We start from the raw sequence: 72,089 nt of genomic DNA on the forward strand, positions 1-72,089 counted from the left end.
CAAGACAGAAACCCGAAGGCTCTTCGGAACCACGAGAAGATATGGTAAGCCGGTCGTAGCATAGTTCCTTTTCTACACAAGCCCGTCGCGCATGCAGAAGTGAGTCGCCGAAGGTCTTGACTTGGTAGGAAGGAGATCCTGTATGGTGCGGTCTCTTTGCTGCTCAATCTTAAAGGCGTTGATATCAGGAAATGGCAGGTCCAATGGCGCGATGTAGGTGCCGAAGTTGCCCACGTCGCAGTCCGTCGATGGAAGTGGTAGTCGCGAAAGACAATCTGCATCAGCGTGACGACGACCGCTTTTATAGGAAACCGTAAAGTCGTATTCCTACAGACGGAGTGCCCAGCGCACTAATCGACCAGATGGGTCACGCAGATTGACCAACCAGCGAGGCGAATGATGATCTGTCATGATGGTAAAGGGGCGTCCATACAGGTGGGACCGGAAGCGCTGCACTGCGAAGACTACTGCGAGGCATTCTTGCTCTGTGACGGTGTAGTTACGCTCGGACTTGCTTAGCGAGCGACTTGCATACGCAACGACATGTTCTTCGGTATCCAAGCGTTGAACCAACATGGTGCCTACACCCGACACCACTAGCGTCTGTGTGAAGTTCTGTGGGAGCCAGATGATTGAAGTGTCGAAGAATCAGATGGGATGTCAAAAGGAACCCAGAAAAAGCGGACGTACATTCCGGAGTCCAGTCAAATGGCGCGCCTTTCTGAAGCAGGCACGTGAGTGGGTGCGCGATATTGGCAAATCCAGGGATGAATCGCCGGAAGTATGAGCAGAGTAAAAAAGCTGCGTAGTTCTTTCGCTGAGTGAGGTTGCTTGAAAGTCTCCACTGCAGCCGTTTTCACGGGATCTGGCGGTATGCCTTCTTTGTTCACCAAGTGTCCAAGGACGACTGGCGCTCACCGAAACGACGTTTCTTTGAGTTGAGCACCAAGCGTGCTTTGCTTAGAGAGTTCAGCACGAGGTCGAGGCGTGGGTTGTGCTCACAAAAAAGCACCCAAAAATCACAACATCGTCCAGATAACACATGCATACTTCCCGATTCAAACCACGCAGAATGTTGTCCATGAAGAGCTCAAAAGTTGCAGGTGCATTGCATAGTCCGAATGGCATCACATTAAATTCAAAAAGTCCATCTCGTGTAACAAATGCCGTTTTCTCTTTATCTTCTCCGTGCATTTGAATCTGCCAATACCTTGACCTCAAATCAACAGACGAAAAGTAGGAGGCTGATGAAAGACAGTCTATAGCATCATCAATACGTGGTAGTGGGTACACGTCCTTCTTTGTGATGGAGTTGAGACGGCGGTATTCAACGCGAAATCGCCATGTTCCATCTTTCTTCTTGACCAACATTACGGTAGCGGCCAATGAACTGCATGATTCCTGAATCACATTCTTCTTTAGCATCTCGCCAACCTGTTCATTTATGACTGCGCGTTCCGAAGGCGATACCTGGTATGGCTTTTGTCGGAAAAATCTATGGTATGCCGTATCTATGCGGTGCTTCACACGAGAAGCAGGGAATGTCAGTGGAGCCTGTAGCTGTGCGAAATCGAAAAGACCAGCATGTTTGCGCAGAATACTCGCCAGGTCATTACGCTCGTTGGTGCTAAGAGACTTGTCAATCATTGGCATTATGGAGGTGTCCCTGGAGTGCAAATGATTGGAATTGGGCTTATCCGGAGAATCACTGCTTTCTCCAAGGATGGCAAGAGAGAACACCTGATGTTGGTGGATCTTAGCAAGTTGTAGATCCTCTGGCAGTACCGAAGGTTCATTGGAGCCGTCGATCACCCCCAAACCAGTATGCGCTTGCATAACCGACAACGTTGCATAACATATGCCATAATATGGTGGTTTTGGGACGTTGAACCTCACATATCAATCAAATCAATGCAGAGTGTTCAACAAGAAGGTGCTGGCGTAACCGACAGTCACAGCGCATTTTTTGAAGAGTTTTCTGTTTATACCTTTGTGTTATTTTCTGAGTGCCCTTCTTTGTGCTTGAGCAGCATGGCGAGTGGGTAAAGCTTTGGCAGTTGACACTTCAGGCTCGCCCTGCGCGTGTTCTTTTTGTGCGTCCTTTGCGAGTGAGCAACGCTCCACAAGTATCCAATGGCTTTTCGTTTATCATGTGACTTTATAATTTGTGGCTATTGCCTTCATCACTTCTCTTTGGTGGCGAAACTGTAACAAATTTTTTTCAACTTCTCGGGAAAGCGGTTATAGACACCAGTGACGGATGTGGCGTATAACTACGGCACCGAAGTCGACTCCTTTTGTGACGTCATAACAGCTTTTGCTGTAATATCTAGGGGCTTCAACACTGTAGCAGCCAGAGCCATGGCCGAAAGATCCGAAAGGCTAATTCAGTGGTGATTGGAAGCAGACAATAACAGCCATGAATAACAGCTACGAATAATGGCTATGGTATTCTTAACCCAGGTTAAGAATACCATGTCTGCTCTTAAACATGATGTATCAGACATGCGCTCTCTGCGCTGCCTGCCTTATCATGATAGCACTGCTATCACACATTTCGCCAATATAAGAGCGTGACAATAAACCCTAGGGGCAGTCTTGTTCCTGCCATCATGTAGTGACCTCGATCCTTACTTGACCAGCATTAAAAATAGTACATGGTGTCAGAAGTGGTCACTTCGGGTCAAAGCTTTGTCTCGGTCTCGGCGGAACACCATCGATGGAAGTACTCAAGGCACTACCATGCCTGCAGCTGACCGGCAACCTCTCCGAGCAAAGGAAACGCTTCAAAGAAAAGTTCGACCTGTTCCGGCGACCACGGCAAAGGACCAAGCCCGAAGTGAAGCAACAAAAACGGCGCTACTTCTTAGTGTCGCTGGTGACGAAGCTTTCGACGTGTTCAACACGTTCAAGTTTGAAACACAGGAAGACCAGGAAGACTACAAGACAGTCGTTTAAAAGTTCGAAGCGTATTGCTCTGAGGTAAGCAACGAAGTGCATGAGCGGTATCTGTTTCGCTCAAGGAAGCAGGCAGAAGGAGAACCGTTCGAAAAATTTGTTCGAGACTTGAAAAAGCAAGCTGTGCAGTGCAGTTTCAGAAAACAGCAGGATCCAATGATCCGCGATCAAATAGCGTTCGGCACGAATAACTCAAAGTTGCGCGAAAAAATGCTTCGCGAAGCAAAGCTGACGTTAGGGAAAGCAGAAGGATTTTGCAAGGTTGCGCAATCTGTGGCGCAACGTAACGAAGTTTGGAGGGCAACGGACAGCCACACTGACGCTATTGCCGGGCGTGCACCACCACCGAGAAGCAGAAGCGCCCAAGACGGCAACAAGCAGTATTACTGCACAAAGTGCGATCGGCGACACAGAAAAAGGCAGTGTCCTGCGTGCGACAAGAACTGAAACATAGGCCACCTGCCCAATAATTTTGCCATGTGTTCTCAACGGATGTCTGAAATTGCTGAGGTCAGAAAAAACGACTGCGATGATGGCTTCGACATCCTGGAAGTGGGCGTTAGCAATAAAAAAGCAGAGACTGGATAGTGGAAGCTGAGGTCGCAGGCAAGAAAGTCTCCTTCAAGGTTGACACAGGGTCACAGGCCAGCCTGTTACCATTTTCGGCGTTTCGGAAAGTACGTGCTGCGGGACCCTGCTGCTACCTCAGTGCTACGGGCCTACAACAGAGGCTTCATAACACACTACGGAGTGACGTAGCAGAAAATAAAAGTAGGAAATGCTTGCAGCACAGTGCAGTTCTTTGTCGTCAAGCATGGCAATCAGGCAATACTTGGACTGGACGCGAGTGAAGCCTTAGGCCTTTTCAACTCACCGTAGCTACCGTAAGCGCCTCAATAGACTATGAAGCCGTGACAAATTTCCAGCACCTCTTCCAGGGACTAGGCTGCTTGAAGCAACCATACAGCATGATCCTGCAACCAACAGCGGTTCCTGTCATTTAACCAGCGCGGCGTATTCCCCTGTCCCTGCACGGCCCTCTTCAAGATGAACTACGAAGGCTGGAGCGCGAGGGAATCAACGTAAAAAAGAACAACCACACGTACTGGGCAAGTCCTTTGGTTACTGTCAAAAAAAAAAAAAAAGGACGGCAGAATGAGAATTTGCATGGATCCTAGAAAAATCAACGAGCACATAAAAAGAGAGCACTTTCAGCTCCCAAGGCGTGAAGATATGGAAGGGGAGCTGGCCGGCGCAACAATGTTTAGCTGCTTGGACGCATATTCCGGCTTTCACCAGGTCCAACTTGACGAACAGACGTCCAAAATCTGCACTTTTTCAACTCCTTTCGGCAGGTACCGCTACCTTCGATTGCCCTTCGGCATTTCTTCAGCGCCTGAAATAAAAAAAACAATGAGTCAAGTATTTGAGGGCCTTACAGTTGTACACCTGTACATAGGTGATATTTTGGTGTGGGGAGCAAACAAACAGGAGCATGATCGCAGACTAATTGCTGTCTTGAAAGCAGCCGAAAAAGCTGGTTTAACGTTCAACGCTAGAAAATGCAGGTTTGGTGTTACGCAAATTCAATCTATATATGACGTCATCGGACGTGAAGGCATTTCGCCAGAAACAAAGCTTGTGAAAAGCTTGCTTGAAATACCAAAGCCAAAGAACAAAAATGTTGTTCAGCGCATGCTCGGTGTGCTCAACTACTTTGCCGGGTATGTGCCGCGCCTTTCTGAGCGAACTGTGCTTCTCCGGGCGCTTATCAAAGCACACTCAGCATTTGAGTGGACTGAAAACCACAGAAGAGAGTAGAAATGTATCATACAGGCTCTAACCACGACAACTCTCCTCGCTATCTTTGTTCCCCAAAGACGGTCCAAAATAACATGCGATTCATCAAAAGATCACATGGGTGCAGCACTCATGCAGTGCTACGATGGTGATGAGTGGCGCCCAGTGGCATATGCTTCCCGTGCTCTAATGCAAGCTGAGAAGCGCTATGCGCAGATTGAGAAGGAGACGCTCAGCATTTCGTTCGGCTGCGACAAGTTTCACCAGTTCGTGTACGGGCACAAAGTTTTTATTGAGACTGACCATAAACCGCTCTTATCTATTGGTGCGTAGGGTATCTGTGACATGCCTCCCCGCCTTCAGAGATTTTTTCTAGGGCTTCTGAAATATGATTTCTGTTTGCAGTTCGTACCAGGCAAACATCTCGTCTTGGCCGACATGCTGTCAAGATCATGCCCGGCTAGTTCCGAGGACAGCGCTGGAGCCGTGGGCGACGTGGAGGTGCACGCAGTGCAAGTTCTGGGCTATTTGGTTACAGATGCGACGCGACGGAAGCTGGAGCAAGAAACTGCGAATGATGGTTACCTGAGCACTGTCATCTCCAGCTTGTCAAACGGTGAGAACTTGCAGGGTGAACTGAAGCCGTTTTTGTCGGGGCTTTCCGTCGTGAAGGGCGTATTGCTAAAAGGAACGAAAGTGGTCATACCAAAAAGCGTGCGACTTGAAATTCTGGGACGTATTCATGCCGGACACCTAGGATTGCAGAAATGCAAAGAAAGAGCAGGACGTCTGGTTTTTTGGCCTGGGCTCAGCAATGACATTACACTGCTGATTCAGAGCTGCCCTACTCGTTGCAAGTTTTCTTACAAACAACTGAAAGAACCATTTCTCATGCGCCCAGTACCAATATGTGCATGGATCCGCGTGGGCGTGGACATTTTTTTGTTTGGAGGAAGTTCGTACGTTGTCGCGTTCGATGTGTTTTCAAACTTCCCGGAAGTCAAGAAGCTCCATGACAGCACTGAAAGAACAATAATTGCAGTACTGAGTGCTATGTTTGCTAGGTACGGCGTGCCTCTGGAGGTATGCACGGACAACGGGCCGCAGTTTGCAAGTTATGAGTTCACAGAATTCGCAAGAAAATGTGACTTCGCTCATGTCACGTCAAGTCCGCACTTCCTACAGTCAAATGGTCTGGCTGAGAAAGAAGTACAGATCGTGAAACGCCTCCTCAAGAAAAGTGAAGATTCGCGCGAAGACTTCTGGTTAGGCTTGTTGGCCTACCGCTCTACACCGCTTGTGGACAGCCGATCACCTGAAGAACTCCTTCAAGGTAGGCGTCTCAAGTCGAACGTACCAGACTTTGGCGGGTACAGTCAACATCAGTCACAAAGCATAATAAGAGCGATGGCGGGAAGCCCTTATCACCCTTGGGTAGAGGGGCGATCGTACGGCTTAGGGACTCAACATGGTCTCCGAAAGGTATTGTGATAGGAAGAACGTCTCCGAGGTCCTACGGTGTAGAAACGGAAGATGGTCGGGTGTTTAGACGTAACAGATGGCATCTCCTTCAGACTCGCGAACCGTGGACAGCGGACGTTAGTGATGATGATTGTGGTCCCTCCGAGACTAGGTCCGCTGAATGTGGGGCACCTGCATCAAGTAGCTCCGTTGATGCTACACCGCGCCAGCCTGCACCGCGCCCTCAGGTGGCGTCCGCCGGTGGTGTTCCAGTACCAGCTTCACCACACCACGGGAAATCTCCCCCCAGGCTGACACTGGTACCAAGAAGATCGGGTCGCACCACTAAGCCACCGCAGCGGCTTCGTTACGATGCGGCCTTTAATAAAACAATCTGAACTCATTCCTTACCCTTCAGAGGATGTATCAGGCATGCGCTCTCTGCGCTGCCTGCCTTATCACGATAGCACTGCTATCACACATTTCGCCAATATAAGAGCGTGACAATAAACCCTAGGGGCAGTCTTGTTCCTGCCATCATGTAGTGGCCTCGATACTTACTTGACCAGCATTGAAAACAGTACACATGGAAAGGTGATGTTGAGGACAGGAAACCTCACTTGCTTTTAGAAGTGCTATGTTCCTGATTAGGTGCGTGAGCGTTATATCACTGAAGCTTTCAACAACATAAATGTTTGTCAGTGGCCCTGATTATTGTTTTCAGTTTGATGCTGGTGGTTTCTGAGTGTTTATTCGTAACAGCAGCAAAAAATTAATATTCGAAAATCAACGCAATTACTACTGTGGGCTCGTTCTTGCTCGCCTTTTCTTCGTGTTGTTTCAGCAATTACACTGAAAGAAGGCGCACTTCACGAAAATGCATGGCTTTCCTTATGCCTTCATTTGCCATTGCAGTTTCTTGTGTTCGTGTATTCGTGATGTTGCTATTTATTTGTATTTATTCTGGCCACGTGATTTTACATACAAAGTGCGGTTCACCTGATTGCTCGCTTGTGGTTAGACTTTGGTAAGGGCGAACGACCCACTTCATGTCTTAAGGTATTGCTCGTAGCCCACTGTTTGATGGTGTAGTACTTCGATCATATCACAGTTTCCCAGTCCACACAATTTTTACATACTTATGCTTGTGATTAAAGTTTGGTGACTGATTATGTATTCATTTGGTTGTAGTAATGTTTTATTTTGTACAGTTATTTTATTAGGAAAATGTAATATGTTTTAATGCTGCCGTAATGCAAAGAGCCTCTGAGATGGCTCATGTTTCTCGCCTCTGGCTAGTTGCTTCTTTTTCAACTGGTGACGAGGTCGAGAAAGGAACAATTAGCAGAAGGCACTATTCTTGTGTATTTATTTCCCATGACTATTAAGTGGCCAGTTGTATTGATTGTACTGGTAATACTACTTCTTACACTGCTTCACTTACAGTAAATTTCATAATTTTAGAGTGAGTCATTCATTCTGCGGTATACCTGCAAATATGACATCTTTCACATGCTTTTTCTGTACACCAGAAAAAAAAAAAACGTTTTGATAAACCATGGCAGTTTAGAAAGCCTAATTTTATAGCATTTCTTCTTTGCTTATCTAACATTGACGTTAACTACAGAATGCTGCTGAAATTTTAGTTAGCCAGTACTCGTGATCATCACATTTATCGAAACTGATTTACATTGCCTATGTAATTACCAATATTTATTAATACTACCTTACCGCGGTATTCACCGTCCATATCTAGTTCATTCATTATTGCTGGTGTAGCAACATTTGGTGGTAGAAAGGACAAAAACTGGAGCTTTTCAGAATTTTCATATTTGTTGCCGATGAAAAAGTGCGTGAGTCTACATAAAACGAAGCTTCACTGCTATTCTGTATTAGTTACAAAAAAATTGTGGAAAACAAAAAGAAAAAAGTAGGCATAGTGCAATATACTCTTGGTCAATTATCTACAAAATCCGCGTTATCTGAGATCAAGAAAGCCCCTGAAATGACAGAGAAAGTAGATGTTGAAAACATATTTTCAGTTCTATAGAAATGCTGTGTTCATTTTTAACATAAAGAATGAGTGAACGGACAAAATATTTGCGAAGAGAAAGCATGGTATAGCGGAAATTTTTAGGCAGACCAGCAATAAAGTCCACACGCACTCACTCAGGCAGAGCAGCTACCATGAAACTCTCCTTTTTTCAAAAACCTTTTACAGCACAGCATGTCACTCTTTATTAGCGGAAAATTATTCTTGCAGAACTTCTGCCCTAGTCACCAAGGCAAAAGACGTAACACTCTTGCAGCGTGCGAAAACCAACACTATCACACCCTGTGACCGAAATCTTGTAGCAGGAGTTGTCACTATAATTCGCCATCCAGACAGCTCGACGACCACTACCACTATTACTTCGGCATTTACGTCCATTGTCCGTGCATTGTGACCAAGAAGAGTCACTGTCTGTTGCTGAGCCACTAATGAGTCCTGAAAAAAAAATTACAAAAGTGAAATTATAAAACGCGTATGGCAGTTGTATGCGGTTTGCTCAACCATGTGCGTGTGAATGGACGGGGTGAGAGTAAGAGGGCAGAGGGGCACGAAGTCTGCCGCGTACAATGCCTCAATATGCCGGGTTTGGGGCGGTGCGAGAACATTCGGCCCCCCTCATCCACTGAACGGGAACACATGCTGGTGTTTTACTTTATAAACATGCATCGTATAATGAAGTCCCGGACGAAAAACCTGGCCGAAAAAAAATACACGCCACAGAAAGACAGTCAAAAAAGAAAGAATGAAACGCATCTATTCGAATGTCAAGCGTATGCCCATGAGCGTGGCCTCTCTGAACATCGCAAGCTTTTCACCACACAGAGAACTTTATCAATTGACTGAGTCTTATGGCTGTTGGCCGATATCACACAACAGAGGCGTGAAACAAAATTATGTTTTCAACATCGAGGTATCATGTTTAAGGTAGACATATTTTAGTTGTGCCTTGCATGCGCATAGTGTACCAATGTAGGTGCCCACTGAAGTTTCAGAAAAATTGTTTCATTTTCTAATGTGCTAGCGTTTAAAAGCTCCTTTTGCTGAAATTTTGATGTGAGTGTCGGTGTCGCCAGTTGTGGACGAAAAATTATCATCTTGTGTATGGCCGCAAAGCATAGAAACATGCAAATAAAATTAATAACCAAACTTTTGGGGTACAAGTGAGGATCGAAACCAGACCGTATGGGCGGCAGGCTGGTGTTCTACAGAACAGCCACGCGTCAGCTTAGACGTTAGGTAAAAATAACTTCCTCTGCTTGGAAATGCAGTGAAAATAGCTCGTGCTCTAAAACACAGGCGTCCTGTATGCAAGCTTCACCATACAACATGCAATATTGCAGTAATGTTGCGTCTCATAAGCGTACATAGCCCTGGGGGTTCAGAACATGCGATTACAATAACGACTTTATGGGTGAAAGTCAGCCACACATTATAAAAGTCACACACATTATTGGGCCCTTAAGACCACGCCACGGGTGCACGGCAAATTAAAAAATTTTTTAAGTGCATAATTGTTCATGGTTACTACCCACTCAGCAGAATTCAGCAGTATGAAAAAAGCTGCACTGACAAAAGCCACTTTAAATATTATCAATGACAGTGTCGTAATCCACAATTTTATCTTCAAGAGCAACATCATACAATAAAAATGCCCCCCCCCCCCCCCCAAATCCCTGAAGAGAATCGTGGGAAAACGCAAATGCATTTCTTGCGCCGAGAGAGAGACAGAGAGAGAGAGAGAGAGAGAGAGAGTACCATGGCCGTCAGTCATTTGCCTTCACCGACTTTTACCACCGCCTTGTTCTTGAGAGGCACCCAGGGCAGTGAACGGTCGAGAGTAGGGAGCGAGTGGACGGGAGAGTGGAGCGCCAACGTTCTTGGTTCGTTCTCGGCACAGTGGCGTCTTAAGCCCATATTTCCTAATGTTCTTGAGAGGCGCCCAGCCAGTGGTTTGTTGAAAGTGAGGCGCGAGCGTACAGGAGAGTGAGGCACTTGGAAAAGAGAGAGCTACCAGCGAAAGAAGGAGCGGCGAAGCACTGCACCTATGCTCTCCTACACTCTCCCGCACCACATGCTCCGGTGGCTAGGGGGCGACCATAAGCGCGCGTATCCGCACCTGTTGCTAGGAGAGATGGAGTAAGAGTGGAGAGATAATACCTGCCGCCGCGCGGACACCGCCGCAGACAACGCGGCATGCCTGATATAGCTCGACTACGAAATGCATTCGCATTTAAAAGTATACACTGAAGAGATGATATCGCTACTGCATCGAACTTCTAAAAACAAAGTTTAAAGGTCCCCTCCCCTCCTTTTTCTATTTTAACATTTTAACGTGAAAACGTTAAAAAGCTTGTCTCACAGAAATTCCAGCGGTGATGTCACTGTCACCGTCGGAATCTGTGTAGACGTCGTTGGTAGTGAGCAAAAATTATCATGTTGTCCGGGACCAAAAAATTCAGAAAGATGGAAATATAATAAATAAAAAATGGCAGATTCCACGTACAGTGGCAATCGATGATAAGCGAAGCACGAATGAGGAAGGTTTGTAGGCCACATAAATATCAGCACAACGTTACGAGGGGCACTGATGTAGTACACAGTAAACAAAAGTAGAAAGGGTATGCGCACTTAGGCATCTAAATAAGATACAAGTATGTTGTTTATAGTCATGTAACTATGGCATCGCTAACGTTTGCAATACCAGAACCAGCAGGGGTAGGCATGTAAATTATACTGTACATGACTTTCATGTCACGGTTATCATGTTTACGCCTGGTATGTTTTCATCGTCTATTCACGTCACGTAATACCAAATTGGGCACATGTGAAGCTTGCGAAATGGCAAAGAGCGCATCATTAGCCTAGTATGTGTTCACGTTCCTACATAACCCGCATGTCCTTGTTGTCGTGTTTGCATCAGTCATATACCTTCGTCATCCATTCACGTCACATAATACGAAACTTGGTATATGTGAAGTTAGCGAAATGGTCGCAAGCGCGCGATGAGCGTAGCGTTTAGTGATCTTTTACATGACTCGTATGCCATGATTATCATGTTTGGACGTGTCATTTACCTTCACTGCCTACTGATGTCATGTAGTATCATATTTGGTATATGTGAAGCTAGTGAAACGACCACAAGCGCACCCTGAGCGTATTTCATAAAGTCACGACTTACATGACATACATGTTATGATTTCTACGTTAGGGCCTGTAACTAATCTTCGCAATGCAATCATTTCATACCATGCCAGTTTTGCAAAACGTCATGCGAACATAACCACAGAAAGAGCCGCAAGACCATGACATGTCAATCATGACATTTATAACGTACATATCTCCATTTTCATGTTATGACTAGTCACTTATGATGGTCATACAGTCATGTTATGCCATACCAAGTTTGGTATCACCATTATCGAAACAGCCAGGAGAGCTAAAAGTCGTAGGTGGCTAGATAGATAGATAGATAGATAGATAGATAGATAGATAGATAGATAGATAGATAGATAGATAGATAGATAGATAGATAGATAGATAGATACGCTCAAAGTTGCGAAGTTCGCTAAGAAATGCTTTAATTTAAAATGCAACCATTGACACCTAGGGACGGCTTAATCCAGACTCTCTGTGTGGCAGTCACTTATTTTACCTCACAGGCTGGATATTTGTTGCAACTACTTTAGAAAAACACTAAATGAATGTCACGCAGTGGAATGAATGTTCTTGACACAAGATGGTCACTGCAAGATGGTAAACGCAAGATGGTCACTGGATCGGATCTTGCCAGCTACTTCTACATCTTGTACAATGCCTGGGGTGCACACAGAATGAATTCTACTTCATTTTTAGTTTCGCCATTACGCCTCCACCGTGTCCACTTAAGGGTGCCTGTTTTCTGTACAATGAACTGAGGATGAGTAAATTATTACGTTCTGCGAACTCTACTAATAACTCCCCTCCGGCATTTCTACAGCCAGTGGCATATTCCCGCACTGCATGGTCTCTGGCCTGTTTCTTGCCTACTTTGGCGTTAGAGTCAATTACCAGTATAGCATGCTGCGTCTTTATTTTATTAATTCTGGACTCTGCGTCTTCGTAGAAGCGTTCAACCAAATGAATAACAAAAAGAAATGTAACAATCGCCGTCATAAAAAAAACTAGGTGTAAATTAAAGGGCTAACTTTCTTTGTTAGATGCATTATTAGTTCTCATTACCTGTTTTCAATTTTTAAGATAACGTAATAAAAGTGCATGTCATTAGGTTGCAGAGTATTGAAGCTGCTTTTCTGTACTTACTAATTACAAACTATCAAGCATTTTATCAACGACTTGACAGGATTTCGAATTTAGGGTGTTGTAGGTTGCCAGTGAATCTTTAGCCTTGAGAAATCAGCACGCAACTGCCCCACCCCCGCTTAACTCTTTACTAATTGTTGAACTAATGTCTCTTTTAAAACGAAGCGCGGGCGTGCTTTCAGAAAGTTGTGTGTAGCTATACGCAACGGTGCATAAACCGGCAGCTTGTAAGCTATTCCCCATGCAGTATTGCGCCGGACCGCTATCTCACAACACGAAACCCCACCATAATGGTCACTCATTACCTGTAACAAGCAGGGTTTGTAGCAGACAAGAACTTTAAGAGATATAACGACACCTGCTTTCGGAAGATATTGAGAACACTCGGAAACATAGCAATTATATTTCCGCTTAACGAGCCTAAACATTGTAGTTCCTGAAATAAACATTGACATTCTTTCTTCAGGTGATGGCACTTAAGGAAATAATGTTTTATATCACGACAGGTGTTCCAAGTCAGGCACAATGACGTCGCGGAGAGCCTGATCTTGTGGAGCATTGATGGTGCACGTGCTGACTCCGTCCGGATGCGATGTAACAAACAAGATTCTTCCCTTGTTGCTTCTTTTCTCACACATAGCTAGTGAGGCGTCAACGCATAACAAATATAAATGTTTGTTGACAGCTTATCGTAAAAGATGTTGATTGTCTCTGGAAGCCTTCTTCCTGGTGTGAGTTCCAAAGCCCTCCGGCGAAGTCTGTCAGACGCTTCATTACGCGTTATTACGCACAAGTGATGGAATCCATTGAAACTTTATATAGACCAATGCTGTGTAGGTCTTTACGACTTTGCAGAGATCTTTGAGTACACTGCTTCAAAACCAGTTCGTGCTTTAGCCACTGCAGAGTAGGCTCATCACGTACTGTCTGAAAGCAGCACGACTTATTGCTGCATACACAACCTCAGTTTATTCAGGGCTGCCTGAATTTCAACGCTTTTTCACATGCTCTGGACGAAACAACGCACTCGAGTCGCGCTGCTCAAGGCACCTTTAAGGACGAGGTCACAAACGCCGCAGCGCTAGCTTAACGCTCGATGTCGACCAATTCATCGATGAAAACTGTCAGATGATCGGCGTGCTTTTCTTCAACGCATTCCAACACCGAAGACCATGCTTCTGCTGTGGGTGTGAAGTGCTTGCTGTGAATTCGCGGAATCGTCCCGTGGCAGTCGACATTTTTACGTGACAAAGACAAAGACAAAGTCTTGTCGTCGTTGTCTCTGTTTGGGGAATTTCAGGCCAAGATCGCGAAGGATGTTGAAGGTCACGAAATCTTGCAATTGTGTACGTCGCCGAAAGGGACAGGGTAGTTCTCGTCGTGGGATCGATTAGATTACTCGACAAAGCTCGTTGAGAGGCGAGAAGACAAGCTTCAAAAAGCACTTTCACGTTCGGCGTAGACTCTGGCTGTCCCAAATAAACTCTTAGGCCTTGCAATAAAGTGTTTCCAGCCGCACGTAGTGCGAATCTCTTGAAGATCGACTGATATGTGGGGTTTAACGTCCCAAAAACACCATATGATTATGAGAGACGCCGAGAGGGCCCAGAAAACTTCGACCACCTGGGGATCTTTACCGTGCACCCAAATCTGAGCTCACGGGCCTACAACATTTTTGCCTCCATCGAAAATGCAGTAGCCGCAGCCGGGATTACATCCCGTGACCTGCAGGTCAGCAGCCGAGTACCTTATACACTAGACCACCACGGCAGGGTGACTCTCTTGGAGAGATTAGAGGCAAACGAAAGACCACATGGTTGACGATTGCTGCCGAGAATAACCTTATCATTGACGTTGGGTGGCTCCCCCAGCTCCTTCCTGCCATCTTTAGAAGAATGCTTACACGGCGTGACAGGGCTGACGTTTTCTTGTCTACTACACCTCGCCCATTCATCCAGGAGTCTAGTGTGACATCAAGAAATCTCATGAACTTAGCTTGCCGTTTCCAGGCATCAGGAAAGGGTATTTTCATCCTTGTTTCTCGTCTTGGCATGCCGAGGAACAGTGTAAAGTGAGACTTTTCCGCTGATATTGTCAGTCCAATAGATGCGAGATGGGTCTGTGTGGAGAGTGCAACCTTTTGACCAATAATTTCTAATCGCCCATTCTGATATTCAGACAGCCAGTTGCATATGTCATGCACATATATTGATAATTGAACTGCCTTGATCACAGTCATAGGTCCACCGGGTGAACCAGCCATGGCCGCATTGAACAACATTAGAGACGAAGCATGAACAAGGCGTAAAAGAAGTTCTGTTATCCCCGCAGACACAAGACGACAAATTGTCACATCTCGCAACATATTGTCGTACGCTTTTCGAACATCTGGTTATACTGGCAGTGTTGAAAAGATATGTTCTCGTTGGTGTTTTATGTGGCTTACCAAGTCTAATATGCTGCCTTGTGCACTCAATCATTGCGGTAATCCAGGCATACATTCTGGAAGAGCATTATGATTTTCAGTCTACCATGCCAGCCAAACACAGCCAAGCTTGTTCATCAGGTTCACTAAGTATACGCATGAAATTATTGGTGCGGGTTGATATGATGCAAGCTCTTCTTTCTTAACCAAGTTTCCGCCCGGCACGTGCCAGGCCATTTTTCATGTTTGAGAAATGTTTCCCTACGCCGACACACACTTCAGGTATACATTAGAAGGCTACTTTTCACTTTTCCAGGCTGATTTGAAATCATTTGGGTCGTTAATCATTTAAGTCAAGGAGCACAGCGTTGACGGAGAGAGCTCATGGCTGATGGCGATTCACGAAGCGGGAAAGATAGACGCAGAATGAAGGGGAAGTGTACACGGTTGTTCATTTTCTCTTCCAGTTGCGTAAACAACAGGAAATTATTGGGTCAGAGATCGTATTAATATATCCTTGAATATCGTGAGGGCAGTAAATGGTCTCAAAGGCTGAGGCGTGTCATTGACATTATTCAATACTCGCTAGAGCCCTAACAGTGGAGCAAATACACTTAAACTCTCTCAAAACGCTGCTAATCGTTCTCTCCGAACTTTTATGTTTTGTCGCTATATTGTTGTGTCGCCATATTGCTGCGTTAAGTCTGTTGAACAGAGCCTTGAACATTGGTTTACCACTTTTTCGCATGAGCTTTTCTTTGTGCTTCTTCTAACAAACCACAAATCATAAAGTTTAGGTCCGTGGCTGAAAAATGTGCACGCAGGTAGATTAAGTATGGCGGCTGCAGATGTTTTGTTCACTAGCGTATCGTTAAATATGTTTCCTGATCAGTGGTGTTAACACTCGCGGTAACGATTCCAATCAGTTACCTTGCTGCACTTAGATGCCACCACATGGTAGTTAGCCACATCATTAAATAAATACAGGGAAATGATCACTTCCCATTGTGTATGGAGCTGGACAACACGTGAGTTTATCTTAATTTGGTTGCCAAATCAGATCAATAATACTTGTACACCCTGAGGGCATAAAGAAGGTTACATTGGCATCATTCGCAACCCATAGGTGTAGCTTATCAAGAGCACTTTACAGACAATGTCCATGTGCATCCGAACTCTGCCCCCCCCCCCCCCATGTGGGAAGTGCACTGAAATTGTCACAATTGATCCGCGGAGCAGGGCAACGATGACACAAATCTAAAAACATCAGACAAGAGGCAGTTGTGGCGACAACAAGCCATAAAAACAGTGCGTATCAAAACTCTGCTCCCGCAGCTTCCCTTCATGACCTCTGCTGAAGCGCAGGATGCTTGACCTTTTATGATATGATAGCTCAAAGAACCTGACAGCTTGATGAAGTCTGCTCAGGCAGAGAAGAAAACATTGAGGGTGATCAGTGACGAGAAGCTTAAAAGGCAATGCTTTGAGATCAAGATCATCACCAGAGATACATTCTCATCCAGCTGACGCGTTGAATGTAAAAAAAAGGAACACTAGCCTGTGGAGGTGACAAATGTTTAAACAGAATATTTGCTTTCGTTGTCGTCAGTAGTTTTAGGGGCGAAGCTCCTTATGGCGTGGCTTGTGCGTCCCTCGTAGTACGTAACCACCAGTGGCATACACCCGAAATACGTATAACATTTGACCTCCAAGGTGGTGCCGGTGAGAGATTTCTTCTGTGCGTTGTTTAACAATGAAAAATAGTGCTAAATGTACATGCCAATGGCTGCTAATGGGGAATGAGAGACAGGAGCATTGGGATTTTAGTCAACGCGCACGCTGCGATCCCCATTAGCAGCCATTGGCATGTACATTGAGCACTATCGGACAAGAAAGGGTTGCTACACCATACTCGCTGGGTGTAACCTCCTTAGTTTTAGAAAGGTTTAGCAAGCGTTGAGCCGCAGGGCCATGAATACAATGAACTAGTATATACCATGAATGAACTTGACGTAGTTAAAGGCGGGAAGTAGGTACGAAGTGCAAGCCGTAAGAAAGTAAAAGCCGAATTCTCCTGTATCTCATTTCCCATGCAGCCATTGGCATGTACATTGAGCTCTATCTGCCAGGAAACGGTTGCTACGTTATACTCGCTGGACGTAACCTCCTTGGTTTTAGAAAGGTTTAGCGAGTGTTGGGCCGCAGTGCCATATAATACAGTGAACTAGTATATACCATGAACTCGAGGTGGTTAAAGGTGGGAAGTAAACCCGAAGCGCAAGCTGTTAGAAAGTGTGCGTGTGCCACCTCTCGTTTAGTCCTTGGAATGTCCGCTGGATGGCGGTGTTTCTATATGGGAAATATATGAAGAAAAGATGCGAGATGGTGGTACTTGGAGTGTTGAATAGATGGACGAACGGACACACAGACAGATGCATGAATGGGCGCATGAACGGACGCAGGGGCGGACGCATGGACGAACGCAGGAACGAACGCACGCACGGACGGGCGGATGGACGCATGGACGGTCGCACAGACGGAAGGAAGCAAGAACGAATGGACGGACGAATGCTTCTCCCCACTCTCCATCACTCACTCCGTGGATATGCTGCCAATTTTTTTGTGATAGCTCATTGCGTTGGCCCTAGTTATACATTGTTGTAAGCTTAAAATATCGCTATAAAGTTGCCGTCATTTTAGTTAGGCCTACTTTGACTTTGGGGCATCTCCCTGAAGATTTTAGTTTGATTATCGCTTTGAACTGTACGAACAATTGCGTCGGCATCTAAGAATGTACCATCGGCTGAACTTTTCAGAAACTTCAATATGATGCCTTTTAATATGGTTAGGTGAGGTTAGTCGCAGTCATCATCATCAGCCTGACTACGTCCACTGCAGGACAAAGGCCTCTCCCATGTTCCGCCAGTTAACCCGGTCCTGTGCTTGCTGCTGCCAATTTATACCCGCAAACTTCTTAATCTCATCTGCCCACCTAATCTTCTGTCTCCTCCTAACCCGCTCCCCTTCTCTGGGAATCCAGTCAGTTACCCTTAATGACCAGCGGTTATCCAGTCTACGCGCTACATGCCCTGCCCATGTCCATTTCTTCTTCTTGATTTCAGCTATGATATCCTTAACCCCAGTTTGTTCCCTAATCCATTCAGCTCTCTTTTTGTCTCTTAAGGTTACACCTACCATTTTTCTTTCCATTGCTCGCTGCGTCGTCCTCAATTTAAGCTGAACCCTCTTTGTAAGTCTCCAGGTTTCTGCTCCGTAGCTAAGTACCGGCAAGATACAGCTGTTATATACCTTCCTCTTGAGGGATAGTGGCAATCTACCTGTCATAATTTGAGAGTGCTTGCCGAATGTGCTCCACCCCATTCTTATTCTTCTAGTTACTTCAATCTCGTGGTTCGGCTCTCCAGTTAGTACCTGCCCTAAGTAGACATAGTCTTTTACAACTTCAAGTGCGCTATTACCTATCTCGAAGCGCTGCTCTTTGCCGAGGTTGTTGTACATTACTTTCGTTTTCTGCAGATTAATTTTAAGACCCACCTTTCTGCTCTCCCTGTCTAACTCCGTAATCATGGTTGCAATTCGTCCCCTGAGTTACTCAGCAATGCAATGTCATCGGTGAAGCGCAGGTTACTAAGGTATTCTCCATTGACTCTTATCTCTAACTGTTCCCATTCTAGGCTACTGAAAACCTCCTGTAAGCACGCGGTAAATAGCATTGGGGAAATTGTGTCCCCCTGCCTTACACCCTTCTTGATTGGTATTCATTGGTATTCTGTTGCTTTCTTTATGAAGCACTATGGTAGCACTATGAAGCACTATGGTAGTAGTCGCAGTACTAGTGCACAAAATAATGAATAATAGCGTACCCTTTCACGCATCAATCTTCCTTGTATGTGGGTATGTGCCGAAGGTGATTGACAGTATCTACGCAGGAATGACGAGAACACACATCGGTAATTTAAACACGTGTGTCAGTCACTTTTGACACATACTCGCATACCGGTGGCACATACCCACAAGACGGTATGTGCCACTGTTTGGTGCGATGTGTTTGACGACGTAATGTGCTGTAATGGTGACATTCTTGATGTCTTAACTAGTGCGTCATATTCGTCAAACCATCTTACACTCCCATTATAGTTTAGATTCACGACAAGGGGGTGATCACGAGAGCACGCAGACGTAAGCAGCTACATAGATAGATAGATAGATAGATAGATAGATAGATAGATAGATAGATAGATAGATAGATAGATAGATAGATAGATAGATAGATAGATAGATAGATAGACGTAGAAAGATGCTAAAAGTGAGCGCTGTGCTAAAAAAATGCTTCACATTTAGTAGTAGTAGTAATAGTAGTAATAGTACTTTATACTTTAATGGCTCACATCGCCAAACATTTTACCTTCTCTTATTAGGCCGTTATGGTTCATGGTCAATCTCATATTTATACACAGCCAACCGAGCTCAACCACATGCAACCAGCCCAGCACGTCTCTCACTTGTAACGCGTTCGCACCAGATTGGCTGCCTAATGCCAGTACAGCGTCTATTTTTTGAACCACTGTCGTTTAATCTTTCATAACAAGCTTACTGGAGCACAATTCTTCTGCGTTGCATGATGCGGTACACGGATCATGATTTAGTATGAGGGAAATATTTATCTGCCACATATGCGTTATTTATACCTAGAGCTGTGCAAATAGCAAACATTTGAGTGTGAGGTGATTTCGAATATTGAAATGTGATGGCTAATCAAATCAAATATTTTTTCGAATATTTCAAGAATATGTTTCGAAGTTCCATGCGAAATCGAGAAAAAAGTTGGAGAGGCTTTCTAAGCATATTTTCATAAGATATAGCAACATTAAAGTGCGTCTTTTTGCCAATTTGATGAAGCGATGGTGAGTTGTATTTCATTGTTGTCTTCTCAAACTTGAGGCAATACATACGCGCATTGTATTAGCAAATGATTTCGTGCAACCAAAGTGTTGCCGACATCACTACACGTGAAAGGCTAAAATTATGTTTGCTTAACCTCCCTTCTACCAACTTCTGCTGAAGCAAAACTGATGTGGCAGACAAAAATGTGTTCCGATCGAGTAAGGAGTTGGAAATCTGCCTCGTAGAAGTCAACAAACAAGAATTTGAATCTTTGAAGGGTAAAAATCTCCAGCTTACAATTTTTCGTACTCTCTGCTCAAACTTGAGGTACAGACCAGCTTTGAGCCCCCACCTCTACCACGCCAATCATCTCCATGTTAGAAAAAGCGTTTTCTTGATTCAATGAACTTGCGACTGTAGCGAATTTTGAAAGACAGCTTTGCCGCAGCACGGAAATGTGGTGATAAGAAGCATACTTCAGGTTTGAAAAGGTCACTTCCAATGGGACATTGACTGCATTTGTCTTTCGGAAGTTCGAATACTAAAAATTCCTGTGCGAAAGAATCGAATATATCGAAAAACATTCAAAACTTCGAATATTCACATTCCTTTATTTATAATAATGTGCCTTCTACATATTGACGACCGGCAGTAGGGCAACTTTTACAAGTTTAAACGACTAGAGAAAACATTCACCATGTCTGCGCACTAGAAAACCCTAATTAACTTACGCTATAAGAGATTCGAATAACGCAGGCGCCATCTCGGCTCACTAAAAGCTAACTAGAGGCTAACCAGAAGTTATCCTGTCTACTAACCTCTGTTGACTTGGCACACGCTGCAGGTGTCATAGTTGTATTGCACCGACCTTGCAAGCCCTGCGGGCGCTCGTTTAATTGGCGCCATTTAACAGCAATTCACATCATAGACCGGGAGCTGTTTCGAAACCAGCTTGTTCGCAAGATACCAATTTTAAATGCATGTAAATGATATACTTTGAGCAAAGAAGACTGTTCCATGTCAGTCGCTCATTGCTTGGCAATTGATTTGCGCGAATGCTCTTGCGAACTTTGCGCATTTTTTGGCGCTTTGTACATGCGGCTCTTCCGACTGCTGCTCACCATGTCATTGCCACAGACCGAAAACAACTGTCATAGGAGATCATATTAAGGGAACGGGAAACCGATCAGAACGAGTGACTAGAACCCAGTAAAAATAGAAAAACCGTGAATTATCATCAGGCTGTTAATTTAGGCAATACAATGTTTTTCTTTAAAAGCCTGAACTAGTTGGTACTTGCCAACTTCGCACACTAATTTCTGGCCTAGACGCAAAGATTTTTAAACGAATTAGATACTCATACATGAATAATCAACCAAACATTCCGCATAACTTTTTTATCATTAATTTCAGGGTGGTTGTTTATATAGTGAAGTCCTTCTAGGCCGCATATCACGACGAGCCTAGTTTTTGAAAATCGAAAATATTGTGCGTAGTGTCAGAGATCCATCGTTGAATCTCCCGACAGCGATGCGGGAGGAACCACTACTGAGCGCTGCAGGTGCATCGGAAGGGCACCGCTTGTGCTGCGTGACGCAGAAACTTCTCTTTATGCACGTCTGCCTCCTTGTCGCACACGTTCAGATTCTCGCATTTCGCGCATCGCACAGAAGCCTTTTCGAGTTCCAGCATTCATAAATCTAATTCATGCCCTCGCGTGAGGGGCTGAACCCACAGCTGATATCATGCCAGGGGACAGGACACCGGCCATCGCGAGTATAAGACCAAAAAGGCTCTCACCTTAATATTGAAGTCCTGCACCGTTCAAAAGCTGAAATTGAAAATAATCAAATAACCACCGCATATCACGCGCGAAACGTCATTCGTCGGAACGCTCTGCTAGGATGACATGTAGGATGACATAACGCTTCTCGCTGGGTGAGGTTCTCGCGCGACGCGCCATCATTCGAATTAGGTAAGAAATTTGTGCATGACGCAGGACAGGGACTTTCAACGCTTCCGGTGTGCTCAGTTTATGTTTCTATGGCGTAGTGGAAATTCAACGATTGATCTCCGAAACTGCGCCCAATATTTTTGTCTATCAAAAACTTGGCTCGTCATAATTTGTGAAGTAGAATAACTTCGCCTGACAAACAACCACCCTAAGATTGATATGAAAAAAGTTAATAGAAATCATTTTCTTAGTTATTCATTTCTAAGTGATCAAATTAGGGGTAAAGTATTCTCTCCTCATCTTAGAAATCGTCTACTGACACGGCAAGTTCCTAACTGTTAAAGTTTTTTAAAGAAAAAATCTGTATCGCATAAGAAGTACACCCTGCACAGTGACTGACACCAGTGTTTTTTTTCTTGAATCGAAGGAAACATTGACTTTTAAATTGCGCACGAAAGTCATAGAAACTATAATGCGCACATTGTTACTACGGGAAGGAATTGTTCGGATACTGAGAAAAAATGGGCCTGGTTATTTTGCGTGGCCACGGTGACGCAAGCTGGCATGAAAGCACTAATCGCGAGGTATGCCGGAGCGGCGACTGACTTGTCACAGTTGGTGTGACAATCAATTACTTTCATTTTTCGTTGGTATTGATCAGAATTGATTGCCGCGCCTCTGCCAATCAGCAGTGTGAATGACCCGTCACAGAAGCAGTGTATTCAGAAACTATGTGATTAGCGATGACAAAGAAATTTGCACAAAAGGAGAACTAAGTGAAATTCTTACCGATCGTCGAAAGGAGAAGTAGGGCGAGAAGTGTTACTTTCATCGTGAGTCTCTCAGAGAACCGCGCAAAACGGCGCTAGGCCTCCCAGTGTAGAATGCACTTTATAATGCGGGAATGTTCGCAGCAGAGACAAGTTGCACGCTGTAGGTGCCCGGTGGGGATCAGTGCTGAGTACGATTGTGGTTTGGTGGCGTTGCCCTTTTCCCCACATACACCTAAGAGTTAAGTGCGCCCTAAGCTACGCTAGACATCAGTCGACAACTAAGCTAATCTAGTGTCAACTACGTATACATTACTTTAGAACATTTCGTTTTAAAAAGTGCACATTCGTGACAGGTATGTCAGCCGCTTTTCTATGACTTTCCAAATGGCAACGCCTGTGATAGGCCCAGAAAGTCACGAACCCCATCAAAAGAAATGCGAAGTAAAAATGAAAAAAAAGTAGCAGATTTTCGGCATTTTACACAGACGCACATTGTGAAAAAGGGCATAGATAGTCGAACTTTGTACGCATACACACGCACAATAAAAAGAACGAATCTGAGTAAAATGCCCATTTGTGGTTGTGTTATTAACAATATTACAGCCCAGATAGGGCGAAGGATGAGAGGTTATGTTATGTTAGGTTATTTCATTCTTTAACGTTTTCAAAAACTATGCGATCGTATTTAGAACATGAAATAATTGTAAAAGCGAATGTTTCACGACATAATATACAAACTTTAGAAAATTAAGCTTTACAGTTTTCTTAAAGTTAAGCGCTTGGAGGCAAGTCAAAACCACCTTTCATTATAAATATATATGTATCCTAGGGGACACAAAAGTGAGACGATAACTATCACAGTCCGCTGCTGAATTAGCCAAGATTAAGTAATTTACTTTTCTCGCACCTCGCTGTACAGGGCCCATGCTGTTACTCTCAGACGGCTCCAAACAAGAACCTTCCCGAGCCTTGCGTAACTGGACACAATACACCCAGAATGGTTCTCATCCCGGATTGCCCCTTGTGTGGCAGTTATGCGGACTTTGAGCATGTCTTGTGGGAATGCGCATTTGCCGGTCCCCCTTTCCAAGAAGAGGAAATGAACAAGCTGATTAAGGTCCAGGACCTCACCTCTCAAATCCTGGCCGTCCAGAGGGCCAGCGCGAAGGCGTTCAGGTTTAACCTGACCATCCCCGAGTGGGCCTAGCCAGGTGACACCGAGTTAACTCGCGTCTATTGTGAACCTAATAAAGTTATTTCACTCACTCGCTCACTTAGAAAAATAAGTTAGCATGTTTGTATAGAAAAATTTGAGGCAGTCATATTTTACACAAAGCCACTTGGTAAAATTTTTCTAGCATGTCGGGGCTTCGAGACACCCTGCTGCAAAGTTTAAATTGTGGTTTGCATGATCGCGCGTGAAAGACAGCCAGCACCAGAGCAAGGCTCCTCCCTTAAGTGCCGTTTCTGTTGCGTGCGTCGTCTAATCTGACAACGGGTTGAAGACACAGGCAAAATAAATAACGGGCGCCCTTTAACGACCAGCTGGGCAGAGTAAACAATGACCGTTTGTCACATCGGAGAAGAACAATGGGATGATCTTAACTACCCAGCATGCGTCACAATGAAAACCACAAATAAATATTGCAGTAGGAAACCTCAGAGCACAGACATGCTAAAAGAGTTATTTCAAGTGAAAGTGTCTATAAACGCGACTGCTTGAACTTATCAATAAAGACATGCTTGCTTGCGGCTGTCACTAAAGAGTCGCAGTTTCGCCAACAGGCCGAAGTGATGAATGCGATAAACACATACTCGAATGTTTTACGAACCAAGACAAGTATTTTTACGAGCAGTATTAATTGTAGTAAACACGCGCGTGCTGAGTAACCAAGTTTACTGCGGTGCAGCCAGAGCAGATGACAACAAGGCTCATGCGTAGTGACGGTGTTGATGAGAATTGCTTCCTGTGGGCAGCGCATGCTGGCACTAAGGGCTATACGTTGTGTGTCGCCACTGGTGGCAGTTTGTTATGTGCAGAACGCATATATATGTAGACTGCTGCTCCAGGTACACTTTTGTCACCGTTTTTTCGTGTTGAGAGTGCAGCCCGTAGAAGCTCCCGCCTGCTGTAGGGGCTTTAGTGGGGGCAAGAGCCGCAATAGCGTGGCTGCCATAAGACCCCCCCCCCCCCCCCCCTTGTTCGCTCACGAGATAAGCGATAAGCGCATGCGCCGACAACCCTGGCCGGAAAATCGATGTTCGCTCCGCCGAGTATTATATATATATATATATATATATATATATATATATATTGTCGCGAGAGGAAACGATAGGTACAAGCGAGCACGCAGCGGACATGGCCGTCTGACGCTCATACTGCGACACCCGCTGCCGAAGCATGCGCTCCATAATTGTGGCCTGACGTATGAACTCGGACACAGTCGTAGGAGGGTTGCGCACAAGGCCCGCGAAAAGTTGCTCCTTTAGGCCTCGCATTAGCAGGCGCACGTTCTTGTCTTCTGGCATGTGGGGGTCAGCCCGTCGAAACAATCGCGACATTTCTTCGGCGAACATGGCGACGCTCTCGTTCGGCATTCGAAATCGCGAAGAAAGTGGCTGCTCCGCTCTCTCTTTCTGTTCGGGGTTACTGAACGCCTCGCGAAGCTGCCGATGGAATTCCTGCCAACTTGTGAATGAAGTTTCGTGGTTCTCATACCACAGTCTTGCCGCGTCTAAGAGGGAGATATACACGTTCTTCAACTTACGGCGATTGTCCCGGTGACCCGGTCGAAATGGTCAAGCCAGTCTTCGACATCCTTACTGGCATCACCATGGAATGGGTTGGGCGTGCGAGGCGTGTTGATGACACAGGGTACGCTAGCGAGTGGGTCATGGTCAGTTTTGGTTGCGGATGTAGCAAACATTGTCCTCACGGAACTTGCCAAGGGACCGTACTGGGGTGGTAGTCCTTGAAGGCGGCGGCTGCTTCGATAGATATCAGCAGATCCTGTTACACTGGTGGTGGTTGCTTCTGGTTCAGGACCAGCAGGCATAAGACGTTGCAGTACAGTACCCAGCACCTCCACTCGCGAGAGGAAACGATAGGCAAGATCTTGAAGGGGAGGACTGTTTACTCAGCCACAGCTGCCATTCACTTCTTCGCTCTCGTCTTCTGCCACCAAGACAGCGTGGCATTATATATATATATATATATATATATATATATATATATATATATATATATATATATATATATATATATATATATATATATATATATATAAGGGAACGAAGTGTATACCTAAGGGCTCGTTTTCCGTGTTTTGACACAATAATAATGAGATCTAACAGACAGTAATGCCAAGGAATGCATAGGGTAAGTTATTAGAACAAATGGAATGTCAATAAGAAAGAAAAGTGGCTGAAAAAATAACCAGCCGTGAGCAGGAATGCCTTGGCATTACTGTCTATTAGATCTCATTAATATTCTGTCAAAACACGGAAAAACGAGCCCTTAGGTATACACTTCTTTCCCTTATTCATTAACGAGGGTCTCGTACTGACAGACTTGGTATCATTAGGTTATATACGAGGGACTATTGGTGAGCTGCCCGGTCGTAATAAGTTCACGTGCTACGTGACGCCACACATGCGCATAAAAGGGTGTTTCACACTCGCCGCTTGGCCTATAGATGGCGCTGACCGACATTCCTACTTCTAAATTCACATATAAACCCCAAGGGTGGGGGAAGGCCGCTTTGATAGCTCAGTGGTTAGAGCATCGAACGCGTTATTCGGAGGTCGTAGGTTCGATTCCTGCTCTCGGCTGGTTATTTTTTCACCCACTTTTCTTTCTTTCTATTGACAGTCCATTTGTTCAAATAACTTCCCCTATACATTTCTTGGCATTACTGTCAGTTAGATCTCAAATATATATATATATATATATATATATATATATATATATATATATATATATATATATATATATATATATATATATACTCATCTCCTGATGAAGGGAGGACCCCTCCCGAAACTGTCGGGAAATGAATATATCCTTTTTTGTTGACAACGCTCCCGTTGTGCCATATCCCATACCTTCACGAAGACTAACTGGCCCATTGAATTATTACTGGTATGGTAAGATGGTATATATAATTGCTATCTCAATAAAGAAAGTTATTAAGCCATTGTTTATTGGGTGGTTGACAGCGCTAAGTACTGTTTCAGTTTGTGTTGCCTTAAATAACTTCGTACCCTGGATATGCAAGTTGTCTGAAAAGGGGGTTTTCGTTTTTCTAGCACTGAATCCTAAGAAAACTATAAATTCCACTTTGTACACCTGGTATAAGTGTTATAGTCCGAGACCTGTTTCCCCTGAGTATATAAGTATAATGCAAAGGTAGTTTTTATGTTCTTCCTAGTGCTGACGTCAAAGAAAACTGCAAAGCATAACTTCGCACCCCCAGTACAAGCGTTATAGACATGTAGAAAGCTATTTCCACTTCCGAGAACAGTGTACAATATTTGATGTTTGTTCCAAACCCGGCGCTCAACGCATGTTTCACAGGGGTCAATCCAGACACCTCTATATTTCGTAAATAAAAAGAAGGCACAGTTTATGACATAGTCGTAAAAATAACCTACTTGCAAACAATCATATTCTCACCAGGCTGCATCTGTAAAGACTGTGTCTGTCGTTATACTGATGAACTGAATTTTGTAGAAAGATGCAAAGTAGTGGCATGATGTTTCTTCGAGCTTCCCAATTCCCGCTTTACTTATGACGCAGATCAGCCTGGAAAAAACCCTACCGTTGACTGAAAAGTCAGCGGTTGGACTCCGTGAACAGCAGTCTGATTTCAATTACAGCGTAATGCTAGAGGCCTGTGTATTATGCATTTCACTTTGGGACCTCCTTTTTTATACTAAACACAAGTCACATTCTTGTATTCGTAGCAATAAAAAATCTGAAATCTGAAATCTGAAATTGTCATGGCAAGTAAAGAACAACACAAGGTGGCAACTTCCCCAGCTATCTACTGTGACGTGTCTAATAAAAAATGGCGGCTTTGGAACGCAAGATATCACAAATTATCAGCTTAAAAAGAAGATTGGTGGGATTACTTCATGGTTAATAAAAACACCGTAGCTTGCAGTAACAAAAAATAATTGCAGGTACACTTGAATGGGAGCTACAATATTGAGATGCGTGGGGAACTGTGTGATCTTTATGCGAAAAAAAAAAAGCTCTCTTAGAGCCTTCATAAAAATTGTTGACTTGTTTAGCCATAAATTTCATGTCCGAAGTGGCAGGCTATAACGAGATACTGCTCTTTTATACGAGTATACCCTTTATTAGTGCTAATGGGCATCTTTTGATGTTAGACTAGTCCAACCAAGCTTGTTCCACACTCCGTGTCCAGGCATTCTTTGCCGATAAAGAATGACACTGATTTACGCATTGTTAAGCGCTGCACTAATCAATCTCTCCCTTGACCGCAGAGACCAACGCTTATGTTGCCCCACTCGTTCAATTAAATTTTCAGTCGTACTCATGAGGTACTTTCCGGTGTGGAATGCGATGTGGACACATGAGCTACTTTTCAGTGAGTACTTTCCATTGTTAAAAACCCCACACACTCAAACAAAACCAAGAAGTGAACTTGATTAACTACATTACCATTAAATCGCACAAAACAGGTTCACTAAATATGCCATATGTGAAGTATTTTACTGGAATATCAAGAATTAATTTCAGCATTTCTGCAGTTGACAAGAAAAAAATCACAGCATATCCACAGAGTTAATGATGATGGGTGGGGCGAAGCGTCCGTCCGTCCGTCCGTCCGTCCGTCCGTCCGTCCGTCCGTCCGTCTGTCTGTCTAGCCACCTGACCAGCCACCTAGGACTTTTAGCTCTCCTGTCTGTCTCGATGCTGCTATTCGATACCTAAATTGCAATGGCATAACATGACTGTGAGACGAGCCGAATTGACTGGCCATATCAAGAAAATCATGACATATATGTCATGAATGTCATAATTTACATTTCATGCTCTTGCTGCACTTGCGGTGGTTTCGTTCACATGGCAATTTGTAAAACTGGTATGGTATGACATGACTGCAAAACCATGACATGCAGCTCATGAGTTTCATGTTATGACTTGTCATAACTAAATTCCACGCTCATGGTGCGCTCGTCATCGTTTCGCTAGATTCACATATACCAAATTTTCTATTGCGAGACGTGAATAGTTGACGAAGGTGCATGACTCGTGCAAACATGATAAGCATGAGAGACGTGTGATGCTTCTGCAATCAACGAGAAATACGTTATGTATGAGTGATAAAACGAGCTGAAGTGGCTCTGTCAACGCGATAGCCATCTCCGAAGTGACACCGGTGACCTGTCAGCCTTCAGCACAACCAGCTTCTTTGAAGCATATTTGTGATTGGAAACTGCACGTAAAAGTCATGAACCTTTTCATTAATGACATTATACCGTCATCAATATTTCGGTTGCCTACTATTGCTGATACCATCGCACTAAAGATCGGGTATGGCGGAGACTCGTTAAGCGAGCGCGAGTTGCAGCGCAATAAAATGGAGTCCCGGAACAGGATTCTGTCCAGTCCTCTCTTGATCTACATGTTCTAATTTATTTTTTTATTCATTCATTCACCAATTAATTATTTAATTAATTAATTAATTAATTAATTAATTAATTAATTAATTAATTAATTAATTATTTAATTAATTAAACTTAATGTCATCGGCGTCTTTAACGAGAGCGGTTCTTGGCGCTTCGCCATCGCAGTGGTTTTCGAGAATAGAATCCCCAGTGAGACCCCGCCTGGGCAACAGGTGCGTTGCAAGGATAACTAAGAACAGATGCATGCCTGGGGACCCATATATTTTAGACAAGAAACAAGGGTGCTGTTTTTGAATACAGTGCTCGCTGCACTTTAATCCATTATTATTCCTTCAGCCTGCTGTCCTTCCTGAGCAGGCAGTACCTACTATTGTTCCTCTTATTAGGGGGCAGACCACCAAGTTATCTATCATGCTACATTTCGCCTGTCTGCATTGTCGTATGCAGTGGTACCTTTTCGATGCATATCTAAAAAAAAAACTTAGCGAAAGTAGTGTCCGCAGACTTTTTTGTGCATATTTTCATTATGTGCAGTGTAATAAATTTGAGTTCTTGTGACCATTGAATACAACTGAAATATCATAACTTTGGCATGACTAGGCGTCGTTCTGTCCTAAATATGAAGAACACAAGCATTGTACATGCTTAATAACCTGCGTATGCGTGAAGCAAATAAGCAAAGCTGCAGATATTACAGGCATACGCTGTTGGTTGCAATTGAATCAATCTGCGGAAGATACCACGAACGAAGAATGATAGTTCGAAGAATAAGCTTTCTTGTAAAACCGAGACAAAGCGAACGGTAGTACACTTAAAGCTTGCTGTCTGATTATGAGTCGGTATTAAATTTACTGGCGTTGACTTGAAGCGCACTCGTGGAGGACTCGACAGCGATTGCCTTATTTCAAGCCCTCAGCGATCAGGGGCTTTTGAAGAGTAATTTGATTTCAAATTTCGTGCTATAGTGCACACAAAATGACGTCACTTGTTTACGGGTTATTACGTCAAATGCAGGTTATTTTTGTTCCGTCGGAAGTATTCTCTCCTCACAAAGTTGGAGCTGAGCCCCATGAGCAGCTGATCAGCTGCCATTTTCTGAACTTGTGGGCTTCTATGGAGCCTTCGCTACCAGTTGTATATATACCTTGGTGAATACTCAGCACGCGTAATATAGTATTAGCTATTTGTTGATCATTGTCACGATATGGCGTGACGGTGCCCGACCTTTCGCAGAAAGCAGTTTGTGCCACAGATCGGCAGTCACTGACCCCATTCAAGACCCAGAGATTGACGTAATCGAATAACATTTTTAGTGAACTGAAAACGTCCTGGCTTGTCCGAATAACTTCGTAAGGAAGCCATCAGCGAAGGAAAAAACGCGTAAGGCATACGCAATGCGCTAGCTCGCGCGCGTGAAGTTTTTGAAGGTACTCCATACCCCCTGATAAGCCTAGCACCGGTTGCGTGGTAGTTAGACCTTTTGCTCTGATACAAGTGAATCAACTGAAAGACAACGAAATGAATCCAACACAAAACGCGCGTGCCATAAATCTGTATGTCGCAACCTGTTTTTCAGGTATGTCGTCAAAGACTCGTGCCATCACGTCATGTGGTGTAGAATGTAGCATAGAAATGAAGTTGATGAAACAATATCTATTGCATGCGATGACATTTCGTCATTTATGTTGCTTCATTGAAGCGATCGCATCACCGTATATCATATAATGAAGTGTTCAACCTGTTGTATGTATCGTAACCCACCCCTTATGTAATACCCCCTGGTGGGGTCTTTAAGGAATAAAAGTGAAATTGAAAGTAGACGACGTGCGTATGCATAGTGCTCGCATGATAATCTTTCTCTGATGTTCGTCATACAATGACGTTTTGTCAGGGAATCATGGGTGCTTATGCAGGTAGTGATCACAAGATATCCAAAATGTAGATAGCTAAGTAGACGGGCCGATGGGGTCAAAAAATTCACAAGGCAGTGGCTCGAATCACGAAATGAAGGGGCCGTGCAACACTTTTTCGACATGGCAAAAAACAAAAAGCGGCCGAACGATAGCCGAGGCTCCTAACAACACGTGAGCCAACCGGATAGCGCAGCGCGTAGCCAAAGGTTTACCATTATTATAAAAGTTAGCTTGAAATCACTCCGTTTCGTCTAGAAATAATGCCATATATCTAAATGACTATGCCCTATATCGTAGTTTTACGCCAATTGGCTGATTTGAGCACTGTGAGCCGCAGAGTTACTGCAGCCGCCATGGGAGGCCGCCACGTGCACGCGCACAGGCGCGCCATTGTTCTAAAAGTACGTCACGCGCTCGAAGAAGAAAAACAAAGAGCCCTTCAATTCATGACACGCACATGACGTAAGTTCCTTCACCCGTACCACTTCTCTCTACTTAGCATCCCGCGAACTCATCGGTAGGAGAGATGAGAAAAAACAATTACAACGGGTGACGAATTCCTATAGCTCTCTCAGGCTGCAAAATTGATCGTCATTTCTACAATAAAAACTTCTACTACTGACTCCGCTGAGTCCACTCGTGCTTGACAGATTCTAGAAAAAAGATTTTGTGGTTTGAATCATGAAGCAATGAAGTCCTTTGATAAAGTATTTGGACGGATTTCTGGAAAAGCGTTGCAGGGCCTTTTTAAGTGAGTACTTAGCGTGAACTTGAGCAATGAGCCTTAAAAAGTAAGAGCTCTACAAATCTACGATAAAGAATAACAAACTTACGTATATTATGGGCCGCACAAAATAACGTCAAGCGCGCGTCATGAAGCAATGAATAAAAAGCGCTTAAAAATTCGCAAAGATCACGATAGCGTCCTGTGCAGTGCGCCAGCTTGCTACCAAAACTGGCATTTACGCTCAGGGTTCATTAGGGTGCCACTCGCGCACTGGAAGGCGTCCGCGAACTCTGGCATGTTCATCAGCGGAACCACGCAACGGGCCCAGTTGGGTGCGTACGGCTTGGAGCTGTCCCGTTCGCGCGGGGGCACTCTGGGATCGCACATCTTGGCACAGTGGCCGAGGAAGAAGAGCTGAAGCTCGGAGAAGCCGGCCACTTTGCGAGTGCCCCCTCTCTCGGATGCGCCTGTGATATTCCGCAGGGCGTTGAAGGCCACGCGGACACCCATGTCGTCTGCCAGGTCCTCCGAGTCCATTGGATTCAGCGCAAGCGAGCGTTTCTTGAGTGCCTGAAGGGATCGCGGTGCGCATGCGCGGGCTTTGTTAGAAGACGAACTGCGCAAATTATTGTGGAAAAGCGCGCACCTCGAAGTCGTGCGGGATGGGTTTCGGCAGTACACTGTGGCATTGTACGGGCTAAAAATGCCCTCAGGACACCATGCGTTAAATGAGGGAATCCCGCTGAAATGTCACAGCTGTCAGGTGCCATTTTCTCCGTCTTTTTTTTTTCACTAACAACGGAGCAGACATATTTTTCGGAAATGAGAATAATGGCCAAGCGGCTTACCTCGTCACATTTATGACAACGCTGCCCTACGCTTTTTTGCCTCACGACACTGCAAAACGGTGTGGAAACTGTTTCTCTATCGCTCAACACCAATCGTTAGCAAGTTTCAGTGCCAGCTTCAGATGCATATCGGGGCTCTAAGTTTAATATTAATGTGACCACGGAACGTTTACGTCAATGTAAGATGCTTTTCTGCGTAAAACGACAACCTAAAATAGGGTCGCACATTTTTTGGGAGGCGCCGACATTTTGACAAGTGCGACATTGCTCTGGAATAGGGCTTACCAGTCGATGGATAGACCGCAGGCACGAAGTCTGTTCCGTATATACTTTCGTAGCCTCCTTGGGCCACCAGTTGCTTTTCGCGCCGTGCTCATCGTACAATCTTCCGGTCACGTCGAAGCCGTGCATCATTTCGTGGCCCATTAACTGCGCCGTTGCATTCAATAATTAGAACAATCGTTAGAGACTTTTCTACGTAGGGCGTATCCACTATCTCTCAACACTACACATGCTATAACTGACTCTTTCATGGAAGCATAGCGAAGAAGTAACGACATCATTTGTACCGTGTGAGTTCTCTCCTCAAATTCTAGCCGGTTCTTATCGGCAAATGATTGCAACGCGTAGCCAATACTAAATAAAAAGTACGCATGTATTTATTCAGACAACGATGAAAGCTAAAAGACCTCAAAAGTTATAAACGTTGTTATATTTCATATATTAGTTTTATTTTCCCAATTCACAAAACTGCTGTTTAGAAAAAACAAGTTTTAACAGGTGGTTGTGATGCACGAGTACAAAAAAGTAGGATATAGCTGAACTCGTCTACGAGTGAGAACATGATGCGTGAGATTGTTCTGAAAAACACAACGACAATCAACTGAACTAAATAACATGGCTGAACCCATCTATTTTAGCCGACCTGGTTGTACCAGGCAATCAATTCACATCAAAACTGAGCTGCAGGTGCTGTAGTTGAAACTGGCGCTACCGGTTTCGACTGTGCGGCCACCGCTTCCTCCGCAACCTAGGCAGTTGCGCAATCAATAAGTGTACCTGGGAACGAGGGGGTGACCAGTGTGGAAACTATAGTATGCCAACAAGCTCAGACCTAGAAGAGTGCCGTAACTAAAACTAGTGATATACAGTGGGCCACATTACTCTCACCCACATCTACCACAATGTATATATAGTTCGTAGTGCACTGAGTGCAGCAAACGATGACGCCAAGTTTTCCACTGATTCGATGTCTTCCTTGCGCAAATTTGAGTTGCCACTAAATATCGTTCTTTGAACTCCTTGCTTATCGGTTGTCGTAATCATGTCATCTGATTTTGCACGTGTCTATTAAAAGCTACAAATATTTCCTTTGGCAGCAAGAAGCAAAGGCGCCACTACTATGCAACACAAATGCTGTCAGGTAATCCGTAAGGTTTTCGAGCAAAATGCGTTCCTGGAGTGAGTCATTTACACATTGTACTCAGCTAATGCTGCTCAGGAATTACGTGCGGCCTGAATTGCTTACTGTGCCCTCTTCAGAGAGACCTCTCGGCGAAATGCTCTTTGTAAGGAATATTTTCCCGACAAAAATGTATTGCTGCTGGTTATTGACACGCACTTGATAAAAAAGGGGAAGGGGACACTTGGGCTTGGATTATTCTAGACCGAGTGATCCAGGCGTAATCGAACTCATGCGAAGCAAGTGATAAAGGGTTTGACATCTCAACCTGAATTACCTATCATTTCAAGTCCCCAAAGTTCTTAGCCAAACGGTTGTAATAATAGACCGATCCCACGAGATCATCTGCACGTGCGCGGGTTTCCGGCAGGGGTGCTGCCGCCATCTTAGTTGCAGTACTCGAGGTGCTGCTGGGGCGGCTGCTTGCTGCGTGTTTCAGGTGATTTGGCATTTGGCACGACTTATAGGTGCACAAGACGATTCAGTGTGGTGGAAACACGAGCACAGACTTCCTGTGCATGTTACTGTATTTCAGGTTACACTGCCTATCTTCCTGTTAAGAAGAAAAGAAACAGCTGACAACGGGCACATGTAACCAGGTCATCACGGCATTTTAATGCCCTTGCAGCGCTTCGCCGACATTAGTTATTAAAAAACGATAATTTGGTCCCTGTCATGAAGCGAGCAAAATTCATCTTTAGTGAACGTCAGCACGCAAGCGATACAAGTTACAGCATGCCGAAAAGAACCTCCCCAAACTGCACAATCAGAAGACGTGAAAAAAACAAACTGATGGGACAAAAAAAAAACTTTCTGCACATCTTTTTTTATGCAAGCAACACTTTTCATGTACACTGTGTTGTTAACGCAGGTTCTCAAAAACTATGATGCCTTAAACATGAATGCTTACCATGCGGTCACCATGAAGCAGACTATAGAAGCGCGTTTATGGGATGGCGACTGGCCGCCTGCCATTTCAAAAGTTCACCCTCACAAAAATCTTGTGAACGGCAAAATATTTCCTACTGCACAAAGGACGAGTCAGTCAGTAAGAGGCTATGGTGACCCATACATCACGGTGCAGCAATGTGTGGGTCACGCGACTACTATAGCAAATGCCTCAGCTTATTGATGGTTTGGCGCCGATATCGTCGTAAGACCTACCATTTCAAAACTGCCTTGCGCGCACGCTCATACAAGAAGCTAAGCTCTGCTACTTCTGTTGTCGCTCTTCGTTGCGTTCATGATGTCCAATTATGAAAGGAATGGGGCATTTTGGCGGCATCGATGGCTGCGTTGCTGGCATGGCACAGTTTTAGCCGTGCACTGCATGCATGTTGTGCAGCTGTGTAAACGTAGAACACGCACTTATAAGAATAGCTTGTATCACAGTTCTCACTCATGCAATACGCTTCACAGTCGTTGTGGCTTTTGGTGAGAGGTTTGTTTAGGTGATCTCTGTGTTGCCCTGAAAGTCGGTTGTATAGCAAATTTGCAGCCTCTGACGGCAATCGTTCCAGCAAAAGCTCGACCACGCGTTGCATGAAGTTCTGATGTTACTGATCGGATCGGCCTATCAGTCACGCAGACAACTTGATGCAGTATTGCTGTATTTAGAGCACTGCTAAACTAGCCTGCGTTATGTTATACACGCTGAATTAACGAACCCTTTGAATTACACGTTGTAAGAGCCTGGTATTTGCTGCTCCGCTGGACTTCGTTTATTGTCGAGTTTGATATTCTTTGACGACGCGTCAAATATTTGCGTCGTTTTGCTCCAGGCATCCCAGCACATAGCACGTCAAAACAATCATCATGATTCATCTAAACACGGCTGCTGAAGCTCGTTGATGAAGCTCGCCGATGCAGCCAAACGTACAGTCACAATCTTTTTGAGAGTGAACACAGAAGCGCGTGGCTTTCAGTGTTACTAGCGCCGCTTGGTGACAAGTCATGGTATCTGAGCACAGGCGCAAGCGGGGTAGCTTCACTTCGCACGCATCACGTCATCGCAGCGTTCGTTTGTCGTCTGCTAGCTGATTTTCAGCCTTTGTGCTATCCTATTATGATCGTAACGAAAATGTGGGCGCTTTCAGTTTAAATCCCTTGTCTCTTATGCCTGCCGTTTCACTTGGGTCTCGTCATTTTCTGTTTTTCCTGCGTTCTTCAAGTACAACGAAAAGGTGAAGGAACGCAAACACCCGAACTGTTATTTGGTGCACGTTTGACGAAAGACTGGTACGTTTATAGAAGTTGTGTCAGTAATCTGAAATAGTTTCACTTAATGTTACACTTGTATTTTCTGATGTCCCTCTTTGAATAACAAGAGCACTGCTGCCATTCTGGAAGGTACAAAAAATAGTGGCCCAAAGTTACGATGCCCTCGAAGATTCTGCCACTCTTGGCGAGCCTTGCGTTTGTCCGCAGTCGCCACGTAAACAGGGTGTCGCACATAGGTGATTTCGTGTGCATTCCCGCATATTTCACAAATTCTCGAGCTCGCCGGAAGAGCATCGCAATCCAGCGACTTTCTATGCGCTCGTTCAATACTTCGAGAATGTGCACCGGCGCCAGGTATGCTGCAACACAAAATGTGCATCGGAGAAAGCACTCACTAAAAGATCATCGATGACCCCCCCCTCCCCCAAAAAAAACCACCAGCAAAAATTAATAACATATTCTCAAGTTTACTTGTATATTGAGTGGAACGTAATTGGGAGTTATACATTGTTTTCCACTTTGAGGCACACGGCTTTCCTACTGCCGTGCGCGTGCAGCAGACGACACGTGCTAGAGCGCCTGACGTAATGCGCGCGACGGCAGAATTATTGCCGCCTGGACGCACTGCGCATAAGCGATACTTCTCGCTGCCGCCACCTAACGGCGCTGGGAGCTCCGACAACCACGCGCTGTCACGTTCACTATAAAAAAAACATTGCGACTGTACAGTACTCTAAGTACCGGCATGCATTGCGGCGGAGGTGGCGTAGAGCGACTCACGATGAGATCGGTCTATTATGTATTCTAGTGTTCAAATGTCTGTCACCGTTTCCGCTTCAGCCGTTTTCTGGCCGTGCAGCTATTAAACTGGTGTTCTATACTGAGCCGTACACCTTGAGAAGTCTATAACTAATTCTTCTCATTTACTGTGTGGCTGCGGCATACCTGTCCAAGGCCTCCGTAGTTGTACGCGACAGATGCGCCGGGGTAGTAGATCACAGGTTCGAGTAAGGCGCCCGCCAAGTTGACGGTGTTGGTAGAGTACGTGTGCTGCGCGTTCACTGTGCCCAGCCAGAAGAAGATCTCCGTCGGGTATCGAATTGCGATGCGCCGCTGGAAGCGGCTGGCGTTCAACCACGACAAGACGTAGCTCCGGCCGGTACCACGGCCACCCATTTGGCCTGTTGATGTGTCTGTCGCACAACGATGATGTTATAACTTGGTACAATCGTCATTCACTAGGCATTTATGCCTAATTATATAGATGCGCTAAAAGAAGCAGCCACTTTAGCAGTTTTCACCACAGAAATGTCTTACGAGATAGGCCAATAAAATAATAGTGAACAGCTGTTCAACGTGATCATCTTTAGCGAATGAACATAAAGTGGGTTTGTGCGACACGTACGCGCCGCAACTATCAACAAGTTATTGCCTCTCGATCAGCCGAATGATGGTATGCAGTTAAAAAAATGAGTGTCATTAATATACGTCTGATATGATTGCCTCCATGTCATTCGTTAACGTGCCGACAGCTCGGACGACAATGATATGCTTGTAATGACAGTACATGTATTTAATACAAGCATGCACTATTGTCATTTTGTCCTACGCGAAAGTGCATGCTCGGGGCCCGTAGCTCATAGCCAAAACAAATAATACTGTTTTACTGAATAGGAATTATGAAGGCGTGTTCATAAGACACACGCCATGCAAATACCACACCATACAAAGCATGCTCATCTCTCTTCTACCAGTGTCGTACGATGCTGCTTTCTACCACAGTAAATAAAATCGCCGTCATTCACCGCGTTCAAAGCGATAAAGCGAGACATACTTGTCAGTGGAACGTCCGGCAAATTGGCGTAAAGGCGCTCCAGCGCTGACAGACGTGTCAGGTTGAACGGGAACGCGATGATCAGTCTCATGGCTTCGGCCTTTCTGCGCGCCGCATTCCTGGCGTCAGGAGGCAGCCAGCTGGACTCGCCGACGGTTTTCATGATGCTGTGGCGCACGCGGTAACCCATGTACGTCGCCTCTCGAAGCACGTCGGGTGTGAGCCCTGCGTTAGAGGCGGCGAAGGGCGCACCCGTCAGTAAGATGACGAAATCACAGAAACACCCATCGTGTTGGCCAGGTGGTTTGGGGCTTCACTGCCCACCTGCAGGTCACGGGATCGAATCCCAGCCGTGGCAGCCGCATTTTCGATGGAAGCGAAAACGATGTAGGCCCGTGTTTTTTATTTAGGTGCGCGTTAATGAACCCACAGGTGGTCAAAATTTCCCGAGCTCTCCACTGCGGAGTTTCTCATAATGATATCGTGGTTTTTGGATGTAAAGTCTAAATATTACTTCTAAATAAAAAAACACCAACACAAATACCAACAGATAGACTGCGTGCTGTAGGTCATAAATACACGATGAACTGGTACGCTGGCACTAAAAAATGCAATTTATTGTACCAGCCATACTGCAAAACATGCGCACATGCGAATGCTCACGGAAGGTCATTCGATATCGCACAGAAAAGACGCACTATCCTGCCCTCTTTCGTGATTATGCATTCTTTGCAACAAGGACAGACAGGAAGGCAACAGGAAAACAAAAAGAGACTACAATAAAGGTGTCATTCATTGAATTGATGTCGCTGGTTGTGGCTGGGATCTTGCTTATTGTTCACCTATATACTTCAGAAGTGTTCGAGAAGAACGCTAGCTAACTCTTTGGAATGACGTCGGAAGTGTTTGTTCAGTGACTATGCGCTGGTGCAGCTTCTGGAAAGCTGCCTGCTTGAGAGCACTCATCAATTTTGGAAAGTTTGCGTGATTCACGATAACCAGTCACTCGATCGTCATAGATTTGGGGCTACGTTTCGTTACGTTCCAATAGCGGTAAACACTTTCGATGGCGTAACATTAACTGCCTATAGACTATAGAGTTATCGGTGTTTACAGGGCTACACGTTTAACAAGTATTTTTAGAGAAGCACAGTCATGTGCGTTTCACTAAAAAAAATGTTCAGACAAAAATTTCAAACTTAGCAAGTATAAATTTAGATGATAGCAATATAAAGGAATTGCCGCAAATGTGCGCCAAGTTTAAGATCAGAATTACGTTGCGACTGACCCGTTCTATATAAAAATTTTATAAGGATCAACACGAAATTGGGGAGTTGGGGTGCGGTTTATTTATTTATTTACTTATTTATTTATTTATTTAGAACTCCCATTAGGGCCAGAGGCATTATAGAGGGATGTGGTACATTTGAAGAAAAAAACACAATTCAAATGTTTTTTTTCCGAAAAAAAAATACTAGCTGAAAAATAACAGTACAGGTTGTAACTATACAGACAAAAATAAGGCTGTTGGTGAGAAAGCATATTAACATAGTGAAAACAAGTAACAGTAGCAGTTTTCCCTAAACAAATAAGAATCAGACAGTTTTCCAAGAAAACAATGACATAGTTGATTAGTTGCGTAACAGCACACTTGAGTTTAAAAAATATTATACAGTGAATCTCAAATGGTCGCTACATTTCTATGCTTTCAGTAAACTTATTCTGCAACTGGCAGTTTAAAACTGATAATTCATGGCGAGGAACTGACAGCTGTATGAGTGGACAGTGGTTCATACTAGCTGTGTGAACAACACCAGGACAAAAGAACAGCCAACACAGAGGAGCAAGTGCAGAATTTGGGCAAAAGCTAATACTTATACGCGTTGTCTGTTCCCAGGAGCCATCTAGTAGTGGCAAATCGAAAAAACAAGTTAAAAAATAAACAAAAAAAGTTGCAGCACATCCACGGGGTGAATGATGGAGAGTGGGGCGAAGCATCCGTCCGTTCATTTGTTCTTGCTTCCGTCCATCCATGCGTCCATCCGCCTGTCCGAGCGTGCGTCTGTTCATGCGTCCGCACGTCCATCCGTGCGTCCGTCTCTACGTTCGTCCATGCATCCGCCCCTGCGTCCATCCGTCCGTGCAGCCATCCATGCGTCCGTCCATGCATCTGTCTGTGTCCGTTCGTCCATCCAGTCGACACTCCAAGTACCACCGTCTCACATCTTTTCATCATATATTCCACACATAGAAGCACCGCCATCCAGCGGACATTCCAAGGACTAAGCGAGAGGTGGCACACGCACACTTCCTTACGGCTTGCGCTTCGTGTCTACCTCCCGCATTCAACCACCTCGAGTTCATGGTATGTACTAGTTCACTGTAATTCATGGCGCTGCGGCCTAACGCTCGCTAAACCTTCCTAAAACCAAAGACGTTACACTAGTAAGGAAAGAAAGCAACAATGTGCATCTCCGTCGCTATGACTGAGCTTCAATGTCCAATGCATGCACAATGTACTTTTGTTTCTCACCTTTTACGTCCCCAAACCAGTATATGCTTATGAGGCACTCCTCGGTGGAGTGTTCCGGAAACTTCAACCATCTGACATTGCACAATACACGGGCCTCTAGCGATGAGCCTCCATCTAAACGCTACTGCCACGAACGTGACCGAGCCCGCGTCTTGGTGGTCAGCCAGCGCACACCATAACCATTAAACCACAGCGGAGGACCACACGTAGTACTATGTCGTTTCATACGTTTCCACAAAAATGAGTTGAATTATTCCTCTAATATCAGTTTTTCTTAGACAACAAGAGCTATACAAAGTAGCGCTTGAGTTGCGCGCTCTTTCCTATCTCATCATGCGGTTCCCTTCATGCAGTCTTAAGAGATTGCGCATGCGAAACAATGGGAGGTGTGCTCACTCTTGTAAATGTACTTGGACGTGAGCGCCGGCTCAAGCACTTCCGCAACATCGTCGTAACAAACGTCGCGTATCTCATTCAGCGTTCCTCCGTTGGCCTCGCCGTCGGCGTAAGGTGCGAGCTGGCGCAACACGCTCCACGATATCAGGCGCATCAAGTCGACGCTCCCGAGTTCGGTGAGAAGGAACACCGTAAGCCTGGCTACAAGCGGCTCCAGCGCCAGCTGGTCATCCATACGATAAGCTTGGTCGCTGTGACGTAGAACCATAGCCTCCCACTGCTCTACAAATTGTAGGAGAAAACGATGTCATTAATCGAACCTAGGCAATGCAGAAGAGATAAAAAGCTACAAGGCGAAAAGGCATGCTGATTCCAAAGGCACGGCTTATATCCTTAGAACAGCTGCAGTCAACTCAATTTTCCGACCTAAATTGAAAGACGATTTTAGTACTAGAACTCCAGACACCCGCCTTTAGCCAACAATACCAACTAATAAGCACTGTTTTGGTAATATTAGCAAGCAATAACTAAAATTAGCCATTTGTCAGCCAGCAAAAGCCGTTTTTGAGGAAGCCAGTCCCCACTAGCGCAATTCGGACAAACAGGCAACACGAGTAAGTGAATGATTCCGCACGTGTTTTATGTTCTGAGGATGATCGTTGCCCCAAGAATCAACGAAATAGAACATGAGGTACGCCAATGGAATCTGATGGTGTGCCACATGCCTCCACTCTTCAGCTAAAACGGTGAACATGGTTCGTCTGAAGTGCGCTAATATAGGTTGACACCCTTAGAAAACTGCCAAGCAGACAACCAACCCTGCTGAGTGCAATTTGTGAGTATGCGCTGATCCTATATTACTGTTTGCAACGTGCCTCTGTCACATGGTACTGATGCACAGAAATGTCGCCACTGGCGCACACTAGTTAAAGCTTTGGGCGACTGCAGAACACTATCGCAAAACAGTGTGTACTGAAAGAACGAAACCATCATATGCGCCGTCTTGGGACGAACTTTTTTTATGGTAAATATTACAGTACATAGAACGCAGAGAAAACAAGCATCAACAGAATATCCGGTTGCGTAGCTAGATAGCCTTGTGACGTTATATTGTAGCTCGTTTGTTCTTTACATGCGGTATTTTGTTATATTGAGAAAACATCTGTTGTTAGTTAGCGCCTTGACGAGTCAGTTCATTCGCTCATCACCTGATCAAAAAGACAGCAAAACAGTGCAGCAAGAAAGTAAAAATCGATGTTGTCCCTGTTACGAAAAGGAGTTCGTTGCAAGCGGTTTGACTTATTGGAAAAAACAAAAGTGCGTCTTCGCTTCCAATAGCGTTCTGGCGCTTGGATTACATGACATCCTCACTGATGTATGCCATACTCGTTTCCCGAAGTACAGGATAACTTATTTTGACAAACTCACCAGTGGTAACGACGTTGTCCAGATATTCGGGCACGTCTATTACGCGGATGAGGTATTGAGGAGTGTCGTCGTCACTTGCCGCTTTGAACTGGTCCAAGAGATAGTTCACAACTGAAAGCAAACAGTGCTGTGTTAAATTTACGGAGTCTACACAGCAGTGAGGACATGCTATTTTCAGTGCCACATAAATATGACCTTACATTGGCCCTTATAATGTCCTTGTTGGGAGCCTTACAGCGTACTGCCGCTGTAATATCTTGACAGTCAACCGGTTGTAGGACAATTATTAGTGCCTATGAAGTGATGAGTGTTTTGTAGAACGAAACACAAATGCTCCTGAGTGACGAGACCATAAGTGCAATATAGTATGAACAAATCGGTTCGGGCGTGTGTATATTATTTATTTTGAAATGTATTTGATGATGGTCATTCAAAAAGCTTCACTTCACGCCAAGTCTCACATAACCTTGGCCAGTGTTCGACGCCGTGTCGGCAGAAGGACGCATCCCTACGTAAAACGTAACAACTGCTAATTAACGTAGCAGCAGCACGGCGACTAACGCAATTCTACGCTCAGACGGTTAACGAAACAGAAGAGGCAATCGAGCTTGGCAGCTTGTGTTTTATAGCAACCATTCGTGACGTAAGCCTCCAGTGAAGCTGCGGTGGCGCTGTTCCTTATCGGAACCGTGTTGTAGCGAACTAACCAGTGCCGAGATGAAGGCTGGGCAGGTTTGTGCGCAGTGGTCGTCAGTAGCGATAGGGTCTAGCCGAGGAAAAGGATCCTATGATGTCAAAATGGACGTGCTCGAACCGACCAGAGTGCTGAGAGAATGTTCCGAGTGAGGACGTGACGTTCGTTGTGATTTTAGTACGTTAGCAGTGAATGCAAGAGCGTGCCCACGTGCGGCGATCCCACTGCACGAAGGGCCAGACATAGCGGTCAGCCACGAGACGTGTAGAGGCGCGTATACCGAGATGGCTGAGGTTGTGGAGCTGATTGAAGATACCAAGGCGATGGGACAGGGGCACATAGGGCCTACTTCGCGCCGCCGACGTGTAGGAGCAGATTGTGGTTGCTGACCCTGGAATGGGGAGTTCTTCTAGCTGAAGTGAGGACGTGCCCTTGAGAATTTCCTGCAGGTCGGCGTACGTGGTCTGAGCCTCGGTGAAGACTCCTGCTGTTATCTGCACCGAGCTTATGGCGGGTACACATGGAAGCGCATCGGTGATCACGTTGCGTCTCCCGATGACATGTTGGATATCGGTGGTGATCTGTGCGATGAACGAGAGTTGGTTCAGCTGAACATGCGGGAGTTTGTCGCGACGTTGAAATAAAGCGTACGTAAGAGGCTTGTGGTCGGTATAGATGATGCAGCTCTGTGCTTCGAAAATATGGTGAAAGTGTTGCACTGCTTCGTAATCTCCAGACGTTCTCTGTAGCATGCTGGCAAACTTGTCGGGGTGGTGGTTGTGGTTTTGTCAGTGGAACTGGTGGCTGAAGGGGTTTACAGAGTTGCGAGTTTTTTTGAAAAAGAAAACGGGGCATGCCAGGTGTTGTCCACGCGTTGCAAGAAGGTTGCGCTGATGGCGAAGCTAGATGCTTCCGTGAAGAGCCCCAAGGCAGCGTCTGATAAGGAATGGGTGAGGAGCGTAAAAGTGCATAAAGCAGCCTCGCATTTCTCGAAAAATTGCACCAAAGTTAGTGTCTACGTGGCGGGTTGGTTTTCTCGTAGACCAGATAAGGCATCACGAAGGGGCGCCTGGTGTCGGAGGCGTGCAGTAAAAAAGCGTCTAAAAAAGTTCAGCATGATAAGGAAACGACGAAGGTCTTTAGCGGTGGTGGGTTCAGGGTACTTCTGCAAGTCAGGTATACGTTCAGGCAAGGGTCTAGTTCCCTCAGGCGAAACTTTGTGGCAGAGGAAATAGATGGGGGAAGCACAGATCGTGCTCTTCTAGACGTTAACGAGCAGGCTGTGGTCGTTGAAGTGTTGGAACAACGGACGAAGGTGGCCATGGTGTTCTTTGGCGTCACGTGGAAAGACCAGTATGTCGTCAAGATAGACTAAGCAAAAGTCGAGGCGATGGAAAACTTAGATGCTGAAGCGTGGAAAGGTTTGCCCTGCGTTACTTAGGCGAAAGCTCATGAACTCAGACTATCCAAGCGGGGTGCTCATTGCAGTTTTCGGGACGTTGACCATCCGGATTGACAGTGATCTGCGTGTAAGCCTTCACCAAGTCTTGCACGAAGAAGCCGTGGCGGCCGTGAATGCAATGGGCGAAGTACTGCATGTGGTGGACGAGGTACCTGTACGAGATGGTGTGCTCATCGAGGAAGCGGTAGTCCTCACAAGGTCGCCAACCATTGGTCTTCTTCCGGACAAGGTGAAGTAGCAAGGCCCATGGGCCATCGGAGCGATGGGTGATGGCTTCTGGGAGCGTAACTTCGAACACTGCCTTGGCTACGCATATGTGGTCCGGGACAAGGCGACGGGCACGGCAGTAAACTGGTGGCGCCCGGATTGGTCTCGATGTAGTGAACGGTGGTGTACTGCACTTAGCGTTGCAGCCCGCTTGGACGAGTCAAACCGCGAAATTAGTTCATGGTGGCGTGGTACGGCGAATTAATTTCAAAAGTGAGCACTTTGGTGCTTGGTTGGTCGGTGGTCGTTCACTGGCCTGGCAAAAAATGTCCAATGTTCTCTCATTCATGAGAAGATCTTGGCAGCAGTCCGAAAAAAGGCTATAATGGGCTAAAAAATTCGAGCAGAATATTGGTTCAGCGACGTCTGCTCTGTAGGTTGCGGCGTAAGCTTTTGAGCTGGATGTGCAGGCGCAGCGAGCCGCACGTCTCGATTGTGGACCAGTTCGCCCCACTGAGTTCGAAAGATGTGGGCGGGTGAGGGCCTTGAAAATTGGCTCGTGAGTGATAGCAGATGTCAGAAAGGCTATCGATAAGAAAACCCTGCTTAGCGATTTGATCGGTGACGGAGATAGGACGGTCGGCAGGTTGTCAGCTTGTGGTCGTCCCGACCAGCTAACATTGACATTTTTTGTTGGCGGAGTAGGGTGGCCGACGTTGTTGGGCTCTGTGGCGAACCGTTGATGATAATAACAACAGTCGTTCTTCGCAGGCTGCCACGATGAGGGGATGTTACGGTCATGGCTTTTCAACTGGTATCGTTGGAAGGCGTTTGCTGACGGGTTGATAAATGCAACTGAGTGGTAGATCGATATCGTCCGTAAGGTGTGCAGGCTTCGTGGCATTCGGCTGAACGGTGACAACCTGGATGGTGGGCGATGACCGCGGCCGAAAGACCTCAATAATGCAATCAGCGACCTCAGCAAGTTCATCGAGAGACCGCCTAAGTTCAGCCTGCGCAATGGCCTGGACATGTGGTGGAAGTTGTTGATGTTGGGGTGCTCGCAGGATAACAATGCCGGAATTTCATGCTGCGCGTGAGAGCGCGCATGTAACGAAAGAGCTGCAAAGGTTCGCGCCCAGCAAGCTCGGCGGTCAGAAGTTAAGCACGTTTTCTTAATCCGAGGGTCACAGGCGATGCATTACTGCGGTCTTGAGGCGTTCGTAAAGGTTGGCCGCTGGCGGGTTGATAAAGATATGCTGAACCTCGTCGGCGTAGCCGGCGTCCAGATTGGCGACGACGTAATTGTAGTGGGTCAGGTCGCGAGTAGTGGCTGCCAAGGAGAACTGGGCTTCAAGTTGGGTCAACCATATTTCAGCTGAGTGCGGTCAAAACAGCGGGAAACTGACAGCGACACACCAGGCACCGAGTGGAGCAACGTGTAGCATTCCGTTTGCAGAACCTCTGACGTTTTCACCGAAGTTGGCAGGGATGGCCAGATTTGTGGTGGTATTGCCAGTATGCTGCTGTTGCACTTGCTGGCTAAGAGTCACATTAACTTCAGGGTCGGTGATGGCGGCACGATTAGTTCGTTTTCCGGGTCACCAGATGCGGGATGCCGTGTCGGTGGAAGGACGCATTCCAACACAAAACGTGACAACTTTTTATTAACGTGTCAGCAGCAGCGGGGTGAGCATGCTAATGCTGTGCTCTAACGGTTAGTGAAACATAAGAGGCCACCGAGCTTGGCAGCTTGGGGTTCATATAGCCACCAATGTTGACGTAAGCCTTTGGGGAAGCTGGAGTGGCGCTGTTTCAGAAGCGTGTTACAGCAAGTGGCCGTGTCAAGGCGGGCTAACCAGTGACGAGATGGAGGCTGCGAAGTTTTGTGTGCAGTGGTCACCACGCTAGTGTATGAACATTACTCGGAAAATCACATTGTCCCATAGAGCAACGTGTCTGATAGGTGGTTAGATATTAGGGAATAATTGTTCAATTGGTTGTGCTATTGATGGTTGTGGTTGCGTCATTAAAAATAGGTTGAGGTACGTTGGGATTTTCTCCCACTCCCCGCTGTAATAATATTGGGCTGTGGTCAAAACTCGACTTTTCGAAAAATAATATATAAACATATTTGCGATGCGATGACATACTTTGGCCACAAATAACACACACACAAAGTAAAGAAACACTCAACGACAAGCAGTGTGTTCCTTTACTTTATGTGTGTGTTATTCGTGGCCAAAGCATGTCATTAAGCAAGTACCAACTAGGCCAACAATCAGTATTGTTACACTGCGGCTGCAGTACAGTGGTAAAGTATGGGCTGCCCCCATGCAATCACTTACACGTTAAAATAATTATATGCGCTTAGTTGTTTTCACCAAAGCAGCAATGTTACTGATACTTCGAAGTCCGGCTTTCGTACAACGTAAACCATGATTGGGCTGTTTCTAAAGGTCAATCAGAAAGACACATATAGCATATGAATCCTGGCTAAATTAAAAGTAAACGCGCGTAGCTATTACACTAGGCATCTTGAGTATTGGGATGTGCCTCTCAGCGGAACGAACTATTGTGAAAATAGGTTGCGTTCGTCTCATTCCTACAATGCTAAATATTTTCTATGCACAGAACATACATAGAGAGTTACACTCCACAAATCAATCAATCAGCATACATTTAGAGTACTTCATATTCGACCAGCTTGAGCAATATTACATATAACATAATTATATGCTTTATTCTATTTTTGTCCAAATTTTTGCGACTGTTATTTCTTTCCTTCATTCTGCAGTAAACTGAAAAAATTCACAATTAGTTGCTGTACATGGATGTATTCCGCATCACATATTATTTATTCAGTGTATTGTTTTCTTTTTTACTACTTTTCTGAATGATAATAGTGCGCAAACATGTTATTTTAATGACTTGTATTTATTCTACTGATGTAATAATAGAGTCTGTGGCCAAATGCTGACCGAAGCCTGATATAGACGGGTTGAGAGCTTTGTGAAGCTGCCTAAAAGCGGCTTTTTCTCTCACTCCTCATAATATGTGTTGCTCATGAAATAACCGACAATTTTATTCCATTCTATTCTATGCTAACTAAATCGCAGAGATCTATCAATAAACCTGATTCACGTTGTCACATGCGAGAATGACAATATGCCTATTAGGTACTGTATGGTTCAAAGGGACTCGGGATTAATCACTACCTAAGATTGATTAAGCTGCAGTTTATTCTATACAGAAGGGTGTACTTAGATTCCACCCAAATAGCATTGCTACGGCTGTGACCAGGGATCGAACTCACGTCCTTAGCCGCCGAGCTGCTGTGCAACCACCGGAAGCCCTTCGTTATTATGAGGCTCGCGTCGGGAAGGCGTCCCTCGTTTAAAATTTGTTCTGTGATGTTCACCAGATCGCTAAATTAAACAACTGTTTCCATGACTTCGACGTATAATGACGCATTACCAGGTAGCTACTTCAGTTTTTTCTTCGGAAACTTACGTGTGTGTGACTGTTTCCAAGCTCACCTTTTGTTTCTGTGCTGGTGATGTTTCCTTTGATCTCTTCCATATACGAAGCATCTTCACTCGGCAAGAGAAATCGCAGATTACGCTCGATAAACTCCTCGTACGTTTCGTTCGTGACGCGTTGTTGACGCTCCGCGTACCACTCGGTTTCGGCCGTGCTAAAGCACATCTGAAAAAGGTAGAACACGAGTTCATGGTAATTATGAACGTAACGCAAAGGGAATCAACCACCTTGAAAATAAAAATGCTTCGATGGTTCAGGGTTATCATTCACGAATGATAAGTTGGGTTTAACGCCCCAAAACCACCAAATGATTATGAGAGACGCCGTAGTCGAGGGCTCCGAAAATTTCGACCACCTGGGGTTCTTTCACGTGCACCGAAATCTGAGTACACGGGCTCACAACATTTCCGCCTCCATCGGAAATGAAGCCGCCACAGCCGGGATTCGATCCCACGACCTGCGGGTGAGCAGTCGAGTACCTTAGCCACTAGACCACCGCGCCGGCGCAGGGTCTGTCATTCAAGCAAAATAAATAAATAAATAAATAAATAAATAAATAAATAAATAAATAAGTTGCAATTTTTCGCTTGGCGTGCAGCATAGCACACATAAGGGGTATGGCCGAGCTTCATTACACTGGCTTAAACACAAAAAAAAAAAACGGACACAGCGAACAGTTATACAACCTTTGGGATTCCTTCTGAATCGTCCTCCATTATGGTCAACGCAATATTACAGCGAAAGCTGTTATGAGATCACAACTCGGGTCCTGTGCACTGCAGTGGTTGTCCGCCGCCGCCGGCAACCACCACCGGGCTGGCACCCGGGTCCGCTGGGTGCCAGCCCTGAATTCTACAACTGAGCCATGCCGGCACTTGGGACCTGTTGGCAAACTTGCCTTGGGCAGGCTTGATGTCGGGAAAGCAATCGCGTTAATACGCGACTTATAAAGCGCTCTAAAACAGCGAAAGCACGAGCAGTCGTCGCACAATGCGAATGGCGTAACGAATGGGTCGTCCAATGATCCAACTCATTACAAAAGCTTCCTTTTGTTCAGCTATTAACTGTGGCACACACACAATTCAGGCATACCTCGGCATAATCGTCAGCCATTGCATAAAAGGTTCGCCCAAAATTCCTCGCAATAGTTTACCGGATACCACGCTTTTCACAAGAATGACAAAAAAGAGCATAGCGAATGTCAGCCTACTACCCTAAAACTTTTATTATTAATGCCGTAGTGGGCATCAAGAAAGTGTGCTTATAGCAGCTACGCAATGAGTGTTTAGAAATGATCTGCAAGGCCGTTCTTCTAGCTTTCGCTGTTACTGTGCGGTGTCTTTCGCGCAAGCCTGGCGTTTTTTGCATAGTGATTACTCTGCCAGTGATTAGCTTTATTTATTTATTTATTTATTTACTTATTTCAATACCCCAAAGGCCCAATTGGGCTATACATAGAGGAGATTTAAGTGAATACATGCATTTCAAGCAATATGAACAGAAAACAGACTACCAAAAAGTAAACAATAAAAGGGAACACCGAATAAATCAAATCACAATATCAAGTCAAATACGTTCACCAACTTTAATCGAATACATATTCATCAGTACAATAATAATGAAAACACCTATGAAAATTACATGGAAGAACACTGAATAAGTATCGGGAGCAAAATTAGCACACGAAGCGAGGGCAATCAGACACAGGTCAGCCATGTTTTTCACTATGCAAATAGCCCTGAATCATGGAGTTAAATATGGAAGGATCTGTTATTTCTGCGATGTTTGGTGGAAGAGAATTCCACTCGATTATGCATAATGATAATGGTGAATTTTGAAAGTTCTTGGTCCTAGCGAAAATGGGGGCCACCTTGTGCGCATGATCGAGGCAGGTTGAAGCATGAGGGGCTGGAAAGGTATGAAACTGGGCAAAGGATGAGTTGCTGTGATAAAGTGAGTGAAAGAACGATAGTCGAGTATGTCGCCTGCGCATGGCAAGTGTGGTAAGGCTAAGGTCCAATTTTAGTAAAGAAAAACTTATGTGGGGCTACGGGGATAATGTCAATAAACTAACAAAGAACTACTTCATTGTAGCGTTTCTATAGGCACCTCGCGAAATACTTTTTCGCAAAACACAAACATCCAGAATATTGAACATTTAGGCCTTTTATAGCTAATCCATTCGCGTATATCTATAGCATGCGAGTGGGTGGGGAATATTTGCTGACAAATACGACAGAAGGCACAGAAAAAAAAGTGCACATTTTGGGACTTCATGTTGCACGGTAAACTTATATTTTTTAGTTAAAGATCGAGATTTTACGCCGACTACGGGAGTGTTATGTTTAGTCTATATGGCTGAATCACCCATCACAGATCCCACATAAACGAGTCCGCGAGGAAGCCAGCGTGGGACCACTTCTTAATAACAGCTGGCAATGGTGTAATGGCCAACGATGAATTCGTACTGAGGTGTACAAATCCCAGCTGACGTCTTTTAGACTATAGACACCTTACCATCGCGACAAATCCAAGTATTTTTACTAGAAGAAAATTGATGTGAATTGCAATGCAGTCACCTGGTAACAATACTTCTGAAACCTGTTCGCATAATCTCAAAATGGAAACAAGCCATTGCAATGCAAAGCATGTAATCTTTCAAATATTCATGATATAAAAATGTAACCACATATTGTCGTTTCCTGAAAAAAAAATAGGCCTACATGCATGTATTTCTTACCTGTAGCATGTTCGCAACAGATTTCGCCAGCGAAATGCGCATTGACTGCTTTTAGTCGAAAGCCAGTGCGACCATACGCTATATCTATCGACGGCCAAGTCATACCTCTTGTCAGGATCCAGAGATTTCTAGGCGTATTCATTGATAGAGATTTCTGCTGGGGCCCCCGTGTGGCCTACGTGAAGAAGGGGCTGACAGACGTTGCTAACTTATTCATGTATCTTGGAGGAAAAACCTGGGGGACTTAGTACATGCAAGGATGCAATTGTACGAGACGCTTTTTCTCGGCTATTTGAGATACAACTTGCCATGTTGACCAATACTTGCAGAACCAGCATTTGCACTCTCGAAAGCATCCAGGCTATGGCTCTGCGAGTTTGTCTGGGGCTACCGCGATGTTCATCAACAGCTGAGACAATCGAGATCGCTAATGACTACCCGCTCAAGACGCCTATCATAATGGAAGTGCTCAGAGCACACGTGAGGCATCTTACTCGCGCCCCTGCCCATCATCTAGCTTCACTGCCAGAAGACCGACCCTGTGCCTCATTTTGCCAGACAGACTTGTCATATCGTACACGCATACCCACTGGTTATACAACTTCATCCAGAATTGCAACTTCCCCATGGTGTATATGACTCATCCACAGGTTCAACTCACGGTTCCAGGCATACGGTGTAAAACCCGGCTTTTGTCTCCAGCGCTAAAGCAGCTTTCTCTTCTTTCGTTGTATGAGAAGTACAGTGAGCATAACTATCTACATACAGGCGCTTCAACTAAAGCGGATCTGTCTGCAGGGTCGGTGATCTTTCCGGCAACAGTGACAACGATGAAGATTCGGTTATTCCACCAGACGTCATTGGCAGCTGTGGAACTTGCTGCTCTACGTAGTGCAGTTAAAGCCATTAAACGCCAATAAACCAAGAAATGAAGCATGTTCACGGACTCCAAGGCAGCACTACAGTGTTTGGTATTCGCCCTACGCCGGGGACCTCATGAACAACTAGTGCTGGAAATTAGAGAGCTGCTTCATCACCTTTTCGACGAAAGACACGAAATCACGTTTCAGTGGTTTCCAAGTCACTGGGCATATTGGGCGACGAACATGCCGATGCACCTGCTTCATCAGCACACGTAGATGGTGAAGAAGAATCTATTCCATTCAAGGACTGATGCTGCAATGAAAATCCGAAAAATTGCTAATGAAGAAGTAAAATTCTTGTGGAATGCTGAGTGCTCACGGCACCCGCGACTGCATAGGCTGGACCCGTCTCGTCGACTTCGGCCTCCGTCTGGACTCTCTCGACTTGAGACAACGGTGCTTTGCTGACTGTGGCTTGGTGTCGCTTTCACCAAAGTTTTCGCTTTCTGAATCGGCATGAAAAACAGTGCTGCTTGCGATCATTGCGGCAGCGATGAAACGATAGGGCACGTTCTGTGCCACTGCCCTCGTTACAGCGTGCAAAGACGGAATCTAGCGGCTGCGTTATAGGTCGGCTTGACAACAGACCCTTGTCAGAACAGTCAGTGCTTGAAAGGCTACATGATCTGTCTTCGCAAAGAAAATCAGCGAAGGCCATATTGAACTTTTTGCGTGGTAGCGGCCTATTGAATAGGCTATAGCAACCCAGCTCACTTTTTCTCTTTCGCGCGTCTATTTCGTTCTTCGCTTTCTTTCTCATCTTTCTTCCCCATCCCCTTTTCCTTTATTGCAGGGTAGCAAACCGGATGCTCCAATTTCTGGTTAACCTCCCTGCCTTTTTCTCATTTTATTTTCTGTCTCCATCTTCACTTAGTATACACTGTACAAACAGCAATGTTTCATCGCTTACGGCAATCATTTCATCGTCACACTTTAACGCCTGGTAGTCGTAGCACGACGAAGGCGTACATTGACGTACTGTCTGCATTCAAACTTTCATGTCACAAACATCGTCTGCCAGTTAAAGCACTCAATACAAAACGGTGCACCAATGTCACCACGCTCAAACGAACAGTGCCATTCCACACATACAAAAGAGCTCTATGTTCTATATTGCTTGCAAACATGAAAGCTATTTCATGTGACAAATACACCCAGAAGCGTTCCTAAGAAGGCCATCATCGTATCTTGGGACATGCAAGCAGCACTTTTATGAAAATGCCATTTCCAAGCTCCAGGCTTTTTAAAACTTATTCGCAGTTTTGGTGAAAAACTTGTTCCGAATACTTTGTTTGAGGAACAAGTGCCCTACCAACACCTCAACTGAGGAAGATAACATAACAGCAGAAAACATTCGGGGGGAAAACCTCCCTCAATAGTTTGTTCGCAAGAAGTATTTTCTGAATAGTTTAACATGCACTCTTCTCATTGTGCATCTCCCTCCTTCTTTATTTTACATCTAGCAAATGATAGCAGGTGAATTAGTCTCTTTCAGGAGAAGTGTAAAAGTGAATCACTTATCTTTCGAGTATTTCCTTTTTATAGGCATTAATTTTGTATTAATTTGGTACGGCGCAGTAGCGATTGATCTTTACTTAAACACGCCAAATGTCGTTATGCTCAAGGGTCATGGTCAGGTGAAACTTCGTAATAGTTTTCAAACCAAAACTATATGTATGACGTGCGAAGCCATCGCGGTAGAAGCCCTAGTTGCTATGAGATCATATCAAATGCTTGGAAGCGAAATGCGCCTGCTTAGGGTACTCGCCTCGTGTGGGTAGTCCATCCTGGAGCCACCGGCCTCATTGATTGCCACTATGGGTGCCAAGTTCCAGGCTAGGTTGAGTTGAACGATGACATCGAGTGGATCGTGGTTGCTGTTGGGATCCGCGACGTTGAGCCCGAGCCCCGTCAGGAAGCTGCCTAGCTCCTCGGCTTCAGACCGGTTTTGAGAGTAGAGTGACACGCATGCCCGGTAGGTGGCCACGGCTTTTTCGAAAGCGCTCTGGCCTTCACCAGAAACGTTAGCAGCAGTCACCATGGCGGTGACCGCTGCTCGTACGTCATCGCTCATCTGCAAGCGAAACCATGGGGTAAATTTGGAGGTGAACGAAGCAACTGGAGTGCGGTGTGCGTCACGCGTCACAGTAGTACGATGATGTGCATGGTTCGCTTTTAGAAATATTGCAGCGGGTTTCTGGAACACACTTCTTGAAGACTTCACTTCATACCGAGCTATTTGGTAATGGTACAACTCGCCTGCGCTAGTCCTCCCTGCAAATTTCTTCAAATCACAAGCTGGCTTCATTTTACGTATTGTGTGACTTTTTGCCCTTCCTTTTCTGTTAACAGTGCATTTAAGCTTAGAAAAGACGCGATTCACCGCGACCAAAAAAAATATCATCATGACCAGCCTCTACCACATATGGCGTCTCTCATCGTCTATAGTGCCTGGCAAAGCTGCACCTATATAGTGTGTGCACCGCACTAACCAGGTAAGCGCGCTTTTTTCTTCCTCTTCTGCTTCACTCCCCGATCAGCTGCGCTGGTCGCATGCTTTTCAGCTGCGGTAATTTTTCTGGCGTAAGATGCACTATGAAAACTCGTTACGCGTATATAAGTAACACTATGTCTCATAGAGACCCTTTGATAATGATTCGCTTCAAGTTCTATAGTACGGCTATACACGCATGACGCATGCATAACCGTGCTACATTGTAATAATAATAGTAACTGGGGTTTTACAACCCAACGCCTAATATCATTACGCAGGTAGCTGTAGTAGAGGCCTCCGAAAGTTTTCACCATCTGATGTTGTTTTGATGCCCAGGCCTAACATTGCGCAGTATACAAGGGTCTAAACAATTTTATTTCCATCGAAATGGGACCGCCGCGGCCGGTATCACACTCGTTACGAGTAAAAACTGGTTGCTTGGTTGTTTTCGTTATTTATTTATTGAATAAGTAATTGATTTTCATAGTCACTTACCTGGTTATGTTGCATTACTTGATGAATTTAATGTGAAACCCGATTGCCGCACTGTTTTAAAAGGGTAGGGAACTATACACATAATTCTTTGTGGGAATTCTGTCGAGACAACGTACATTCGACGACACGTCTCAAAACGTTTGACAAGTGCATCATAAATTCACTAAAAATCCGTATATAACCAGAACAACAGCATTAAATGACGACGGCCGTACCTTTACAGATGTGCAAGCGATAATTTTACTTTAGTACAAATCACCAACAGTCGTCCTCCATAGCCAGTTTGAATTTAGGTTATGTATGTGCCTCCCAATAATAGGTTGCCACACAGTGCGCTCGAAGAATTTAACAGTTAGGAAGCTTAAAGGGAATAAATACTAAGCTAAATATTGATATTTGTATAAAACTGTCGCTCCGGCACAGCTGAAATGGCACCCAAAAGGAGGAATACGAAACCATGGTTGTTGTGGGTTGGCCTCTCGAGCTTCCCCTTTCGCCTGCATGACTGTGCGCTCTTTAAGCCGTTATCAAGACCCGCTGTCGGTGAATAAATCTTCCCCGTAACATCGTTTGGTGGAGGTGCTGGGTCTTCACACTACCCAGCTCTGGAACTCTGCAGTAGACGTCTGTTTTGTCCTGCCACGATGCCTTAAACAAGCACTCAGGCCTCACCATCCGCGCCGGTTCCATCACCTGTAATCTCCCCCCCCCCCCCCATCTTCGACCCTGGCACGTTTTCCGGGACGGACAGCACGGAGGTCGAAGGATGGCTTGCATTACTCGAGTGCGTCAGCAAGCACTACAGGTGGTCGAGACGCTTATGCTGGCAAATATGCTATTCTACCTACGAGGTACGGCACGCGCCTGACATGAGACACATGAAGAAGAATTATCCAGCTGGGACACATGCAAGCAAAAGCTTCGCGACTTGTTCGGTTGGTCAGTTGCTCGTCAGATGGCAGCCAGGCAGGAACTCGCGTCGCGAGTTCAATCATCGACGGAATGGTACGTCACGTACATCCAAGACGTACTGGCACTGTGCCGGAAGACTGACAAAAACATGTCCAAGACGGACAAAATCAGCAACGTGTTGAAAGGCATTGCTGATGATGCTTTCAACATACTAATGTGTAAGAACTGTATCACCGTCGACTCCATCATATTTGAATGCCGACGATTTGAACAAGCTAAAAGCAGGCGAATAACCCACCGCTTCCCGAGACTACCAAACACTGCTGCGACTTCGTCTTGCGAGGATTTCGTAGCGCCCCATTCACTTGCGCCTCCTGCCAATATCGCAAGGATTGTTGGCCAGGAGCGGGAGGCCATGGCACCCGCTTCCTATCAGCCCCTGCACGATACAACTGGGCAACAGTCTCGCTTATTCAAGCCGTCGTACGTCAGGAGCTTGCTAACCTGTCTCGGTTCCCCAGCCCGCCAGGATCATGCCGCAGCCCATGAGCACTCTGGTTCACAACGCTGACGACCACTCTGCTCCACTTATCGCTGCGGCAGCTTCGACTCCTCGGTTTCCACCACGCTACCGAAATCCATTTGAGTGGCGCACGCACAATGATCGACCCATCTGCTTTTCTTGCTCTCGAGTTGGGCACATCTCCCGCAATTGCTGAAACAGGTGGTATTTCTGGCCAAGCTTTCCTAATGTCGACCGCCGTCAGGACCGTGGACACTATTCGAAACCCGCTTTTCCGGATGACCATCTTTAGGACCTTTCACCTCGCCGTTCATCTCCACGCTCTGAAGTGTCCTGCGCAGACGTCGTCGCCCAAAGAAACTGGTCTAGCCGCTCGCCATCACCTCAGGGTCAGCCGTCGCGCTCCCCTCAACGCCGCTGCTCTCCGTCACCAGCTTATTCTAGTCATCCCCCGGGAAACTGACGAGGGCAGCTCCTGGAGGAGGCGCTGCTCTGACGACTAGGAACGAAAAACCTCAGCCGGCTACAAACTCAAGGTGCAATTCACTTCGAGTGTCCGTTGATGGCCACGCCGTTACTGCTCTAATTCACACTGGTGCCCAAGTATCTGTTATGAGTTCCACACTTCGATCTCACCTGAAAAAGGTTTTCACACCTGCTATGTTCTCTACTGTTCGAGTGGCCAACGGAAGTCGAGCATCGGAGCTTGGCATGTGCACTGCCCGCGTTACTGTTGCCGGCCACCACACTTCCATTTTCTTCGCAGTCCTCGATGCCTTCCCACACGACGTTATCCTTGGAATTGATTTCTTAACCGCTCACTCCGCCCTCATCGATTGTTCTACCGGTAACTTACGGCTCGAATTGCCTTTGTGCACCGATTTCACTCCTCCAAGTCGCACTCGGCTACGATCCGTGACCGCTCCAGGCTGCTATGTACATTCCTGTGTCGCCCTTGCCGTCTGTTCCTGATGGAGACTATCTGGTGGCTCCCCTCATTGATTAGACCCTTACGCACCACATCGCACTACCACATACTATAGTGGTTGTTGCTAACAACACGGTGCTACTTCCAGTTCGGTACTTTTCGACGTCGACCCAAGTTCTTCCCCAAGGCATCACTTAAGCCAATATTTCCACCCTTGATGAATGTTCGATTTGTTCTTTTACCCCTGACACTAAGACCGTGGCGAAACCTGCCATTACGCCGCAATATAAGGCGTTCCTCGACAAAATGATATCTGGCAACCTCTTACCTGATTACACACTATATCATGAAGTTGATAACATTAAGTGAATTTCCGCGTGATATAGGAGCGCTTCCATCTTAATGTATCTTTTGAAAATTTCAGAATATTGTCACGTTTAAAAACATTGCAAATATGAAAGGCGCGAATGTTTCTCTTTGGAAAACAGACTTTTCGGAATAATCAGAAAAACTTAATTGTTCAGAAGTGTGCGTCTTTTTTGCATTGTACATAATGAACTGTATTAATTTCTATTTAACTGATTGGTTTGCAACTGCTTCTTTTCTTTTGTATTTTTTTCCATTCGATGTTTATATGTGAGTATATTTTTTATGTATTGCTCCCCTTACTCAATGCCCCTCTTGGGGCCTGTAAGGTACTTTAAAAAATAAGTAAATAAATAAATTGGTCTTCTGAAAACTGGATCTCATTGAGCCACTAAAGTATACGCGCAATTTATTCAACAGATTCTAATAAAATTAGCCAAAAAGTGTCGGTTAAATTTATGCTATAAATAGCATACACCAAGTAGAATCGAAAAGTACGTAGGAATTTTGTTAGTGTATTTATGTCTGTTGGATCCAGACACTCACATGTGCTACATAATTTTACTGGCGCCATTCAGCCGACCGAGTATTTTAGGCATAGAAGTATGGAATCTAATAAAATAGGTACCCAGTTTTAAAAATGCGTAGGCATTTTCAACTTCTATATAAATACGAAGATCTACGTACAACGCAAATGCTGACGATATCATTTGCATGTATACAGTTGTTATTTGTGTAAATGTAAGGGTTCAATTAGCCACATAGGACGAGGCTGGCATTTGGTTATTGCGGCACATAATTCTGCCTATAGACTCTGTTGATTTAAGTATATCTTCAGTATAGTGTCTCAATATCACAGCTAAACTCAATTGAGTACAGCTAAGCTATAGTGAATAAACTCGTGACTAAAGTAATTTGAATGCAGGCTTAAATAAACTGACTCCGCACTATAACTTGTTTAGCGCGAACAAAATACAGAACAAGAGAGAGACAGAGGGAGAACTCTCCACTATTTTATTTTTGGAAGGAACGAAACATACAAGTACCTCAATAACCAGCACAGCGCAAGTGCAAGTCATGTGACAGGCAAGCATAACCTTATATTGGTAAACCGAATTGAAACAACTGTACTCTCTATCTGTTAGAGCCACCGAAGGTTTACTCATGCATTTGTTTGTACACCTATTTACATGAAAGAGTTCCGTAAGTTGACGTGTTAGTTTACCTCTATGTCAAAATAAAATATTTGTATCACGAAACACGGGATCAAATTACACGATTTACAATTATCTGGCAGGTATGACAAAGTTTGCTCTTTTAGTCGTGTATTGATGCAGCGGCCAGACTGTCCTATTTACACATTTCCACAGGTTAGTAGTACAATACGTATTACAATCCCCTTCTCACCTGGGACAATCTTTCCTGCTTCAGTGGCGCCGCGCAGGTGAAGCTGAAGAAGTCGCGGCACGGATCGACCGACCTGTTGACGGTGGACTCTAGGAAGAGGCGCAGCTCTTGGCATCCGGAGGTGTAGCACTCCGTGCGAATGGTCTCCTTGCCTTCCCGCGGTGTCTTCAGCGAGAAGGAGAGATTTAAATAAGCGCTATGGCGTATGCCATCATTTTAACAATCTGTGCAATAGTGACTCTCAGATGACCGTTCAACCAGAAGCTTGAATGAATTTAATTTGCTCGTGAATCGGAACCCTTTGCACACACTGAGACGAGCTCTTCTGGAGTATGTTTGGCATTGAACAATGCCTACACAAAGTGAACACTTAGACCTCCATTTAGCTAACTTTTTTTTTTGCATACTGCAATATATGCATGCAAAACCACCCAGCCTGTTGAGTATGAGCTTATGAAACAGGAGGCTGCATTGTTTAATTTTTTTTGCTACCCATTCAGTAGGCTCGTTTCGGTATTATACAGGCTGTCTCAAAAATCACGCAGCATGATTGTAAAAAAGAGGAGCGTTGTTACTCAAAGCACACCGAGTGTGTATTGTTCCCATGATAATGTAGTAGCCACTACCAATACTTTTTGTTAAGAATGTTTGGTTAATTAGATTTAATAGAGTCTCTAACTCATCAAGCACTCGCCGAATCATTAAAAAGTTGAATGAGTCATATGTAGGCATGCACATGATATCTAAGTGTGTTATTTTCAGTAAGATATCAATCATACAGGTGCTTATTTTTCCCGGTTTGAAAACAAAGACCATGAAGTATAAAAAATAACACGTCACTATGCTCCAACACGCAAAATGCTGGAGCGTGGTCTTGACTTGCTACCTCACAGTAATCATGTTCGCAGGCGCTGCTTCCTAATGCACAATGCAGTTGAGTCGTGCTTCTTGATTCATATTTTTTAGGCCTTATTTTTAAGCCGAAGGAAAAGTGAGCACGTAACTAGTACGTTGCTCAAAATAGCGCAGTTAGACGTCATTTGAATATGTCTATGTAAACTTCACTGACATTTTATTCATCGATTGTGTAATTAGTTGGTTTAGAAAGTGGCACTGCAATCAGTGTCACTGCCTTGCATGCAAGTGGACATATTACGCAAAAAAATTGTACGTGCTTTTGTAAACGCGTGACCTCGGGATATTTAATATCAATAAATTGATATACAATCTTTAGGAATATTTAGTTTCGTTTCAGCCGATCCTTTAAAATGTGTGCACAAGAGGGTCGGTCGTACAGTGGCAACCAATACGCTCTGTACGTTAGGGGTTTTCTGAGCTCTGATGGTCGACTATGGAGCAAGATTGTACTGCGGGTTGTAATGAAGCGGCACTGAAGTGCTCATATGCTGAAGTTGTCTCGTGGAGGATTTGACCGCTCCGTCTCAGCCACGAAGTTCTGAGGTGCAACTGAGCGTGCCACCACAGAAAATTTGGACCGATCAACATGAACAAGACACTTTGACAGCGTGAATACTGGAACGTACCCTAGGACGGAAGTAAAAGAAAGACGCCACGCCCAGGACAGTGATGAACACTACAGTGGCCACAGGCTGCAGACGCCTCACAGGCACTCCTAACACTGTCGCTTCTGGAGCCAGGTGGTCTTTGCCAAGTCCATATTCTTCCGGCTAGTCGCCCGCGGATTCAAGAGGAAAGGACAAATAAAGTGTGAATATATATTTAGGGCAAGAGTTTGTCGCAATAAGCGAATGCAGCAGGCAAATGAGAACAAATCGTGTTCTACAAGAGGCAGCATAGCGAAAACAGCTACACGTGGGCTGCTTATTACGAGTGCATGTGTCACAGTTTAATAAGCTACGTTAGAGCAGAATAAAGGTGGCAACACAACGCATTCTGGTAGTCATCAATTTGCACCTTAGACAATAGTTCCTGGGGCCCATCGTCTGATACACTATTGAAGGAGTCGGCAATGTTTTGAGTGAGATGGCAGTCCTCAATTTGGACCTCAGACAATAGTTCTTGAGGCCCATCGTCTGACATTCTATTGAAGGAGTCAGCAATGTTTTGAGTGAGATGGCCTGTTTGCATGAAGCCGACTAGACAGTCGCCACGTAAGTCGATTGAGATGGGATGGGGGGCTTTGCTGACAAATAAAAAACTTCTACTGGTTGATAAAAGGCGTTATCCATTAAAGTTAGATATGGGAAGTTATTAATATAAATTAGACAATATCTACAATGAGTTGTATAGGCAAATTATCAATAATTGCAAGACGTTATTTGGCAAACTGTGAAGACCTGATGCAATTCCAAATGGAAGCACTCTTTCTTTGTTCCTGTGTAACACCGCTTTACGTAAAAACTGCTATATGGCCCTTTACATCGGAAGTAACAAGGGCAGGAAGAAGGGGGGGGGAGGATTATGATTCCGTGCCGGGGGCCAAATAAAACGGGCCCGTGGGTCACATGCAGCCCGCATGTTGGTGACCCCTGCTTTAATTTACTACGAAGTTACTCCAAATTAGCGTTCGAAATACGGCTCACGTATTTGTTATGTTTGTCAGGCACATAATTAGCTTTACCAGAAGAGCTACCAAGCGTACATGAGAACAAATTAAGCTGCTCAAACAGCCCAAAAATTCAAAAATATTTGTTATTAATTTCAGTGTTACTAATTTAATGCTAGTGATGTGTTCACGTTTTGAGGTTACGCAGTGCTTTTTAATTATGGCTATTTACATGTGAAAACTAGGGTATGTTTTGAGATACGCCATGGAACAAGGTGCCGTGAAGTGGATGTGGTGTAGGTCGGGACATCTATTTCGTTATTATAGAGTAACCGTATATGCTACCTTTAGGTGTAAGATTAAAGCTATGGCTACCTCAGGTCCCTTAACAGACACTTAGATACTTCATTCTTAAGAAAACCGCTGTTCATGCATTTCACTCACCAGCCTCTTTTCAAACTGCAATCACTGTGGCAAGCAATTAAAGCCGTAGCCTTAGTGCAATCAGTGCTGCCTCATAACCGCTAAACTTCCTTGGCGGACAGACCACGATGCTCAAAGCATGTGGACTGATTAGTGAGAGATGCATTAGAAGAAGGCTCACGTCCGTTTTAACACTAACGCGCACTTCAAAAGTGCTACATCAACGTCCTTAAATATTATCGCATCGAAACTACACCACTATATCACAGGAATGACCAACCACGGCGCAAATCACCAAAGATTCGAAGCGTCCGCTCTTTTTTCGCTGACATGCATTAGGCCTTTCTGTCAAGGCTGACCTGCGTAGTCTTGCAGTGATGTGCATCACTTCGGTGTTGGCTGAATGCTCAAAGGATGGGCGAAAATGAGAGCATGTAACAGTCAAACGTCAAGGTCACCTGCCGACAGACGCTGCTGGAGCCTAATTTATTAGCTTACCTTTTCCGGATGCTCTGGAATACTCTCAGCTTGCTCCTTAGCCGCTTCCATCTTCTTGACAATGATAATGACCATTCGACTTGTGGCACGTGCCCACAGAGCCGATAATTGGATTATCTCAAAAAAACATTTGGAATAAATGCCTGATCAGAGGCTCAATACCGTCGTTTTCTTGGCAAGTACGTAGAGATCATTGCGTGAAAAAGCCCGAAAAAAAACAAAAAAACAAGGACAAGCAGGAGACAGAACAGTCACTGGACTTACAAAATACAACCACACCCAAGTAACTCAGCAACGAAAGGTTAGCCCACGAAACATGCACTCCATTGAAATTTTATCACTTAGTTAATCCCGACGTTTCATTGAAGCCTTTCTCAATTGGTGGTTACGTCTCTACAAAAACCTTAATTGATGCTTGCTGCCCATCTATTCCTTCCTCTATTTGTAGTAGACTAGTAGTGAATAGTGGGGCTTGCCCGATTTATTTGGCCCCCACGCACTAGAAGATTTTGAGTAGGTAGGCTTTCTTTATATATTCGTATTTTATCATTGTGTGCTCACTATTTAAAAATTTCTATAGTTTTATTCCAATTTTCACTTAACAAACACAGTCAAACATATGACTTGAAAATTTCATGGAAAACCTCCCTGTCGTTGACCAATCTACCAGACTGGGTCTGTGCCACGGATTACAAGCTTTTCTCTACTCTATACTCTACATTGAAGCAAACAGATTTTGCTTCCATCCGACCATATACAATCATCACTGTAAAAAAAAAAAAACAACCTCATGCTACATTCTTGTAACACAAAAGGCGAACACACAGCTGCACTCAAGCAAATCATGAGAGCCGCAACGAGCGAGTACCTATATAGGAGAGCTTTGGTTTGGGGGAAATGGTTCATGCTCAAATGTTTTGGAGGCAGCTCTAAAGGACACATGGACAGACACAGATGAGTTGTCACACAAATTGACTTGTAAGGCGGCAGCCGTGGTGCGTACTATATCTCTCTTTCCGTGTTCCTTAGCGCTGCCCATCAGAAAGTTACTTAAGTACGCATGTTTTGCACGAAAGAGACCATTTGAGAATCTCATGCGAGTAGATTTCTGTTGTTATGTTTCTCCCAAAGACATGTAGACCTGTGCCATGTACACCCACAACGCATCTGTAAGACAGTACGTGTACATAAGTAGGTATATCTCGGTGCATCAGTGACTACGATGCTCGGCTGTTGAGTCACGGCTTCGTGCATTGTGCGATCTCAGTCCACGTTAAAGAACACCAGATTGTCAAAATTTTTGGAGCCCTCCACTACGAATTCTCTTATAATTATATTGATTTTGGGTTGTAAAACCCCAGATATTTTCGCATTCCCTCCTCAAGTTTTGTTATCGCCCCGTTTTACTGTCAGGAATTTTCAGCGCAAACCATGCCTGCAGTGTTCGAGAAGCTTCAAGACTGCAGTAGATCACTTCGCTAAAATTACACACTTTTCGCGAACATCGTATATTATTGTGGAACCTACGTCGCCGCTAACAATAACGATAGAATATTCAATGACACGGGTATAAGTGTTGACGCGCCTCAGCACTTGCCAGTTGATCGATGGCCGACGCTCTGTTCGCCGCTATCAGTGCCAGTGGGCATCGCTGTAATCTGACGTTCAGTTTATGGGCCACATGTTCAACCAAATAAACACTTTCATCCTGTAATTACAGTCTGGTTCCTTCATCCACGTCCCAACCCAGTGGCATTATTGCCATCATCATACATAAGTGGCTGCACACTTCCTTCATGCTGCGGTTGCTGATGATGACGAATGATGACGGAGTTATTTGTAATGAGGGGGAATCTTTACGACCTTCACTCGTTATGCAGTTCACCTGGCGTAACCCCTCATACCATTGTATGATTCACACGTGCGCGTATTGAAGTGCTAACGTGACTCCTAGCCCCATATGACGCCTTCACAGAATTCTCTTCCAAAGCGTTTTCATGTACTATCATGGTCCCTTGTTAAAGCACTTGACTGCCACGCACAATGCCTTGGTTTCATTCTGGCACGAACCCTGTTTTTAATTTCGAAACACTTTGACGACTTCTATCTATCTATCTATCTATCTATCTATCTATCTATCTATCTATCTATCTATCTATCTATCTATCTATCTATCTATCTATCTATCTATCTATCTATCTATCTATCTATCTATCTATCTATCTATCTATCTATCTATCTATCTATCTATCTATCTATCTATCTATCTATCTATCTATCTATCTATCTATCTATCTATCTATCTATCTATCTATCTATCTATCTATCTATCTATCTATCTATCTATCTATCTATCTATCTATCTATCTATCTATCTATCTATCTATCTATCTATCTATCTATCTATCTATCTATCTATCTATCTATCTATCTATCTATCTATCTATCTATCTATCTATCTATCATGCCGCCTTCATCTTGTGGGTGCTCTCGTGGTCATTTCCTTGACCGAATCTTCTGTATATTGGTTAGAATTTTCATACGAGGGCAGGACAACACGATGAACACGACTAAGAGGCAAATACGTGTAAAGTGACAAGCCCAACCTACACATCATGAAATCTTTTCGCTCAGTCATGTGTGAAGCATACAAGCCTACCAAGGCCCATATAATGCGGGCATGGGACACTCGTGATTCAGTCTATATCTGATCAGAGATAAAAAAGGCAGCTTTATACTAAAGCAAATGTGGGCAGCTTTCCCTAGTTGGAAAAGGCTGGACTAACAGCGGAGCTTGTGGCCGACCTATGTTATTCACAAGGTCCTAGTAAGTATGGTTTTGCTTATCAAGGTGTTATAGCAAAAAAAATAATAACCAAAATGTTGATTATTAAGCATTTTCTTAGCGATGTTTCAGCTAGCATACTCTTAATTAATATGGTACCCGGGTGGATCGAGCAACGATCCTTGCTTACGATGCGCTCATAATCACACTATGAGGTACTCTTCTCGTTCATAAAACAGACACTGCTGTCGTAACGTCACTTAACTACTTGGAAGTTGGAGCCACGAGGTACCGTTTAGTCGCCAGTACTGTTGACGTGCCTGCCAAGCTTATGACAAGCGCACTACTATATAGCGACGAAAACGTCTGTCGACCACCAAGCGCTTGAGTCAAGACTAAAGATGAGGTGTCTTCTGCTACTCGCTCACACACAAAATTATTTTCCACAATGCGCTGAACCTGGCGGAATTTCTTTAGTGCCAATCGTTGCTCACCCTACTCTTATTTCCCCCCCCCCAAAATTCGGGTGGGTTCTTTAAGGTTGTCCGAATATTCACTGAAAGGCCTTTCAAGAAGTTCATCATCCGTTCTCCTTCTAGTTTGTGGGGGTGCTAACACCTCCTGTATAGTAGTTTGCCTCTCAAGTCACAAGTGTCGCGCGCATAAGCCGCAGTCAGGGGTGACAACTATCGAACGGTAGGAGGTGGTGTGCATCGTGGTTATAACAGTGGCGCCGGCAGTGATGCCTGGCGTAAAGCCTTGGTGACAGCACGGGAAAAATAAGCATGTCTCTCTTCGGTGGGTGGCAGTTTGTCCGAATGGTTGTCTCTAGCGCCGAGCCTGCCGTAGGCGGCACCGCGGGTCATCTGCGGCGGGCCCTCATAGTAAGTCAAGCGTTGGAGAACCCACCTTGTGTGTGTTCTTGTGTTTGTAATGTTTTTGAATCTTGTGTAATATTGTGTGAAGTTGTCTAGCTTGTTGATCACAATTTTTGTTGCAATAATTCGGCTGAAGATATTGTCGTTCTAAAGCTAATAAATAAACGCGTGCGGCTTTGTTCGTTTCGACCACGTCCGCTGTGTCTGTTCACTCCAAGAGCGTGGAACTCCCCTCATTTCGAGACACCCCACCGGCGCCCAAGTGGGGCTCTTTGAGCTCACACGTCAGTATTCGTGGTTCGGAACGTCCATTTTTTTGAGCCGAGGTTCAGAGCCCTAAGGGGACTTGCATTGCTAGCGTCGGCGGTGTGCTTCGTTGAGAGCCAGGAGATCAGTTGTTGTGACGTGTTTGAACTTGTCGGCGCGTTGAGTTTTTTTTCTGCTCGCAAGTGCTTTCTGTTGTGGTTGGTTCTGAATAACGTTATTGAGTTGGTGCGAGAGCTATGCGGTCTTCATCCTCGGATGAGCAAAGCTTAGAGCACGTGGATTGTAGGCCAAGCCCAAAACGAGTGAGTACGGAAGCCTCCTGGTGGATCCGATTTTGTGTAAATACCTTCTTTTATCGCTTTGGACTAGAGAGTCGGTCGTAATTGCCGTCTTGTCTTGCGGCTCGACTCCGGGGTGTCGTGACACCGTCCGGGACGGTGGGCGGCGATCGCTCGGTAAGCTTCTGTGTGCGGCGAGCGAGTAGGGCCATCTTACAGAGTAAATGTCTCCTTGCGGCTGCCTCCTCTGCGCCTAGGCTGGGGGCTGGGTAGATGCCGGTTGTCGTCAAGCGACTTATTAGGCCTAAGGCTCTGCGCAGCCGCCTGTCGCACGTGCCACAACTAGGTGGACCATGGCGTTGGTGTGTTGCCCAGTGGTTCCCTCCCTTTTCTTTTCATCTTGCGACCACGAGTCAGAAAAAAGTGACTTTTAATTTATTTTTAAGCTGGGCGTCTCGGCCGCCACCGATGTATTTGCTAGCAGTACTGACCATCGTACCACATGAGCGAGGAGCCTGAAGCTCCCTTGCCTTTGCCCTACTGCATTGTTCTGTCGAGTGTTTGGAATGTACGCAGCGGGATTGACGTGATCCACAGCTGGCTGTCTTCTGCGCAACGTCAGTGCGGCTGGCTAGGAATGCGGTCCTGAGGTCGGGCGATGGACATGTCCGGGGCCTGCGGAACTACCTGCAGTCTGGCGCCCTCGTGAGTGCTGGTCGCAACCAGAAGACGTGTCAGCGCGAGTGACGGTTTCTCGCGCCGACGGTAACGTTGCCGTTGCGGGACCGGTACTGAGGTGAAGACATCGAGCCGGACAGGGCAGCAGTGTCGACCGGCGGCGGTGTCGTGGTACACGGGAATTCTTTAGGGACATGCGTTGCCATGTTTTGTTAGAGCTTGTGTAGCTGTTTTCTTTCATGCTGCTGTTCATTCGATATATGGTTTGAATGAAGGTTGGGAAAATGTGGGGGTGCTGACACCCCCTGTAAAGAAGTTTGCCTCTCAAGACGCACCTGTCTCGCGCATAAGCCGCATTCAAGGATGACAACAACTGAGTGGTAGGGGTGGTGTGCTCACAAGCGGTTATTACCACCATCATCATCATGGTAAGAACGGTGGCCTGGCAATGACGCCTGGCTAGAAGTCTTCGTGACGGCATGGGAGAGATTAGCGGGTCTCTCTTATGCGGGTGACGGTTGGAGCGAACAGTTGTCTCTAGCGATGCATTTGCCATGGGCGGCCCGTGGGCCATCTGCGGTGGGCCGTCGTGGATAAGTTAAGCATTGGTGAAGCCGCCTTGCGTGTGATCTTGTATGTGACATGTTTTTGAGTGTTGTGTAATATTGTGTAAGGTTCTTTAGCATCTTGATCACAATTCATGTTATAATAATTTGGCTAACGATATCGTCATTCTAAAGCAGTTAAAAAAATTACTTTTGTTTGGTCCGTTCCGACCGCGTCTACTGTGTACTCCAAGAGCGTGGCGTTCTCCACATCGAGCCCCCACAAGTTGAATGGGCAAGTGTAGCTTGGCGTGTGTAGGGCTGAGTTGGTTATATTCTTTTTTCCCCCTTCTTACTGTGCCCCGCCGCCTTGGTCTAGTGGCTAAAGTACTCGGCCGCTGACCCGCAGGTCGCGAGATTGAATCTTGGTTATGGCGGCAGCAGTTTCGATGGAGGCAAAAAGGCTGTAAGCCTGTGCGCTCAGATTTGGATGCACGTTCAAAAACTCAAGGTGGTCGAAATTTCTCGAGTCCTCCACTACGGCGTCTCTCATAATCATGTGAATTTTGGGACGTTAAATCCCTCATATAAATCAACTTATTTCTTTACTTCTTCTTTTCTGCCTCAGTTCGTTTCTTCATTTCTTTCTTTTTTTATTGTTTTCTATCATAATGCGTGATGTTCTCTCCTCGCTTTTGCTTTTCTCCACGCCTGAAGTGGTATCGGCATCCATCCTATTTGAAACGCAACACATAATTTGTTTGCGGGGACAACGACCACTCTTTCATACGCAAATCACACCAAAAAAAAAAACGGCAACCTGAAATCACAAGTGACAACAAGTATATGATACTTGTTAAACTGAAGAGCTATATTGGATGTATATAATACTGGACCACGAGCTAACTTAAGACAAAAGCAAATCTGGTGGCAGAATTATTACTGAAAGCAAACTCAAAGAGCTCGTTGAAATAGTATACGCTTTTCTTGTGACCAAATCGCATCATTGCGGCTCCTGACGGAACATATCTTAACCCCGAGGTTCTGTCTACATGGCAGACACTTCGGCATGCATGACACTTCGGTAGTGACAGGCACTTCGGCAGTGCATGAAACAGAACACTAAGTCGTGGAATACACTTTAGCACATGAACTCCGACTTGCGAGTGCCACTACAAGAGGCCTATGTCAAGGATGAGGGTCTCCTCCAGATTTTGTTTCCTTCTTTTTATGGGGGCGAAGCTTTTTATTGCGGCACCCATTCGTCTTTCGTAGCCGTTGTAGGGTGTAACAAGTATAACATTTTGACCTCCAAGGTGGTGCCGGTGAGAGATTTTTTCTGTGCGTTGTTGAACAATAAAAGATAGTGCTCAATATACATGCCAATGGCGACTAATGGGTAATGAAAGACAAGAGCATTCGGATTCTAGTTAACGCGCACGCTGTGATCCTCATGAGCAGCCATTGGCATGTACATTGAGCACTATCTGACAAGAAAGGGTTGCTACGTTATACTCGCTGGGTGAAACCTCCTTAGTTTTAGAAAGGTTTAGCGAGCGTTGAGCCGCAGTGCCATGAATACTATGAACTAGTATATACCATGAAGTCGAGGTGGTTAAGGGTGGAAAGTAGATACGACGCGCAAGCCGTAAGAAAGTAAAAGCCGAATTCTCCTGTCTTTCATTTCCCATTAGCAGCCATCGGCATGTACATTGAGCACTATCTGACGGGAAAAGGTTGCTACGTTATACTCGCTGGGCGTAACCTCTTTGGTTTTAGAAAGGTTTAGCTAGCGTTGCGCCGCAGTGTCATGAATACAGTGAACTAGTATATACCATGAACTCGAGGCGGTTAAAGGTGGGAAGTAAACCCGAAGCGCAAGCCGTAAGGAAATGTGCGTGTGCCAACTCTCGTTTAGTCTTTGGAATGTCCGCTGGATGACGGTGCTTGTATATGGGGAATATATGATGAAAATATGCGAGATTTTGGTACTTGGAGTGTTGAATAGATGGACGAACGGACACACAGACAGATGCATGGATGGACGCATGAACGGACGCAGGGGTAGATACATGGACGAACGAACAGGCGCACGCACGGACGGGCGGATGTACGGTGTGGCTCAGTGGTAGAATACTGGGCTGAGACCCGGGCGGATGGACGCATGAACGGTCACACAGACGGACGCATGGACGGACGGAAGCAAGAACGAATGAACGGACGATCGCTCCGCCCCACTCTCCATAATTCACTCCGTGAATATGCAGCCATTCTTTCTTTCTCGTTGTACTATGACGTGCACAACTCCCACTTATCATCATCACCATCATCATCATCATCATCATCATGCATCACTACGTCTACTGCAGCACAAAGGCCTCTCCCATGATCCGCCAATCAACCTGATCTTGCGCTTTCTACTGCCACGTTATACTTGCGAACTCTTCAATCATCTCAGTAGCCCACCTAATTTTCTGTCTCGCCCTCATGCGTTTGTCTTCGCTGGAAATCCAGTCAGTTACCCTTAATTACCAGTAGTTATCCTGCCTAAACCCTAGGTGCCCGGTCCATGTCCATTTATTCTTCTTGATGATTTAAACCATGATATACTTATCCCCGCTTTGCTCCCTGACCCACTCTGCTCTCTTCTTGCCTCTTAGGGTTACACCTATAATTTTTCTTCCCATCATTCGCTACGTCATCCTCAATTTAAGCTTAAGCCTCTTTGTGAGCCACCAGGTTTCTGCTCCGTCTATCAGAAAGTACCAGCAAGATGCAGCTGTTGTATATTGTAACGGGGAGTATTTAATAAGTTTACGCTGGTTGGGCTAACACTGCACACAGCGCGCAAAGGTGCAGGACAGCAGGGCAGGCCAGACACAGCCCCTCAAGAACGTCATCTTCAATCTTTCTGCATCATTTCAGCACCCGTGCCTGAGGTAACTTTCTGTACCCGTGACAATATCTTCCTCTCGAGGTTTAGTGGTAGATTACCATATGAAAATGCTTGCTGGATATGATCCACCCTATCCTTGTTGCTCTAGTTATGTCAACCTCATGGTTCGGCTTCGCGGTGACAATCTGTCGTAAATACCAAATAGACATATTTATCCACAACTTGCAGCGTCTGTCCACCTATCGCTAAGGGCTGTTTTCTTCCGACACTGTCACTCAATATTTCAGTTTTATGGTTATTAGTGCTTTCGCCTACTCTTCTGCTCTCAGTTTCCAGTCTCCCTGCCTTACACCCTTATTTATTGGGATTGTGTAGCTTTCTTTATAGAGAACTGTGAAGGCTTCGCACCCGCTGCAGATTTCTTTTATGTTTATGCCTACAAATGTTTACGTTTACCTTTGTATATGTTTACTTCTACAGTACCGTGACCCAAGCCAGCAGCATTTGAAGAAGTCGAGAACTGATAGGTGGTCAGAAAGTGAAACAGAACCCCTACATAGAGATTGCGCATTAGCCTAGCATGCAATAACAATATGCAGTTTGAAGGTCGATGCGGGACTATACCCAATGGTATAATTCCTTAAATTGTTTGATCAAGGAATCGTAGAAGAAAGAAGAAAAAAAAATGGTCTAGGGTGTGGCCTCACGGGCTACCACCCTCACCAGAGCAGGATTGTCCAGTACCTCCCATATATATATATATATATATATATATATATATATATATATATATATATATATATATATATATATATATATATATATATATATATATATATATATATATATATTTGTTTTAGTGTCAGTTTATTGCTTTCAAAAATCAGTTACAACATCAACATATATACAGGCAACGGTCAAAAAGTAAGAAACTGTAGTAGGCCCTTGCTTAATCATCAAATACAGAGCGT

General features: G+C 45.1%; 1 protein-coding gene and 1 long non-coding RNA gene across 2 annotated transcripts; both read right to left on the reverse strand.

The window, feature by feature from the left end:
* Window positions 1-8,432: 8,432 nt before the first annotated feature.
* On the reverse strand, window positions 8,433-48,716 carry LOC119172895 (neprilysin-1). The gene is made up of 7 exons (XM_075891976.1): window positions 48,552-48,716; window positions 42,650-42,760; window positions 41,222-41,503; window positions 38,293-38,517; window positions 37,404-37,651; window positions 33,062-33,205; window positions 8,433-8,707 (listed from the first exon to the last, which is right to left on the reverse strand). The coding sequence occupies exons 1-7, from the start codon at window positions 48,592-48,594 to the stop codon at window positions 8,471-8,473; spliced, it is 1,290 nt and encodes a 429-aa protein (XP_075748091.1). The 5' UTR covers window positions 48,595-48,716; the 3' UTR covers window positions 8,433-8,470.
* A 5,276-nt stretch (window positions 48,717-53,992) lies between these two features.
* On the reverse strand, window positions 53,993-61,517 carry LOC142814031 (uncharacterized). The gene is made up of 3 exons (XR_012894780.1): window positions 60,888-61,517; window positions 59,344-59,508; window positions 53,993-54,292 (listed from the first exon to the last, which is right to left on the reverse strand). It is a non-coding gene; the product is annotated as an uncharacterized LOC142814031 (long non-coding RNA).
* Window positions 61,518-72,089: the final 10,572 nt, after the last annotated feature.

The sequence above is a fragment of the Rhipicephalus microplus genome, chromosome 4 (assembly GCF_043290135.1).
Source record: "Rhipicephalus microplus isolate Deutch F79 chromosome 4, USDA_Rmic, whole genome shotgun sequence".
NCBI classification, from domain to species: domain Eukaryota; kingdom Metazoa; phylum Arthropoda; class Arachnida; order Ixodida; family Ixodidae; genus Rhipicephalus; species Rhipicephalus microplus.

Excerpts from the sequence above, each read along its gene's own strand:
- LOC119172895 (XM_075891976.1), bottom strand. The coding sequence starts at position 48,594 with ATGGAAGAGATCAAAGGAAACATCACCAGCACAGAAACAAAAG. Across the intron at positions 38,518-41,221 it reads GTCCAAGTACATTTACAAGA|GGCTCACACCCGACGTGCTT; the intron begins GTGAGCACACCT and ends CCTCTAACGCAG. Across the intron at positions 37,652-38,292 it reads GCCGGACGTTCCACTGACAA|ACACATCAACAGGCCAAATG; the intron begins GTATGTCTCGCT and ends GTTGTGCGACAG.